Source organism: Pomacea canaliculata, linkage group LG13 (assembly GCF_003073045.1).
Source record: "Pomacea canaliculata isolate SZHN2017 linkage group LG13, ASM307304v1, whole genome shotgun sequence".
Taxonomy (NCBI): Eukaryota; Metazoa; Mollusca; class Gastropoda; order Architaenioglossa; family Ampullariidae; genus Pomacea; species Pomacea canaliculata.
In genome coordinates, this window is record NC_037602.1 from 17,326,301 (window position 1) to 17,380,757 (window position 54,457).

Genomic DNA, 54,457 nt, shown 5'->3' on the forward strand with positions numbered 1-54,457 from the left:
TATTAACTCAAAATCAGTAATTATTACCAGAACTCCGGGGAAGAGGGAAAGGTTGGGTGGCAGAAATGTTGATGAAGGTTGCGCTGAAGTATCGAGAGTAGTTGGTGTAGTATTTTTTAGTTAATACGTTTGCTATTAACTGGTGATGGTGAGACAAACATACACCGTGACCATGCGTGAAGTTTTCGACAAAAAGCATGAAAGCTTCTTTATCATCTGTCATGAGCAGATATCACGCACACCTATTATGAATACGCGCGGACGGACACATAAAGACAAACACGCAAACACACAAGCATGTAACATCAGATAAGGCACATACGAGCATCTACAAAGAAAGCAAAGAAGAAAGTCGAAGCAGAGAAGATGGGAATTGTAGCGGGTGGGTGATTACAGGGCGGGTTCTCATCGCGACTACTCCGCCACCTAGCGGTGCGCGCGCTCAAGCAATTCCCCCAAAACCACCCCGTGCAAAGCCTGCGACGACGTCGCCGACTCCATCGCTTCGATTGTGCGAAGCTAAACCCTCCAATCTCCATCGGCGGCAGCTCCGACAGCTTCTCCCATTTTTCCATCCCTCTCTCTCTCTCGCTCGCTCGCCCCGCGCGTGTGGGGAGACGCGACACGACGCGACGATCGCTCTGTGCACAAGTCGGTCCGCCGCGGGCTGGTTCGGATCCTCCCTCGCTGCAGTCGTTGTCGTCTTGTCGCATCATTATCAGTTGAGACGCCAGTGACTGCGGCCGCATCGCTTTTTACCTGTTGGAGTTTTTGTGTATGTGTGTTTGTGTGTGTGTACATACCAAGACGAGCCATGGATTACACTTTTCGTCTGCCCTGGGCCCTGCACGACGACGGTCACGATGATTCCTCCGTGGAAGTTGATTTAAGCACGTGGTGGCTAGACTAGGTGCAACTTTGGTTTGTGTTTTTGTGCAAAGCAGTGACGGAGGTCGACTCGGCGCTACCCCTCCTTATGTCATGACCGGCAGAGCGAGGGGGCGGCCTCGGGGACGACCCAGGGGCAGCGGTAGGGGCAGGGGAGGAGGAGGGCGGGGCACCGCCTGTCAGACGCACTCACCCTCTTACTCCCCTGACGGCCGAATCACCAAGGCGTTATCAAAGTAAGTTTTCGTTTTCGTTTCGAACCAACTAATGCACATTTTCTTGTTTTGAAACAACAGGTACGGGGCACTATCATACCCTCCAACACATATACACAGGCGCGCGCGCACACACACACACTAATGCGACCATCCTTCTCAACCACCACTACCCGTGTCTTCAATCTTCTAACATCTTCGCAGTCGACGGGGCAGCCCCCTTAAGGTGATTTTACAGCAAGTGAAAACAAAGAAAAGAAAAAAAAAAAGAGAAAAAAAAAAAGTAGAGAAGCAGCGAGAAAGAGAGATAAATGACAAAAGTCTATGCTTTTTACATGTAGCCCTCAAGCTTAAAAAAGAAAACAAAAACACTGCTTTACTACAAAACAAAGACATTAAAAAGGGAAAATGAAAGGGAAAACATGTCCATGTACAAAAAGATGGAAGCTGATGTTTGATTTGTAACAGATGTTTGAAAAGGAATATTTAGTGCATGATCTGATTTTATCGTTGTTAGTAATGGGTGGTTACTTTGGGTGGTAAGCCTCTGCTTCGTCTGTAACGTGTGAATGCCAACGTCGTTCACTGTCAACATGGAGTTTGCTCCACACCCCACAACTACCCCACCACCACCCCACCACCACCCCACACATACACATATTCAAAGCCGAACATCTTACGCAACTGATCATATCACAGTTCACCTTTTATTATTTTTTTCCTGAGGCAGAATATTACCGAAGCTTTGTCTTCATTGTTTATTTTGTGCCCAGCAAGATCAAGACGAGTCTTTCACAGAGGGAGCAAGTCACTATTAATAATAATTTTAATAATACTATTAATTAATAATACAGTCCCAGAGCGACCTAACTCCTACATTATCCTGCTCACTGACAAACCCTGTTAGTTGTGGTCATAACAACACTGACTACCCAGACAGCCCTTTCTCAGGCACTCACGTATATGACCAAGTTTTTTTCTGTCTTCACAAGTGACCCCATCTCCTGCGGTCTCCTCCATCAAGAACGTATAAAACACAAGTGTAGGCGCAGCTGTTGCGTCACCTGTCGCTTCGCCGGTTTGTAGGTGAGATGAAATGAGTTCCCTAAGTTGTGGGATCAGGTAAAAGTAAAGATGCAGCAGGTGGTTGTGGTCTTATTATTGTGTAGGTCTCTGCAGCCCCATCCTCTGCAGGTAATAACAACCACCGTCGTCAAGCTTGATCAGAGCACAATACATGAGAGCTATCGTGGATACCATTTCGATTGCGCTGCGCAAGTTCTGCGCGACCTTTGACCGGCAACTTATTTCATCCTTCTTTCTTCTTTACTTGTTGATTCTGTCAACCACCACGTAGTGCAGCTTATGACAGAAACTCTCCTTTGTTTGTGTTTTGTTTTGCTGTGGTCGTAATTCAACAGGTTTATTCTCGCTGATTGTCGTAAAATGATATTTTTAGATTTGACCCACGCAGGGTCAAGGCCTGCGGTTGTTTGGCCGAAAGCGAGAGCAGCAAAGAAAAGGGTCAGGAGGTCAAGCCGACGGCAAACACACTTTCAAGTGTAAACTTTTTTTTTAAAACTTTCACAGTAAAAATAAAATCATAGGAAAAAAAATGCTCAAGGGCTAAAGGTGAGGCTGAGCTTCATGTGAAAAGTTCGGTAAATATGAATAAGGCTCGATAGATAAACATTATTTATGAGAACTGGGCTTTAGGTCAATGATAGAAGATAGATAGAAGGACGAGAAAAAAAAAACCTGAGGGCGAGGCAGCTGTCAAAGAGAGTTTTTGTTGTGAGGGAGATGAAGTGGTGAGCAGAGCAAAAGCCGCGCAGTCAATGAGGACATTCCTGGAGATGTCTTACCTTTAGTTATTTTTTATTTAACGAAGTTGCTGGGATAGATATCCAGACTGAACAGAGATACAGGGTGCTGTATGCTGACAGACGTACCTCTGGGGTTTTGTACATTGATTCCACCTGTGTTTAGTAAAATATATAATAATTAATTAGTAAATAAACAAACAAATAATATGTAAACAAACTAAAAAATAATGTCAAATATACAATTTTAAGGTGATCAATTCAATAAAAAAATAATAAAAATAAATTCGGTCTCAATCTTCTCTTCCAAAATAAAATAATAAAGGAAAAAGATAAAAAGTAGTGGGAGGGGAGGAAAGAGGGAAGGAGAGTGAGAAAACAGCAGAGTACAGTAATCAGAGTGATGACAGAGAAGCGACTTCCATCGTGTAACCAAACACTGTTCTCCTTGTACACGATTTTTTCCCCAGGAATAAAATTGCCGTTTTGTTTTCATTTTATGCAAACGCAAATCATTCTTTGCCAATATGCTGATATGAAGAAGAAAACCTGAAAGCTTCACATGGACCCTGAAGTCCTTCCTTGGTCTGTCCTCCTTGTCTGTGGATCAGCATCGCTTGAAATTTCCATTTTGTGTCAGGGGCATGCCACACTTGCATAAGAGTATATGGCATTGTTAGTATAACAACATTATCAACAAGGAGTGTGCAGGCTGCCAGGTCCTGATTCCTGACAAACGTTCCTACCTATCGATTCCACTGTTTCCTGGCTGCCCCTTGTCAAGCAGGGAGCAGTCGTGTCGCGGAGTGCACATGCGCAGTGCAGGGGTCGTATTCATGAAGTGAGGGTATGGCGTGGTCTGGGGTACATAAAGGTGTCTCCGTGTGTACAAGGGCGCCCGTGAGAGGCTAGGTTCAGAACAGAAATGGGAAAGTTGTGTCTTGTGCACAAAGTCAATAACTCTATAATTTTTTGTATCTCACTAAACCTTTACCATATGCATTTCTTTGCAAAACAAACACGATTGCAGAAGAGAATAATTTTTGCCAGATGTTACAAAATGGATAAGAGGACCCTTTTCGTCAACAGTACCCAAAGATGACGAACACTGGGTAGAATATTGGGCAAGAAAGTTTTTTTCGCCGGTGATGCAACCTGCTGTGAGGCTGGACGTGGCACGAAGACGACGAGAGGACCTCGCGCTGCGCTCAAGCGGACATAACACCAATGCATACTGACTTAGGGGCATCAGCGGAGGTGGAATACCAAAGTTCGCGAACAAGCTTTTGCTTCGTCCCAGGAATCTTTCCAACCAGCAGTCAAAGCGACGACAACTCCGGGGCAAGGCAAGAGGAGATCAATCGTGTCAACACACAGAAAGGTGGAGGAGTGTGTGAAGAGGGAGGCTGTGTGAAGGAGGGAAGTGAGTAGATGGCAATAGTTTGGCTATGACAATGATCGTGGGTGGGTGAGTCTTGGGTGAGAAGAGCTGAAGAAAAAGGGGATGGGGAAAGTCCTTTCGAAAGCCGCCCACATCCCCACGGGTAGGAGTATGGTAACGATGATGTCAAGCGTGAATAAAGGTTAACATTTGTAATCATTATTATTATAGGTTTGTAGTGTGTTTAGGGGATTCAGCTCTCTACTAGTCACGATGTCACTGGATGTCTGGGATTTCTTGCCCTATGTCTTCACAATCTTTCTTTTTTTCTCTCTCTCTCTTCATGTTTTTGTTCGCTGCCCTAACCGAGGCTGAGGTCTGGAACTCCTGGCCTGTCCATGCCATTTTCTACCGATTGTTTTTTAACTGGAGTCGGGAGGGAGGTGTGATCCTGGGGATTGGCCTTCGCTGGTTGCTGCAGTTCGCTTCCGATCCGTCTTTTCCAGTTCCGTTGGGTCTACGAGCAGCAGGGAAAGACACTAAGCTAAGCTCTTACTCGGGGATCATTCATTTGGAGACAACCATGGCACTATCGACATTTCTCTCTGTCTCTATGCTAATCAGTTCTTGAGTGTCGTAGCTCACGTGGCCGCCATGATTGTGTGGCGGCTGTAGAGGACGAGAATTGCTCAGGTCTTGGCCGATTATTTGTGTGTGGAAGGGTGAGGGGAGTGGGGTTGAGGTTGGGGGCAAGTCTTTCTACATCATGCTACTCTCATTTTGTCCGGACAGCTTGTTGCTTTTCTTGTTTCCTCTACCGCTACGGGAGTTATGCATAATCACTCGAAATTAATGATGCGCACTTTTAATTATGAACCTATTATTGTTAATTTTAGTAGTTTAATACGGGTGTGGGAAAAGAAAAAAAAAAAAAAGAAAACATTTCTTACACACGCATGCGCACAAGACTGAAAGATATAAATACAGACATATAAACACAAACATACTCAAAACAAATTCTCTCAGTATAAAAAAATAAAAATAAAATACGTATATATTTCTTTAAATCAAACACGCAAAAATATACAAACAAAAAGGACAGATGGATAAACAAACATGTAATAAATATTTATATCTGCAAATAAGCAAATAAAATGTCAATAAACAGGTGTTTAGATTGGTCGGAGGATACAGACGACCTCGCATCAAACTTTTTCCAGCCAGCTGACCAGCAGACCAGACACAAGATGCTAGTGTAGAAGGGTGGATGACCAAATACACGGGGGTGTCACGACTGACCAGCCTCACGCAAGACAAAGGGGTGGATGGGTGGATCTTCGTCCGCTTTTTTTTTACTAGGGAGGAGAGAAGTATCGTTCTTGACATCATCAAAATTTGAAGACTCAAAATGAACGAACGGACAGAAGAGTCAAATGACAAAATAAAAAAGAATCAGATGTGTTCTTTATCTCATCAGCTGGCGGATGAACTTCATCAAACAAACATGAACCTCGATTTGATAGTGCTAAATAATAACAATTTCTCACGGTCATCAGAAACCAAATGAATATTCATGTGGGTCTCTGCAACATTAGAAACGTTGACCACATCAGAAATAAGCGCTAGACAAATTCTCATATTATCACAAATTTTGTAATACCATAAGGGCAGAATGTTAAATGTTGAATTATTTTTTAAAATAACTTTTAAATGCTGATTTTTAATGAGGTTTTTACTCGATAAAAGTTGGTTTGTGGGGTGTGTAGCAAGGGTATAGCGATTGAAAAGTTTAGTAATAATTTGCAAACGCAGGAATTACAGACATGTTAGTGCAAGAGTAGTCTGATAGGTTGAGAATGGATTTCTGGGATTCTGGTAGTATGGAAAAAAAATAATAATAAATAAATAAAATAAAATAAAAAAATAAAAAGTGGAAGTTACTAGATAAACAGCTTTTGATTGTGTTATTAAGATTACACGGACAACTCTTTACTATTTCTTTATTTATCATTTAGTGGTGTGTTTGTGTGTGTGACTTGACCATGAAAACAAATGAACTTCTTGTATTGCATAGACATGATGATGATATGATAAAAAACTTATCACGCCTCCTGATCTGTTGTATTCTTTGATATTTTAGTAAACAATATACACATTTACTGAAACCTTTTTGATGATTGCAGGTCAGTTTCCACATCGGATGTCGCTATGCATCACCACCTGTCCTCGGTTTCTCATAATGGCTACTCGAGTATTCCTCCACCCGGGTACCTGCCGGGAGCGTACGGGCACCCAGTGAGCCACGTCAGCCAGCCACACGGCCTGCCAAGGGGCGTGCCCAGCTCTTGTGACGGCCACTCGCCGACTAGGGTCAACGCAGGCACCCAGGCGTCCTGGTCTCAAGGTTACCCGGATGTTTTTCCCCATCCCTCCGCTAGGGCTCACCCGCAGGATCCTAGATCTCACCAGCATGATCCCAGAGCGCATCCCCAGGATCCCAGGTACCACCACCCCAGGCTGCCGGGAGTGGGAACGTGTGGTGGGACCCACCATCCGGCTAGTGCTCACGAAACCATCCCAGTGTACGCGGCAGCACCAAGTTCTCGCCAGCCGCGAGCGGAGCACCAGCACCCGACGCGGGACGCTACCCGTGGAGTATTACCCGAGCCAACCCTCCCTCTACCATCGACAACCCCCGGCTTCGTACAGTATCAGCCACAAGGACGTGCCTTGCCCGGGTCATGTGACCGTGGACAACTCCCATAATAATAATCACCATAATCATCATCTTCCCCATCATCAGAGTCGATCTTCGGAGGACATGCGTGGTCGCGGCGGTGGCAGCGGCGAGCGACTGCCACCCGTAGTGTATCACCAACAGGCCTCAGGACAGCATCAAGAACACTTTGTTTCAGACTGTGATCCGAGGAGACCTATCAGTCAGGCGTCACCACCTCCACCTCCTCCACCGCCAGATGGCGCTTACACAGTCCATGTGGCCGACAGTCACCATCCGGCACGTGCTGGAAGTGACAGTCCGAGGTCGGGTCGCAGCAGCGGATCGCAGAATGTACCCTCATCGCACGCGCTGCCTAGCAGTCAGCAGACTCGAACTGTGTCTTACTCACGTTCCACGCACACCCTGCCAGTCCTTCCAGGCCCAGTGCGACAAAGAAGACGACTTTCAGACCCGGAATGGGGCCTGAGACAACATCAAGAAATGACTGAACCTTTACTAAGAACGAGCTCCGGGTCATCCCAGGAACGTAGAGGGCGCACGCATGAACGTGGGCAGAGGCCAGCAGCTTTTCCTCCGGAAGCAACTCATGGTTTGCATTCGGGCAGTCACAGTTTGCGACCGCCGAACTATGTTTCTTTGCCTGGGACGGAAGGGCAAGTGAGTGGAGTGCAAACAGCAGGAGGATCCAAAGGACAATGTGTCCCTTCTGGCTCGTTCACCGCATCTGCAGGTGTCTACGCAGCGCCACCTGGACACTCGGCAAAGAGCGCACCGTATCCTGCTCAACCACGCCGTGAGCATCACGGATACGATACTTCTGGGTACGGGGACCACCAGCCTGCCACACATCCTCCGACATCAGGATCTGACCCCCGGAAATGTGCTGCTCCCCTCGGCTACCGTGGAAGCTACACCAACTCTGTTGACCAGGACTACTCTCAGTTTAGAATACCTCGTCACCCAGCATCGAGCGCAGAGGTTAATCCACCCCGAGTACAATCTCCTCCGCCACCGTCATACCCAGAACGTGTCTCCTCCCCTCCACCACCATCTCCTTACTCCATGCAGCCTCCCTCCCCCAGGCAACACCCGACTCGACCCGTCTCTCCTCCCCCGTATAGCATCATCTGCCCTGTGTCTCCCCATCATCCAAGCAGCCACGGAGTGCAAGAACCGCCGCCTGCCAGCCGCAGTGCCGTTGAAAGTCGCGTGGCTGCTACATCGCAGCAGTACATCGTTCCTGACATACAGCAGCAACAAACTGCTCGGGGGCAGGCATATCCGGTGACTTACCGACGAAGCAGCAAAGAGCATGTTTTTGTAGGGCACAGACTGCATCTGCTCCTGGCTTGGAAGCACAGCAGCAGCGGTGGTACCGGGTACCTGTCAACGGCGAGAATCTACCCCTGCATGGAGGTCCGCCCGACCTTCAGCCAGGTTCTTCCCAGTTTTCTCCCATGAAGCTCGTGACGAGACCTCAGAACGGACAAGTAACTGCTGTCCCCGGTGGCGAAGGTTTGCCTTACGAGCTGGTCAGACAAGAAACGGTGATGCTGGATCCTAGCATGTGCCACTCCGGTCAGTCGCTCGGCCAAACCAGGCGCCGTTACGACCATGTGCAGGCAAGACACAGTCATGCAACGGACCCCTCTTTCCATTCCAGGCCCAACTTGGACTGCTATCCAGTGACGCATCATGGCTGTAGCCTCGACTCTCCGCATCCCTGTCACCCCAAAAGAGGCTATGAAAGTCAGCATCCTTCCAGCAGCAGAACTACATTTGAAGACTCGGTCCCACCTTTTGCCAGGGAAGATTTCGAACATCAGTCGGTCAGCTCGTCTCATATTCAGGGTCGCCAGGAGACCTTTTACACGCAGCATGTATCGCCAGCTAGTCCTGTCAGAACTCAGCGTGCTCAAGCTATCACGGACCAGGCAGCATGGGCGGCCCGTGTGTTTCACGTTCTTCATCAGGATATTCATCGAGGGATCAAAGTTCCCAACCCCATCACGTTCCTGGAATCCAGCAGAGTGCCTGCAGAACCCTCTCAGCTTCCCGTCCGGCAGCACCTCAACCAGCATCCAAGATCTTCAGGCGAGCTAACTTCAGGACAGACGTATCCGTATCCATTAGATGGCGCTACATCAGAGCCTTGCTCTGTGCCTGTAGGACCTCGTGCCTCCTCCAAGGAACGCGGTTACCACCAAGCCTCTTTAGAAACCTGCAGGTCTGAATCCCCTTGTGTCCTCCCCAACCCTTTTGATGATTCTATTAGACCATACAACTACCAGCCACACAGAACTGAAGGAGACTCCACGACCAAGAACGTGTTCCCACCACATCGGACACGAGATCATAATCGATCTTATGGGTCGTCGGGTGACTTGCACGCGAAAGGGCAAGTAATAGCAGAACAATCACAAGAAAATGGCCATTCTTTTAGAAGTCAAAACTACTCTTGTGTGTTGCCCAGTTCGACGTCTCACCAAGAAGAATCGTGTCCTGAGTCCTACAGAGGAAGCTTGACCATGGGTACAGCACGCCAACAAACGCATGTCAATGAGTCTGCAAACAACCCAATGCATCGTTCAGGAAGCACTCTGCCAGTGGACCATTGAAGATAATGACATCAGATCAAGGACACAACTCACAGGTGTCGTCGTCTAATCCAAGTGTGACTCCGTCGATGTACTTGTCTTTCGATGACAGTAACACGTACCCGACATTCGGTCCCCAATATCTTTCTGGTGAACATAATCGAGGACAGATGCCTGCATTCGACTCAGCTAGCAGCTCTGATCAGCCAATGACTTTACAGCAGCCTGCCTATGACGTGGACAAAGGTCCTTCAACGATCAGAAAGTCCCCGTCACTGGACAGCATCCGGGGATTAAGTTTCTCTCAGAGCTTACCGGACGAGCGACTGACAGGTCAGACGTCAGCCGACGCTCAGTTGCTGGGAAATCCAAGCTATCCAGTTGCCTCTGACAGCCAAGCCGGCTATCCCAGAGAGCAGATGTACCCTGCACAAAGCACTTATGCAGTAAGAGAGCACAGCTCGTCCGGCCACTCTTCCTCAGATCTCACAAGTGTTCACATGTTCCATTCCGAACAAAGCACAGGGGACACTGGATGTCAAACATATGTCATGCCAAACGTTGGAATACACTCATCACAGTCCAGCATGCACACTGTAAGTTCCTCGGCCGACCCCTCGTCTGTCTTTTTATCACAAATGGACCTTCACCAGGTCTTTGTCCTGGAGCCTACAGCCGAGAACACACAGATATTGGCTTCGTCAAGCATCGGTCAGCCAGCTAAAGCCTCCAGCAGCGGGGCCAGTTGGCACACCCCTCAACACAGCGCCAGCGAGAGTGGATCCAACGAAGCGGATGACGCGGACGCGCTCATCATCGATCTCAGCTGCGAGGTGGAGGACGAGAATGAGACTATCTTCACGACAACGACAACAACTACCAACCCTGTCGTCATCACAGAGGAATCTTCTAAGACGACGCGAGCCCTTGCCATGGCCACGTTCAGACCTGATGTGACAGAGCAAAGCATTCGTATCGCGAGCGTCTTTTCTCTGGCCTGCTCCAGGAGACAGCGGCGAGCGCTTTCCGACAGCGCTATCCCGAACGTGGAGGCCACCAATCGGCAACAAGGAATCAGTTTGCCGTTGCCGCAAGAACCTGCGCCGACTCCTGCGTTGCAGACGACTGCTGCAGACACGGAGTTAGAGCGTGCGCTGGCCAGCATTCTGGACAGTCCGGGAGGTCCATCCACTCCTCCGACGCCTATGGCGTGCAGACAAAGATAACCGTCAAAGCAGACCTTACCTCCACCGCCGGTGGCCCGGTCATGTATGATGTTGGCCCACAAGGCACCCCGTCTCCTGACCCCTTGGCTGAGCTCCATCGGCTCATGTTCTCTGACGTGGCCTCTCCAGCGGTGGTTGAGTGGGGGATGAAGGAGACGACCATCAGCATGGAACCCAGTGGCGAGACATCTTCCCACAATGTTATGAGGTTAGAGCACGAGCAGCCAGGCTCATCCAACTATTATAAGGATCCAGGAACGCCTTTTTCGACTTTTCTGAAAGAGTCAACTATCCCTCTATCTCATTATATCCGAAACCCAGCCACGCCCAATGTCCAGCACTCCAGAGATTCTAACGCAGCCCTGGTCAGCAAGGTCATCGAGGCCGCCGAGGCATTTACGAGAGAGAATGCCCTCCAAGGGAAAAGAACATCAGAGCATTCTGTTGTGTCTGAGAACCAGAATAAGCACTCGGCTTCAAACCAAGAGCAGGAAGATGTAGGTGTGACCACAAAGTCTGCAACAGCTGAGGAAAATAATGCCTCTCCTTCGTTTAAAACGAGACCGATGCCTGCTCTTATCAGAGACCCAGTGGTCGTGCCATTAGGTGACATCGGAGTAAAAAGCCAGGCAAAGTCCGATCTGACTGTCGAATCACACACAGTCGCTGGTGACAGGCAAAGCAGACACTCCAAGGAGAAAGTGGATAACGAATACTAAGGATTCAAAGACAGGCAAAAGAGAAGCCATTAATAAGGAGACTAGGGAGAAGAGTAGTGAGCGAAGAGAAGGAAAGGTAAAACTCTTAGATTCCAAGGGCTCTGATCACCACTCGAAGCAAGGACTGGCCAAGCAACACGCCAAAGACATAAAAGACAAAGTAAAAGCGAACTGGGAAAGACTTTGCGAGTCGAACAACGCAACTAAAACTCCTTTACTTTCAGTCAGAAAGGAAGGATTGAGAGAAAAAGAAAATGTGGACAAGGAACGGCGAAGCGTGCAGTTGCTACCGAAACCCAAAGCAGTCAAGCGATGCGGACAGCAGCAGAAGTTGTTGGACTTGGGCAGATCCGCGCGAACTAGTGGGAGGCAGACAGCGGAGGAAGATGAGAAGAAGAGCTGTGGTGTGCGAGGGAGAAGAGGAATGAAAATGTCTGCCAAGCGTCGCTGTGCAGCTGGACGTGCTGGGTCGCAGGATGAGCTGACCTCTGACATCACGCCGAAGCTACACGAGCGGCGCGGCGCGTGGGTCAGTGGGGGCACCGACGTCATCCACGTGGACAAAGACGAGGAGGACGACGTTTTCACTGATGTACCAGAGGACGACGGGACCACTGCTCTTCACCTAACGCCTACTGCAAGAAAGAGCGAGGGGGAGTTTTTTCCGGACCTCTCCAGGACACCTAGCTGCGGGAGCAGCAGGGGGAGCAGCAGCAGTAGCGTGGACGAGGGTGACAGCGACTCCGTGGAAAGCCGCCGTCGACTGGCCTCGACGTGCCTGTCCAGAACCTCTAGCATCGGCAGCCACAGCGACGAGAAGGGGGAACCCATCGCGGACACCATCCTTCCTACAATTTTTCCTCCCAGGCGTCAGAGTAATGAGAAGGTCAAGACAGCTGACCTGCTGGCCTCGTTTCACGAGCACCAGCTGCGCTGCCTGGAATTAGAAGGTCAGCACTATGTAGTCTTGGAGGAAGTCTTGTCGAAATGCTTCCCTGGGCTGCCGCGCGCGCAGGTGGAGCGTGCGAGGCTTAGGGACTTAAACCTCCTAACCCGAACGCTGCACCTCCTGGGCCCCGGGTTGGCCCCAGAAGGTTCTGACTCGGTCAGCGTACTGGCTCTGGCAGATGCAGCCCAGCTTTTGCACTTCTTCCATGGTATGATGCCGTGTCCTGGAAAGGACTGCATGCTGACGGCTCCTAAACCTCGTGGTCACCTCCTGGAGACAGCAAAGGCAGCAGCAGGAGCATCTCCATCCGTTTGTCACCATGACAAAGTGGGTCAAAGGTCCCGTCGTTCGTCTTCAGAAGGTCAGCACAGGTTCGCTGTTTCAGAGAGTGCGACCTTCAGGAAAAGTTCACTGAGCGGAAGAAGCAAGCTGGACAGCATGGCCAGCGATGAGTTTGATGGAAACGAGGAGGACGCCCACTCGTTCACCAGCGAAAAGACTTTGTTTTACTGCGATGGCCACCCGATATTCGTTTACGAAGACGACGCTATGGCCGAGCAAGAACAAGGCACTAGCGACGGTGAGCACGCGAGAAGCCCTATAAGTAGCTTTAAGAGAGGGAAAATAAGGCGCAGAGCATCCTCGTATGAGACCGATGGAGAGATAATGTCTGTGAAAGAGTTTAAGGAGAAATCCGGTTTTGGCTACCGTCCGAACTCCCCCGATGTCTACCGATCCTACCCTGAGGTGGGTGACGCCTCCCCTATGCTACCCTCCATACCTGTGTATTTGTCCTCGCCTTATACACCTGGTGGAGGCAGCTTGTGTCACATGCCCATGGACAATGAAAGAGTTTTGCTCGAATGCTTTAGCGCTCCTGGGTCTATGGCACCCAGCTCAGTCAGGAGTGCTCCTAGCGTGAGACTTCTCTCCCCTGACCGACCTGACCTACCACCATATGAAGAAGATGTCTTTGAGGGGTTCCCTAATAACCGAATTACCTCAGAGACGGAGTACAACCACGCTGATCTCGATCCTACAGACGACCTTGCGACTCCAAACGCACCTGCAAACTTTCTGCACGAGCAACTGGGTAAAACTTCCGTTCCCGATATTGTCGTCCAGCCAGCGCATGTTCATCGAAACAAATATCTGGATATAGGGACCCATGGAGATGTTGCGTCCTCTGAAGAACCATGTTCAATGCATGATCCTGGAGAAGACAAGAAGTTCAAGAACATCTCAGGCGACATTTCTAAGTGCGGTTCACAGCAGGTGGACGAATCTTTAAAAGGAGCATATTCATGGGAGAAGACTGTCCACAGAGTTGAAGGACTGAGATCAAAGAGAGAAACGTCTCCTGGAAACATACACGAACGTCTATCTAGAAAGGTGGCGGCTTCGGAGACAGAGAAACACGCCAACGAACGAAAGAACGAAGACGGAAAATTTTCGGCGAAAAAGTCGTCAAAGTCGAAAAAGAAAGATGAGACTAAAATGGGCATTAAATCAGGTTCCCGAGACCGAGAGAAAGAAAGCAAACTAGCCAAAGACATCGTTCGTCGTCTTCGCGCTGTTGCTAAAAATGGCGAGAAGGGGAGCACGATGCTTGTGGATACCGCCACGCCATCGTCTGAATCAACCTCCACCGGAAGCGTTTGCAGTGCCACAACCGATGTCATGTCCGAAAAAGGTGTGAGTAGACCGAGCGTCACGTTGACCTCTGACAATCACGTGACCACAAAATCAGGGATTACAATCGCTGAGAGAGGTCAACCAGCGCCAGTCATCCCCGGAAAAGGGGAACTTCTCCCTACAGATACGCTTGCGTTGGTCAGGAAGAGTTCGGACACGACGACGATAGCCTACGGCACCAGCGACGAAGAAGTCGAAACGGCTTCTCGGGCTGGCAGCATCCAGACCGCGAGCAGTGATGGCGACCTTGCTCCCGAACAGCTCCAGTCGAGTGCTCCCAGACATTTTCCCCAGAAAGTTGCATATGCTGAAGCACTGATGCTGTCAAAAACGGGGCCAACTCTCGACTTCAAGGAGTCTGATGGTAATCCACCCACTTCTGAAAAGTTTCTGAGTCCGAGATCTGTTCCTGTATGCACACGCATCGAGGATTTCATTAACCAAGGGAGCGAATATATGTCCGACGCCGTCGGATTAGTCAGATCGCATTCTGAGCCTTCTCTTCATTCAAAATCAGGTGACAAAGTCTCAGCAGGGCTTCAAGTGACTGGAGGAAGTGGCCGGGGGGATGCCTTAGTTCCCCCGGGTGTCACCGTTCGCAGCAACTCCTTTCCAGGTGCTAGTCACTCTCCAAAACATCTCTCGGAGGAAGAGTTCATCAAGAATCCTCCTGCTCCACTGCTAAGGATGTGCGGTGACATGCCGGAGCCGTCTGCGCAGGACGATCCCTGTCATTCTGCGCCGTCGCTGAGTCCTTGCACTGAGATAACCATAGAAACCAGCAAGGACAATCAAGACGTGCACATGCCGAGAGTAAAAGCAGGAGCAGAGCTTCATGAGATGGCTTTGACCCCAGTGGGAGCGAAGCAGACCGGCTCTCCTATAGCCGAGCAGGTCGAGCGGGAACAGCCTTACGACTGGACCATGCCGTGCGCTGCCCATGGAGAAGTCTGCTGTCCTTGCGAAGGGCTTGACGTGGAAACTGTTCTCGACAACGTGGCCAGCCCTAAAGTCGGTCCCTGGTTGTGCACTCCCGGTGACGAACTTCTGTATCGATGTTACTCACCCCGGCACTTATCCATGTGTGCTTCCCCTAGACACTCGGTGGCCTATATGTCTCCAAGGCACTCGACAGTTTGCTACTCTCCCAGACATTCTTCCTCCTGCTACTCTCCCAGACCTCCCCCCATTAGCTACTCTCCCAGACCCTCACCGCTGGCAGCAACCTCAGAGGAACTAAAAACTCTGCAGGAAGAGACCACCCTCTCCCGACACGAACCATCCAGGTTGACGGTGCAGGTGCCTGGACACGACTCTGCCGGAAGTGGAGTGAAAAGATTTGCATCTCCCAATGAGCTACCGGCCGCTAAACGTCGACCCACGGAGGTGCAGCAAAAGCACAGCGCAGCTCCAGACCAGGTGGCTGAACCACAACCAGGCAGTCCCCAGACACACGAAGTATCTCACGACCTCGAGCAGCCAGCACAGCCCAGTGACAGCGACCTCCACCACTTGGCCACATCGGGAGTGAATATCCAGGAAGTGCACGCGCATCAGACCGAAGAGGTAAGCTTGGATAAATCGGACAAACTCTCTGTGAACCTTCGATCATCAAGCGACACTGGACATCTTCACGTGGATTCTGTGTCAGATATGGTCGATCCTGGTCACCCTGACGCTGAACAATCTCATCCCCCGAAGTCACTCGTTCCAACGGGAACCTCCGATCTCTCTGACTCCCAGACTATGAATAGTAAAAGCAAAAGTCTTGTGATGCCAGTCGATTCAGCAAAATTGAACATATCAGAAGCAGACGCCAAGACTGTGTCTTCTGCGTTAGCTGCGTCAGACATCCACGAAAACATCTCGGACGTCAGCTTGGCAACGCCAGACACCTACAAAAATCTCACCGAGGCAAGCTTTGTGTCGGAAACTAAGATGACCTGCACGGAAACGTTAGAGATTAAGATTATTACACTCTCCGAGGACACGAGAACCAAGATGACCCTGACAAAAATGGTCTCGACCAAGGTGACACCCACGACAACACTCGGCGTTCTCACTCCCTCCCATGTTGAGGGCGAGCTGGAGGAAATCGAAACGCCGGTAGTAGTCAAACCTAATATTCTAAACTCCCCGCGTGTTAAAAGCCCCTCTAAGGACAGCTCTCCAGATTTCACTCTTGCACGAACGGTAAACCAAAACTCTGATCAGAGAGAAAAGAAAATTGGTTTGTCTCTTACTGTCGAGAGTAACGACTTTGTTGGAATCGAAGGTGAAGAAAGACGTAAAACTGGAGGTCACAGGTTAGCAGACACCGTGCGAGCCAGCAGGAGCGAAAGAAGAAGACACAGTGCTTCCGCCGACTCTTCGGGTCACGTGACCAGGTGCAACTCGATGCATTCGGATTTGACCCCCAAGATGACGGTGGAGCTGAAACGGTCGCATTCTTGCGACATCGAGCATCCGGCGGTGAAACGGTTCAAATACAACAAAGGTTCGAATTTTTTTTTCTGTGTGTGTGTGTACGAGTGTGTGAGAGAGAATGAGGTTGACATAGGGCCGTACACGTAGGTGATAAAGGTTTAAAGATGATTCGCTCTCTAACTTTCATCTCATTTACAGAAGAGGTCTTGGACTTCAGCGGTCTGCCCACCCTTGAACGGCAGTCTTTCATGTCGGAGGCCTTCAAAAGGCTTTACAAGCAAGAAGGTATGTGGACAGCACTTAGGATATTAATAATTTTATAATTTTATTGGTGTAAACCCCTTCAACCGGATGTTGGGGGCTCATTATTTCCAACCTACCGAGCGTTGTGTGTGTGTAGTCCAGCTATCACACTCCACCAAAGTGTTTGTACACCAACAGACGCCAGTATTGTTGTGTTTGTTTGCCGGTCTGTTTACTCAGTTTTGAATTCTCTCCGGTGCAGTCAGTATTCCCCGGTCTGCTGTTTGCTAGGTGTGTGTCTTCCTCTGCTTGCTTGTCTGGGGAATGGGGGATGCCTGTGGTCGAGAGAACAACCTACAAGATGACTAATTGCGTATTCATGGGTAGCGTGCGTGTTGTGCATGTGTGTGAGTGTGAGAGAGAATGGATCGTGTGTTTGACCTCATTATTGATACCCGCATTGTAAATAAGTCTTATAGATGAATATAATGATTTTAAATTATTCAAGCAAGAAAAACTGAACTAAAAAGGTTTGAAGAAACGGGAAAGAAAAATGTAAGAAAGAATAAATAAATGAAATGAAAAAGAAATATTTTCTTTAGAAGCACTCGGTCTATCCACATCAAACTGTCAAAGACATTTTACAACCGCAACTTTGTGTCAAGCACAATTAAAAAAGTGACAGTGTAATTACATCTCATTAAATAATGTCACTGGGTTAGAGGTCATGTACTGTAAGTGTTTGTATATACGTATGTACCTTATCTCTCACAAAGTTATTGAGTTTTTGTAATCATACTTTATCAAAGTTTATTTTAGTTCTTCAGCACTTCCTTTATATTTTCCATGGTATCATCTGTCTGTTGACACTTGTGATTCCTGTATGTTTGATTTTCAGCTTGTTCATAGTCTGTCTGTTTATATCTTCTTTATATCTGTCCTCCTCTCTACAAGCAACACACACACAGTTCAGAGAAGATAAAAAGAAGATAAAATAATTCTCCAATATGTCGTGTGACAGGGTTACGCGAGTGCATGAAGACGGCGGCGGGTTTGTACCTACAGCCCATGACAGGTGTGTACCTGCACGACATGACCGTCGGTTACGTGGAACACGTGACCTCCTCCCGTGACCCTCCGGAAGAGGACACTCCCAGCAGTCAGTGCGCGGCCCCGCCAATAGAGAACGAAGTGGTGAGCTCGGGATGCGAATCTCAAACCTCCTGTACCAGCGGGCAAACTGGCCAACCGGACCCCGCTCCACCTCTCGCACCCATGGACACCATGAGCCAAAGCGAGGTGTCCGAGTCTCGCGATGCTGACTGTAGTCGAGCGACCCCTATCGACGATGTGGAGGAGGCTTTGCATCAGGTGCAGTTGTCATCGTCAATGTCCGAGTCGCACCCGGGGTCAGAAAGCATCGCCGACAAAGACGAAGAAACTCTAGCCGAGGAGGTAAAGCCATGTTGCCCAGGAGACGCGGCCATAAAAAGCCCTGACGACGACAGGATGGACGAGACGAATGTTCCATGTCCAGAAGGTGAGTCTGCGCGCGCACCAGACCACGTCGTGGCCGTCGTCGACATGAACGACAGGGGCGAGGACGACTCTTGCCGCCGCTTGATGCTGACCGACGACCTCGAGGATGAGGACGACTCTGCTGCTGACTGTGACCACGACACCATGAGCCTGGACTCCGGAGAGGAGTACACCATCGTGGCCATCGACCCTGCTGACCTTGCTGCTGACACAGATTTCATTGTTGCTGCTGCCTCTGATGAGGACGAAGACTCTCAGTCGTCGGACTTGGACATGGCTTGTCCGATGCCCCACTTTTCTGCTGCTGTTGTTGCTGCTGATGATGATGATGCTGGCAAAGGGTTCACTTCTGGTTCTGGTGTCGATGACGAAACCAGTAAACAAAGCATGGACGTAGACAGGGTGCATTCAGACACTGTGGCGCCCGTGCAAGATGTGCACAAAATGGCAATGAGTGATGATGATGATGAGGACAAAAGCGAGAAACCGATGACGGACTCTGGGATAATAATGCCTGTGATAGTAGAGAAGGACAAATATCTGCCCGAGGTTTCTGGCAACGAGGAGTTGATGGCCTGCACAGACGTAGAACCAGGAGAGGCAAGAGGAATAGAAGCATCACAGGCGCCGTCTACATCCCCTGTGATGGAACCAAGTGCAGACAACTCCGAAAGCTTGTGCTCTCAGAATATCTCAGTGACCCAGGAAAGCAAACAAAATCATGATCCTTTGACCCCTGAGATCCAGCACGAGTCGGTTCCTGTAGCAGAACAAACTCCCCTGCGGGTGGACATCTTGGGCCCAGGAAGTCCACGTGGATCTTTGACTGAAGAAAACACAAACAATGCAAAGTTACACAGGAATTCAGAAACTCCACAAGAAGAATATCCCATCGCCCCAGAGAGCCAAGATGGTAGTGGTGTAGAAAGTGATGAGACAAGGATGTCTCCTGTCTCGAAATCGAACTCTATCACTTCAGACATCAGTGATGGACAGAGTGTAACGGAAGACGTAGTAGACACGTGTGTGAAGTGTGTGACATTCTGTAACACTTTATCTGACAATTCTTCCTCGCACTTCGAGAACCAGGCATCACCAGCAGCAACAACAGTGGAGGCAGCAACAGCAGAACCAGTAACAACAGCGGCCAACTCTTTTGAAGTGATGGTCATTACAGGGCAGGATGGCTGTCTCGCAGGACAGCACAGGGACGAAGCAGCAGACTTTTCTCCTGTTAGTGAAAGAGCGGAAACGGAAGTGAATGTGTCAGGAGATGAGCGTCCACCAACACCTGCGTGTGACGTGTCTCGTGGTGTTAGTGGAGGAGAGTCAGACCTGGACGGACAATCCACGAACGATTCTCACCTCCACTCAGAGCCGATGTCGCCGAAGCCGTCGTCAGAAGGTCCTCCCCAAGTCCAGAACCTGGACCTCGAGCAACACGTTCAAGCTGCCAACGTGCAGAACACCGGGGACAGACTGAACACATCAGATCCACTTCCGCCGGAAGAGACAGCGACAGTGTTGTCACAGGTCAGCGCATGCGCGGCACCTGGAACATCTGGGACAAACACAGCGTCTACCGACCTCGCGGCAAGCAGTGTCGGGAACGTTCCTCCTCGCGCGGGCGAGGAGAGTGAAGTCACGGGTGCGTGTTCACGTCCACCCAGACAGCAAGACACTCAGACACCCAGCGCTTCTCAGCCCAGCGAGGGTTCCGAGGACTTCAGGATGAAGGCTTACCTGCTGGAGAAAATGGTGGAAGGTTAGTAAAAGTATAGTATACATAACTGCTGGGATAAAAAAAAATATTAAAATTTTGTTTACATTAAAATGTAAAGCCTGCACCTGCAAATATGTTATGTATTCAAGCGCGAATCACACACACACACACACACACACACACACACTGTCATCTATATGATGCTTGTGACCAAGAGCTGTCCATTTTTTTTTTAGAACTTCGAAACGAACTGCTGGAGATGAAACGAAAAAACATGGAGTTGGAGTCCAAGAAAACCAGTTGATGCAAAGGTAGGACTCTCAGCTCTCTCAGCGATGTCATCGTTGCTTGGTGGTTGCGTGTGTTGCTTCTTTTGGATACTGTGTTACTGTGAGATTGTGTGTGTGTGTGTGTGTTTGTGTGTTCGTGTGATATGCGTCTGTATATGAGAGGGAATGTGTATGTGTGAGAGGGGGATAGTGAGTGTGTTACTGTGAGATTGTGTGTGTGTGGTTGCTTTTGTGTCGAGACTGGTCCAGATGCGTGGAATCAGAGAAGAAGTGTCCTCCTCCCCCAGTGATTCTATTCCCTTCTCTCTCTCTATTATTTGGCTGTCACTGAATACTAACAAGGTGCGAAGGAAGTGTCTGACCATGACTTTTCTGTTGATCGATTCTCCACAGGGGGGCACAAGGCTTTGTGGTGGGCAGAAATTATTCATCGAAATTGTGATAGGCACTGAATGGCATTATGGGATGCTGTCGTCAGGAAACGATTGGTCTTCATCTTAAGGGACGGGGTCATCGAAGGGGACAGATGGGTTCTGTGACAGAAGCCGGTATCTATGCATATATCTGAGTGTGTTGACACGCTCGACATGCGCCTACACACACACATATGAATGCTCTCTCTCTCTCACACACACACACATATCAATGCTCTCTCCGTCTCTCTCTCCCACAGTGATGCAAGTCAGTCCTTGTCCCACCCCGCGAGTCTTTATACTTCATTTCCCCAAGTATCCCTTCAAACATCACTTGCCTACTTCAGGTTTAGGTAAGCCTCCATGTCTGGTGTAGCAGGTGGGTTCCATCTGTCGCCTGTTCAGTTCCTGGCGACTTAGAGATCGGGTAGCTCAAGGCCTCAAATGACACTCCGATCTTTTGGTGACATTTAGCATCTTTCGGGTGAATCACAGGAGCGCTTCACCTGCTGTTCCCTAACCCCAGCAACACCGACTGTGAAATCCTTATGGGACCCTGACACTTGACGGTGTTCGTTCGGTGCTGCTGTCAGTCTATCATTGACTTGCCAGCTGTAAAGTCTGAGAAGAATTTCATTGTCTTCAGTGTCACCATACGGCGCCCTTGTCATTAGTCCCAGTTACACATCCTCCACCTTCTTATCTTTCTCTACATCAGGATCAAAAGACTCTGTTGTATAATGTTATTCTTCGTTGGCTGGTCCTCACATCGATTTCCACTCAGTCATCGTCTTAGGAATGTGGGTATGTACCCTGCATGTACCTCAATCAGTTCCAAGCTTCAAAAGCACCTTCACAACTTTCTTGCTCCTAAAAACTATATTTTTCAGCAACACCATCGCTGCTGCAGTTACACACATTGCCTGTGGTTTGAGGTGTGTGTGAGAGGTGAATATTAATTTTCCATCACCTTTCTCTATTTCTCTTTTTATATCTAATTATCATAATGTAAAGCACAGAGAACCTGGCCTTAAATTAAAGTTCTCCACTTACTACTACTAATACATCCTTCGTCAAAAGCGCCTTGCACTACTCCCCACTTCCTGTTGTTTTCATCAAAGATATGATATGTGCATATACTAGGAAGGGTAAGGTAACATAAATTATTCATTTCAGCTTGAAGCCAACCCTGCAGACAATATATAGGAAAGGTCCTCCACAGTTTTATTACCATTTCTCTCCGTCAGATGGCTATTTACACAAATGCTATTTCAATATAGTTTTTCTTTCTGTCTTTGTTTTTGTTGTGTTTATGTGTCTCAGTGTAGCTTCCGTGGTTGCGGTTGCAATCATCGGTCGCTGTGATAAACAGGGTTGCTATAGAAACATCATCTATCTTATTTGGTAGTGAATTCCCGTTTGTATTCATATAGTCTGCAAAAATTCCTGAAATGTTTCCAAAAAGTGTTTAAAAGTTCTGCGTACGCTTTCGGATTGTATTTAAATTGAAAAGATGTACGGATGACCATAATTTTCATTTTCGGGTATAAGAAAGGTTTAGAGAGGAAGGTGGTTCAGAAAGTTAAAGTTACACATATTTGAATCATATACACTTGCAAAACAGATGCATCAGTGCAATGGGTCACTTGTTAGACAAAATATTCTACAAGGTAAATCTTTACAAAAAAGACAAGAACAGCAGTCAAGGATTTGAGACACTTTATAAGATCAATAGATATGTATGGAATATCAATGGATGTAAACTGAAAACGAGACCAATATTTGTCGCTGGACAGGAAGATAAATGTGATAAGCGGCTGGACAGACAGAGAGACGACACAAACTGGATAGAGAAACAGATTGTGGATGTGTGAATAAAGAACCTTCACTACGGCTTGCGCCATAGTTACTTGTAGACCTGTCGTTTGCCATTTACCAAATGGGTGTGTGTCTCCAAGAATGATGTTTCCATGGCAACTGGCTTTGCGGTTCACAATCGTTATCATTGTGACAAGAAGGCTGCAGCAACCCCGGGGGAAGTAGGGGGGATGGGGATGAGGTCGAAAGCAACTGCACACGGTACAGAACTATTAGACTCCCTAGTCGGATATTGATGAATTTTCAACACCGTTCGCTTGCGAGTTGTCTCCGCCGAGTCTGAGCGCGATTGTTGTCTGCTCCTTTATGGCGCGTACAGAGTGGGTCACGTGGGTGCCAGGGTGCCATGGTGCTGGAGGAAGAAGTTGATACGGGTGGGATGAATGCGCGTTGAAGTGTACCATTCTAGCCCCTCCTTCCTCCCTCCACCCTCCCCGCTCCAAGTCTGGCGTTAGTTAAAATGAGAACAGGAACTGAGAGTGGAGCATGGATTTTTTTCTTTCGATCTCTTTTGTCTTCCCTTTGAGTTACAAACAATTGCCAGGAACTACTCATACTTTGAAAAAAAGGGAATGACACACTGAAACACACACACACACAAAGTGAGAGAGAGGGAGGAGACACATAAGCAGAGGGAAAAAAAATGGAAACGCAAACACACAGGCGCACGCACAAACTCTCTGTCTTTTTCTTTCTCTCTCTCTCTCACATACACACACCACATAAAAGATAAATGTCAAGGCAGACTTTAAAAATAAACTGTATGTGTGAGTCTTAGTCTATGTGGGTAATTTTGTTTTATCCCCCTTCCGTGTTTTAGTGATGTTGTCATTTTCTTTTTAACATTTATGGCTGCAAGCATTTCTCGACACTCTTCAAAAACAATAGCCCCCCCCAAAAAAAAACAAAAACAAAAAAACAACAACAACAAACAAAACAAACAAACCCCAAAACAAACAAAAACAAAAAGCAAACAAACAAGAAAACACAAAACAGATACACACAGATGTACAACAACGAAGACGACAATAAGAATGATGATGATGATGATGATGTGTACCATTTTCTTTTTACTTTGCAGGTCCGTGTATGAATTCGAACTGCTGTTCTGAGTGGCATCACCCACAGACGTCATGACAACCCATGCTTGGATAACTGACATCCAACAACTCCAGGCAAATGTTGATCTCAAGGAGTTTATCTGACTCTCCTGACGTCACAGTTTACCTCCATCCTCTCCACCCTACAATCCGTTAAAAGCCTCTCCTCTATTCGCAAACATCTACATCAGCTAGTCTTCGCCGAGGTCGTTCTCGGACGATAGAATGGCCGTGTGTGACTGGCTCCCTGGATTATCGTTCTTGGCGGAAGCGGACGCTGACGTGCCGCCATGTCTGAACACTGGGACTGTATATCACTGTGATGGACAGGATATTGTGGCAGCTTTACTTGTACTAGCTTGAATGGACGACAGTGTATCACAGATGTCCATGGACCTGGCGCTAGGCACCGTTCTTGTAGCTCTTTCCCTCAGCACCAGACTGAACATACCCGGATGTAGCGCCTTAGCTTTGTCCAAGAAAATGGTCTACGGGGAGAATTTCTACGTTGTCTTGTTTCGTGTACTGCAGTGAAACTAAAAACTATCGGATCCAGTATTGCTCTGTGCCTAAAATTATGCGTTTGTAGAATTTATTATTCAACAAAATCTGAACTCGCGGTGACAGCACTATCCTTCAAAGCATACAACACACATACACACACCACCACAACAACAACAGCAAACAAAAATAAGAAAGGAGAAAACACACAAACACATACACAACTTATAAAACTACATATTTTCTGCCCAAGAGCAGCTCTGTCTTCCCATATGAATGTTTTCTGTGTAAAGAATGTAAACCCGCGTGTCTACCTTGACCTCTGCACTCTGTTGCCACTGTCATCATAGATGTGAAGCCTCTATCACTGTTAATAAACTGTTACAGATATAGCTGTGTGATTTGCGAAGACTTTTTTGAATGATCAGTCACTCTGTAATGCAACTTAATACAAAGTCCTTTTCCATCTTCCTTCTTTTCTTGAATGAAATTTATTTCCTCTACTTTGCAACAAATATTTTCGTGGTGTACTGTATCTACTAGATTTTCTCATGTCACTTTTCTTGACTGACATTATTTATTCTTCTGAATTTTGGTATAGCTTTTTTTTTTTTTTTAACCAAAAAATCTTAGTTTATTTTTCCTGTAAAAGTTTCAGCAACGTTTTCCGACAATGTATCCTCACCAAACATGCTAGAGTTCCCTCTCTCACATCTTCAGACGCGAACTTTTCCGAAGTATTTCTACATCCGTTCACACAATGAGCAATTCCTTACAGGAAATGAGAAGATTTTCCTTCCCTAATGGGAGCAGTATTCTGTATCACGTGATAAGGCGAGATTCCAGAGCTTTTAGTGCAGAAGATGGTTGTTTTGCAGCTCACCCGGAGCAAACCCCATACTGCCCATCCGACTTCTAACTTCACCTGTTCATATTTATATTCATAAAAACTGTATATGTAAAAGACACTGAAATATTTTACTCGTGAAAGTGCATCTCCTCGAAATTTCGCCCGCGGTGTCATCTGAATTCCTTTGATCCCTTTTTTCGGTGACAGCTACCTTGCTCCACCCGCTTCCTCCTTCATCACCACCTCGCTTTCCCCAACCCTGTTATGCTTCTTTGTCTTCTCAGCTAGGAATTTTTTTCTATTTTCTTTTTCCTGTCGCTTTCCTCCCTCGTGAGCTATAAATGCAGCTAAGCATCAGGAAGACAGAGCCGAACATGGAAATTTGTTTCTATTTTGGGCTCTCGGGGAGCGTTTTTATCCTCCTTTGGCATCCTCCCAGTAAGTGATGGACTGAGCTTGATTCACTGACGGTATCTGCGGGTCACCTGTGACCTCTGAACTGTGACTTCTGGCGATGTGTGTGTTTTCTGTCCAGCGTTTATCGGAAACTGAAAGAAAAGAGAGAATCATCATCGTCATCGTCAAACAAGACCTCGCGTTCTTACTTGTGACTGCACTCGCCCCGAATGTCACGGAAAAACTGGTCTGAATAAATGAAAAAAAAATAGAAGTATTAGGATGATGAAATAGAAACAAAATCAAGAATGCAGAAGATAAGCAAAACAAAAAAGAATCAAACTAGAATGAAAAAGAGAACTGAAAATTTTTTTAAATACATGTCTTAGAATTCTAATGATGGACGCAGGATTGCCAAGTGCGGTCAGTGATCGTGAATAGAAGGAAGGACCTTGATTACAATTTATAGGTGTTCAAAACTTTACTCTAGAGAACTGCTTCAAAGAACTCTGATTTAAAACAAATCGTTGATCCCCACCTGAGCCTGTTAACAAAACAAAGGAATGGATATGTTTGGTGAAAAAGAAAGAGCAGAAGGCAAGGAATGCTTTTTGTGAAGATGCGAATATCAGAGCTGCAGCAGCAGACACAACAAAGACTTCATTATTTGAATACAGTTTGAAATTCATTTGGCCATGTTTTCTTTTGTGTTGATTCAATGTTCAGAACTACAGAAAAAGAAGAAAAAATTTTAAAATGTCTTCGGAAAGGCGTGTGCTATTGTGGCGCGTTCAGAACTGGATAGAGGGAGCGAGGGGTAGGGGGAGGGGATGCAAGGACTGGGGTGGGGGGGGGGGTCGATAATTACTGGTAGGAAAAACTGTATAAACACGTAAATAGATTTTTGGGGTCTCGCTGTGGCGCAGACGCCTCGCACTTTTATTTATTTAAAGGGAAGCTAAACTCTTGGCGATGCCTTTGTTCGCGAACACAGTGCCAGCCCCAGCACCAACTGGATTCAATTCCCTTAATGGTCCCTTTCGTGCCGTCCTTTCTTTCTGCTTTCTGACTGATTGAGCCAACGACTCCTTGACGTACTGTTTCCCTCCTTTCTTGTGTTATTTTATTTTATAATTATTATTTTTTTTTTTTTGTCCTTTACAAAAATGTGTCCATTCTGAATTCTTTCGGTGCGAGAAGGTGCTGACCGCTAATTTTCTGTGAATAATGTATACTTTTGTCTGTTGTGTGTGTAATATTATCGAAGTGCCTACGTCTCCAAAGCATGGATAAGATTTATATATCACACCTTCTGTGATATGTGTACATAACACTCTAAACTATATGTGGCCTTTTCTGAAATTTTATTGCCAGTCTATAGCGGTGTTGAGTGAGAAATGTAAATCATTTACCTACTGAGGCGCCAGACTTCCAACAGTAGCCCAGGACGATCATCAAAGCTGTTAGGACGACATGAAAAATGATTTTTTTAATATGTTGGCCGCGTCTTTGTTAATCAGCATAAGAAGCAAAATCAATGGTGAGCATTTGAGATGTTTTTAGAATGTTTCTCTTTCTGTAACCATCCCTTCCCTTTTAACACAGTTTTCGATTTCTGGATTGCTTGTTTTACTAAACCCGGTTAACACTGGAAACATAATTTCAGATTAAGATTACGTGTTTATTATTCGCTCGGATAAATGGACACATCAATGATACTGATAATCCGGTATATGTTGTACATGTGTGCGGGCTGGCACAAACTTTTGTTTTTCTCTCGTTGACTAGAAAATGTTTGATCTTTTAAATATATGTCTGCGGTCCTCATGCCAAAAAGTAAATCCCTAAGCCCAAAGTTCCACTCTTTCTTCCTTTTTAATAAAGTGTTCTAAATTCCAATGAGCTTGAGTTCTAAGCAGATGGTACTTTGTAGTGGAGAAAGGAAACGACGAAGGAGGCGGACGGTGAAGTTTGAAGTTTGAAGTTGCAGCTAACCATGGTTTCTGCGAGCTTTAGGTCATGGAATCATCTTACCGTCAGCAAATTCTTGACAAAAGTGTATTATTCTACCCATGTTAGTAAAGTTCTGTTATATAGTCTTTTTTGTATATACTCTTCATAATGTCTTAGATGATATATATATAGACGTGTGTATTAAGTTGCATTCCCGTTGTGGACATGAAGGTGCCCATGCAAGCTTGATGTGACCTATTACTAGCGCAGTTAAGTGCTATTATTTGTTTTAGAAATTTGGCAGACATTTCGTTTTTGTATATTACATACAAGTCATTTGCGCCACCGAGGCGAAGGCAGGAAAATGACATCGCAGTTCAAGTCAGAAACTAGAGTTTTGTACACAAGCAGTTCACTAACCATCTCCCCACCCCCAAAGCTTTCCTCGTGTAGTTTCAGATTAATCTGTAATATTTACAACTGTTACAAATCGTGATGCTTTGGCAAATCTGTTGCAATTATGAAACATGAAGATTTTTGCAATCTGTTTAATGTTGATCTGCAACTTGCGAAATGGTAGTCGTTCCCTCATTTTGATCATAATTGTACAAATCACAAAGTCAAAAGAAAGAACACTGTACAGAATTATGAACTGCCTGACCATGGAAGCAAAATATTAAACCCCACTCCCGCGATTTGCAAATCACAGGTGGTGTTTTCTTATGTGTACAGTATAATCTCGATTTCCTTTGATTGTGTGCAAGGGTGCTTGATATAGTCCTACAATTTCGATTGTTCCCCATCGCCCTTAAGAGTTGTTCTTTTGTGTGGAGATTGATCAATACCCCTGTAGACATTTTTACAAGTGTTCCCATGGGTATTGATTGACAGTGTCATGTTGGAGCTTGACAACGCTGTTAACCTACACATACAAGCAATTCTAAGAAGAACTGTCATTGATTTTCACAGCATGCGGATGCTTCTTAAATGCTTATAAGTCTTAAGGTCGTGCAAACATGTCATGGTTGCAGGTGACAATCCTCGGCGCAAAGCCTACACAATGACAGTATCATGTGAGACAACACGTTGCTCATTTCCTGTACGTTTAGCCTCTCTTCACCTTGTAAGTAAACAAAGCAAATATCCCAAGAAAAAAAGAGGGCACAAGACACAATGTTCAGTATTTGTTGCATGGCGATAGCTTTTCATATACTAGCAGTCATGATTTATCATTGAACCAGAACATACGGTACAGTGGTACATTTACGTATCTATGTAAGCAGCTATACAAATTTCTCTCCCTTGCACACAAAAGGAACTGAGTTTTGAGCACTGATCTATGCTGGGTTCAGATAAGTGGGTTTGAGTACCAAATTTCTTCTGCGAGGGCACATTTGGACGAGATTAATAGGGGGAAAACAAATTGGAAGAAACAGCTCATATCTTTGACAAGGGTACAGATTTTACTACTCTCACCTTTATGGCAGGAAAAAAGAGGAAATCACTATACCGATTCATCAGCGGCCAGATGTAGTGTTTAGAGAAGTTCTTGCTCGTATCGAGACTTTAGCATACTATCACCTTCATGCAACATATCAATCATAACTTTTTAGGTCAGGCTGGAGAGCTGTTACAATAAACAGGCTCCCAGCATCCTTAAGTGAGGCTGGTATTCTTGTAGTTTACAAATGTTGGCCCTCTAATACTTGTGGATTAGAGCATTCCCATTTTCTGCATATACCTTAAAAAGTGAAAGACTAAACAAATTCCGTTTGTCAGTAGGCTTGAAGTGCTGATACCAATAAACCACAACGAATGAGATGAACGACAAATTATTGATTATTGATTCAATGTGAACCACAAAAAGAAATTCTTCCTTTAAACTGACTGTACCCTCAAGAACTTCAAGACAAAAAGCACTCAAAAAGAGAATCTGTTGTGGACATTTTTTTGTGACAATCTGTTTAAGGATTAAACACTACCTAGTCAACCGCTCCATTGGAAATGAACTTTTCAACTGCACATACAAACGATACAAAAAAAAAGTGTCAATAACCATCTTTGAGCCCAAAAATACCATAGGGCTTTATTTACAAAATCCATTAAAACAAAAGCATGAACTCACATCAGACAATGCCCAGTCCCCATCTTTTGCTCAGCAGCCTAGCACAACAAATCAATGGTCTGCAATGACATTTGCAGTTCTACAACAGACTATATACATCCTCCAGTTTCACTATTAATGACAATGTGTTCTTAAGACTTTAAAATGTTTGCTGTACTGCGCAAGGAAACAACAAGGATAAAGATGGGCTGTGGTCACCTTTCTATTTCTTTTCTCCTCAAACTTTCTGTTGTGTATCTCAGCAAGAAAGAGAAGAGCTCCATGACAACAAAGGAGGGGCAAGTGAAAGAGACTTGAGACCACATTAGGCATAGTACTGAAGATTGGTTTTCTTCTTGGCTTGCACTTCGATGATGGCATCCATGTAGTCCTCATGGGTCAACTCTGTACCTTCACGTCTCATAGCAATCATGCCCTGCAGGAAAGAAAACACAAGAACACTGTTTATGTCATTATCGAGTCTCTATACTGATGGGCCATTGCTACAGGCTAATGATATATCACTTGCAGCTATTATGAGCTGGAAACAGAGTCCTATAACTGCGTCCAAGCAAAGACCTTGTAGGTCAGCAGTCAACAGGTATAATGTCTGACAATAGCTTGCACTTAATGAATGCTTCTGGAAATGATAGATCAGAGGTAAACAACCTCAGGTGTTGCCCGATACCTTTAGCTCGTAATCTAATCCTTAAGTCCCAGGCAGAAACATCGCATAACACAAAATGCTTTCAGCCCACATTTAGTGCTGTGGAAAAAGCATCATATAAATATATGTCGTAATTATGCAGAAAATGTTCATGATTTCAATCACAAATGATGGGATGCCACCAACATTACTAACATGAACAGCTTCTTTTGTGAACAGATATTTAAATTAAACTAAAGAGTCATTTATTTTAGATTAAGGTAAAGGTCAACCTTTTCAAGTTGTTTGGGGGTGAGGTGTTAGAGACCTTACTTTTGGGACCCAGCTTTACGCGAGGGCAGTGCCCATCTCTCCTCTTCTCCCTCACTGCCTTACCTTCACCAACCCTCTATGGAGTCAGGTAACCATTCCCGCCAGTTGAGTTGACTTTGGGAAGTTTGCTGCTGTAAATGGGTATTGTACCAGTGCTCTCTCAGTTCAGACGCCAGCGGTCTAAACACTTGGCTATCTGTTTCTCTTTAATTTTCGATGCATCATAATAGAACGACTAAACTTATTAATAAAAAAGACAGTTGTGTCAACTCACAGCTTCTACACAGACCGCTTTCAGCTGAGCTCCATTGAAGTCATCAGTACAACGGGCCAGTTCTTCAAAGTTCACATCTTTGCTGTAGACATAACCAAATTAACTCATCAGGGGTGCTTCTTATGTTGTCCTTTTTGTTTTACAAAAAAAAAAAATCAATATTTAATGAACTCTTAAAAAAAAAAAACCCACAAAAAAAAACCACAAAAAAACCCAACCACACCACCAGGAAAGATGACTTCCACTGAATTATCTTTAGCAGGTTCAGAGATCTTCAAACCACGTAAAAAGACACCCACCTGACATTCATTTTACGAGAATGAATTTGCATGATACGTGCACGGGCTTCCTCATTTGGATGAGGGAACTCTATCTTGCGATCCAGACGACCAGAGCGCAACAAAGCAGGGTCAAGAATGTCTACACGATTAGTTGCTGCTATGACCTGCATGATAATAATAAAGTAAAAAATAAAAAAAAAGAAGTATACATCAAAATCAAATATTTCAGGCCACAATTTGTGCTTTCAAAAGAATTGCTTACAAATGTATCTATAACGGCTCCAGGATAGTTCACAAAGACCACCATTTTTGCATACTCTTTTGTAAACGAAAAAAGGTTTCTGATCTTAGTCCATGATGCAGAGGCATGCATTTGACCAAAAAAGTGATGTGATGTTAGGGGTTAGCAGTCTGGGAAGTGGCCACTGGGATTGTGATTTATAGCCCATAATTTTGAGAAGGAATGGGGAGCTTAGGGAAAGAATGTAAATAGACCCAGCTGTATATATCAAAATCTGTTCAAATTCTTCTGGAAATGGATTCAATTCTGCCATATAATTATTTTTTGCAACCTGAAAATTTGAGAGGAAATGATTTAAATCCTCAATGTCTATCATTTAAGCCCACTCCTGTGTCTTGCTTGAAGTTCCCGAGCAAATCAAAACCTTTATAAATGCATCTGTTCAAAAAAGCTTGTTCCAAAATTTTTAAAAATAGAAAATTCAAAACCTGACCTTTATCATAGAGTTGGGCTGAAATCCATCCATCTGATTTAGCAGTTCTAGCATCGTGCGTTGCACTTCACGATCACCAGCTTTTTCACTGTCAAAACGCTTGGTACCTGTAATTTGCAAAGAGGAGATGATGCTAACTTCTGTGCTCAAAGGGACGCATTTATATCCTTCTAGTTTATTGCACCAATGACAAGCATATTTCACAATGCAAATGATTTACCAAAATCACCATATTTTTATTAAATGAATACAATCTGGATTACATCTATCTTCCTTTGACCACAAATATAATGTATTTTGTAACAAAGTGTTCTCTATACCAGAGTACACAGACTGTCAAGTTAGCAGATTGACCAAGACATCATGCTAAGTTTGTAATTTTTATTTTCATTCTTCAGGAAAAATACTCATACATATCTGGCGTGATTTGTGACCACTGTTGAGTATTTTTTGTTGTAATAGATTTTGGTATGAAACCATGTCATAATGTGTTTAAATGATCTTTCGAAAATGTTACATCAAATATCCTTTTCTCAACAAATACAAATTAATGCACGTTTAGGCTGCATTTAGGTAATGATTTTCACCTCTAAAAGGGAATCACTCACCAATAGCATCAAGTTCATCAATGAAAACAATTGCTGGTGCTTTTTCTTTGGCTAGAGCAAAAGCATCCCGCACCAACTTTGCACCATCACCAATAAACATCTGCACCAACTGTGGTCCTGCCAGTTTCAAGAAAGTGGATTTGGTCTGTGCAGCACAAGCTCGAGCCAACAGTGTCTTGCCAGTTCCTGGAGCTCCATACAGAAGTACACCTGACCAAATTGTATAGACATGAGCTATTTGTAAAGCATGGACTGCAATAAATCAATAATTACTGACGAATAAGGCATATGTACACAAACCAGAGAGTTCTCCATGTTACAGAAGTGGCAGAAAAGAGCAATGATGATCACAATTACAATGGTGCTTGAAGTCACATTGACATGGATGTTACCTCTTTTTTTGAACAATGACAAAAAACATGATCCAGAATTGTACCTTTGGGTGGCTGGATGCCCAAAGCTTCAAATCTTTCTTTATGTGTCATAGGTAGCACTACAGCCTCAATCAGCTGAAACCAAGCATTGACATTCTTTACAACTGTGCAGCATAGCCAAATATTATTAAATCAACAATAAGCATTTTAGTTGCCCCTTATAAGGACGTAAGCATAAGTTATATTATTAACACAAAAATCAGTTAAAGTTAACTATTATACCAAAAATTTTTGGAAGAAGTCTTTGTCTTATTAGATGTGTCATGTTTTTTTATGAGGTAACTTTAACTGGTTTTATCACTTTTCACCAGAAAACAAAAACAAAACAAAAAATCCTGAAAATCTCAAATCGTAATTTAAGCAACAAAATATAAACTTACCTCTTGGATTTGTTTGTCCAAGCCTCCAATGTCACTGTACTGTTCTGTTGGTCTCTCATCTACTTCCATAGCCTTCACACGAGAATCATACCTACACACACGCACGAGAAAATAACCAAAAACCTAAGTAGCTGCGCCTCCATCAATGCATGTGATCATTACGGTCTGTGCACAATACAAATAAAACCCATCAAATAATCAAAATTAAAAAAAAAAACTTGTTACCTGGTAATAGAAATCCAATGTAATTTTCAATCAACCGCTGATTTTAAAAAAGTTCTTAAACATTTCGGAAACGCTTCAGCAATAGGATTTGTTACTTTTGTTTTTTAATTGCAGCTGTTATACCAGAGTCAAAAGTTCACCACTAATAGAACTGAATATAACAGATCTGCAATGACAAGGCACAAAACTTGCTTCTGAACATAAGGAATTATTTCAACTTGAGATACATTTGCATCTTCGTGTCTTTAAGGAAAAAGCGTAATTCAATCAAATGTTTCCACGCAGGACTTGAATGCAAGTTAAGTGTCTACCTCCAGAAAAAACATGTAGCTAAAGAATAATGATCAAACTTCGTAAACCTAAAAAAAAAAAAAAAAAACATAAATAGAAATTATTGGCTGGAGCTTGCAAGGACAAAAACCCCACAAAAAGGCGAGACACACACAAACAAACAATGTAAAAGAAAGTCTCAGACTTACTCTTGTGGAAGGGTCTCAAGAATCAAATAGGAATCCTTATTCACGCCCTAAAAAGAAGCATAAATTTGTGCAATCAGTTCAAATATAGGGAAAAAAGGAAGATTTAAATAACACCTGCAGCTTTCTTGAATTATGAATTTCTTGATGCAAAAAAGTGAATATTTGTTTACATACCAATAGCTGTTAACTAGCTATAATGGATCACATTTTTATGTTTGCAGTTTTAGATCTTGATGATAAAAATAAGACATTATCTGCCCAACTAAAATGCTTATAAACTATTATTTTTGCTCACTCTCAGAAATAAATCTGTCAGAAAGCTTGATCATCTGATTCTTACAAGTGATTTGCCTCACTCACAGAAGATTTAAATGTTACATGAAATAACTGATGAATAAAAAAGAGGAAATAACCCTATGCAAACCAGACAAAGAGATGTCATGATGCACAAAGCACTGTGATGTCTGAAGTGTCAGTAATAGTCTCTATTATGATTGTCAAGACTCACCACAAGGTCTCCAGGTTTCAGCTGTTCTGCATCCACTAGACCAATGACTGGCAAGAAATAGGTCTGCAGCAGCAAAGAGCCAAAACTGTTTTAATTCTCTCCAGAACTAAATCATCCTTGATAGACGTTTACAAGAACAAGATAGCATAAAGATCAAAAGCACATTTCTGAGAAACAAAGTCTCGTCTGACTAACATATAAAAAAAGGAGCACAGTCTTTCAAAATAGATTGGGTGGGGGTGGAATAATATAAATGCAAAATTTGTAAAGGGAATACTCACACTCATAAGGAGTATGAACGAAACATGGACAGCAAACGTGGGACAGGAAAACAAATAGCATATAAACTACTAAAGAATCAACAACCGTACTAAACGAAGAATAAAATCAAATACAGAAAACACAAAGAGGAACCAAAAAACAAGAACACGAGCTGAGATTAACATGATACTGCAAAACGAAAACATAAAAAAACAAATAAAACAAAAACCTCCCTAAACCAGCAACAGGAACTCCACTTTCAGCTAATTAACAGAGATTAAAAAAGGTAAATTAACAATGAAATCATAGTTACAGATAATTTTTTAAAAACCATACCACTTGCCAGAGAAGCACATCATCTCAACCCCTTTCACAAGCTTTATGCACTGCAATGTGCTCTAAGTAGTATATTATACAGTAAACACTCTAAATAAGATCTAGTTAGAGAATCTTGCACAGTACCTGACGTGTGGAGGTTTTGATAACAGCACATTTGCCCTTTCTTTGAGCATCAAGATCAATGTTGGCACCATCCTCTTCTCCAGCATCCTGAGGGTCCATATCCAGCAGCTAAAAAATAAAACAGCAATGGCATTCTTAAAGTGACTGCTCTTTGCTTTGAAAAACTAAGCAAAATTTAGCTAGCTATTTTTTCCCCACTAGTTTGAAATAAATCTTGCCAACAATGAGTAAAAATATCCCACAAATCATTGCTATCCATTATCAAGCACATGCAATGCAGAGGTATTCAGATCAAATGTGTAAATATTTCTTCATAACCTTAACGCCACTGCCTCCATGTGTGCAAATGCACACTGGCCCACCCACCCTTACACACATAGAGCATAAAATACGCATCCTTCTCAATAACGCAATTTTTTTTAACCCCTCAGGTGTTACTTCAGCTCAGAATTTTATTTAAAAACAAAAATGCTTAACCCAATGTGGTGCTCTGTCTTTATGCTGCACCTGGTGTAAAGCTGGGCTACTCTGAGTTGTGCTTCACGTTAAATAAGTTTACATTGAATTTCCAAGTCAGAGTAACACTTGGGGTTAATCCTTTTTATTTCAAACTATGAACTTTGGTAATCCTCAAGATTAACAACCACCACAAAGGTTCAATTTTATTGTAAAGACAGTTTGTATGCATATTTTTCTGTGTATAGGGTGCTTTTTCCTAATGTTGTAAACTTACCTCAATAACATTGGAGACGAGGTATGGTAAAGTCTTGTTGACTTTAATCTTTTCTGTGTTCTCTTTGATCTTTTCTTTTTGTGCTTGAAGCTCATGTGATATGCGCATGATCTCTGATTTCATTATCTGAAATTAAAAATAATGTTTTCAATGCAATATTTATATCAATAATAATTTATACATAAGTAGTAACCACACAAATGACAGTAATAATTTACTAAATCTAGCCACAGACCTAATGAACTATCATTAGCACCTATAAAAGTTACACTGGTTTCAGTTCTGATCAAGTTTAATAGTGTCATTTCTCACTCATACTTCTTATTTTTAACTCACTAAGTTGTATAGCAATGCAGAGAGTGTGAGAAGTTTTCTCCACATTAAGTGACAGCCAAAGCTAGTGTGTTAAATGCTGAGCCATAAATTATGTATCCTTCTTACCTTAATTTCATTGTCCAGTAAGCGTGTTCTACTAACAATTTCATCATTGGACATCCGTAACACCTCCTCGCCCAGAGATTCCTGAAATAAAAAGCAACTGATGTACATCATACAGAAATGTAATGGGCAAACATAAATCACTCTTGTAATAAATAATGCCAGTTGCAACATTATAAAATTATAATTATGATCACATGACCAAAGAAAACTTAGTGATGAGAGGCATTAGCAGCAGATCCTAGGCAAAATTGTGATAGATACCAGCTACCTACTTTATTCAAAGGAATCTGAAGGAGTTACCATGTGAAAGTACAATCTAAACTAGTGATCTCGTCATCCATCATCTTTTCAACTCTGCCTCTCAACACACTTTGCAGCAAAACGAATATCCTTCAAATTTGGCCCCAGAAACGGCTCATACACCCTCTTTTTAACCACCCTTGCCTCTTGACGAACGGTAGTGAGATAATGATTTGGGACTGTAGTTGTCTTGACTGTCACCACTGAAAACTGACAATGGTTATTTAATCTGACAGCCAAAGAAACTTTGTTTCCATCTCAATATACTATGTTTTAATTATAAATCTTTGTGGGTTATTTTGTTTGCTCAAGATAGGGCTTCTTTTCCTTTTTTTTAATACTTTGTTATCCTCAATTTTCTTTCAGCACTGATGGATGACTAAAAATATATCATGTAATATGTGATCCGTCTCTAATAATTCTGCCAAATTTGATGTACGAATATGTACAGGAAATATGTAAATATAGAGTGAAATGGCTGGTAATCTTTATACCATGAGGATCAACAGTAGACGGTACTGTTAACAGTTTACATATACATAATGATTAAGAAACTGTCAGGTTTGTGGATGGTTGGAGGATTCGGGATCAACTGGCGTCTGTTTCGAAATGTCACAGACCGAAAAGTATAGCACAGCACTTCACTGTACAATCTCTTACGTACCCGTAGGTTTTACATATATATTACGAAACGATAAATTATTTTCTGTCTCAAAGTTATTGGAGTTTACCTCTCCATCTTCCCATATCGCCCTGTCTTCTAGCGTCGACATCTTGCGTGATTCAGCATGCGAGGACACGGTAACGTAAAAGTAATTTTTCCTATCGAAAAGCACTTTAATTTTTAATTAAAATAACTGTGAAAAATACTATAAACTATCTTTTTGGATGATATAAAAAACATTGAAAGCATATCGAGAAACATTATTTTCATGAAACAACTAAGATTATTCCGGAGCCGAGTGGATCAACAACGAAACCTATCTACACATAAAATGATGACGTTTTGTGGGACTACAACCGAAGGGCACGAGCTTGCTTTTGGGAAAGGCGTGCATTCTGATATTTGTTACTCAGAAAGTATGTTCAGCAAATTTAATTAAACGATTGCTCTTGATTGTGAGAAATTTATATTTTTAAACTTATTTTTCATATATCTTTTATGCTGCTATTTTATCTTTCCTCCAGCGCCCTGACTTTGCTATGATAAGGTATCTTAAGATTGTGCCTTAAGCTCTTATTAATTAAAATTTGAAATTATAAATAATTTTATATAACTGTTGTTTAGTCTGTGGATTATTTCACAGGCGTGCTGTTTTAGTTTGCATTCCTTATGTTGAACTGATATTTGCAGAACACCTTATTGAGGTCTAATAGCTACATACATCAACTATGCCGCGCTTGCCACCAAAATCAACACATTTAATGATCAGACTGGCTTTGTTTGGCTGCACCAATCGTCCTTTTTTCCATATTGTGGTCATGGAAAATCATGCCAGCCGCGATATTAAACCTCTGGAACAGTTAGGAAGCTATGATCCTTTGCCCAACATTCATCAAGAGAAACTTGTGGCCATTAACTTTGATAGACTTCGATACTGGATTGCCAGTGGAGCCCAGTGCAGCAAACCCGTAGAACATCTTCTTGGTGAGTTACGGTGTTACATGAATGTGTGATCTAATGGTGCCTGAACAGGATACATGTATGATTGCTTGTCCTTGGTTCAGATCTTGTCTCAGGCATCCATTCTCTCTTTACACGTGGCATCTGTTTACAGGCCCGACTGCATGGCCATAATATATCCTTAGGTGTTTTCTTGGCATCAAATACTAATTGGTCCCTTTCCCCTAGAGTGTGGCATGTAATCATAGAGATAGAGAATAAATAGGATACCAAAGATGCAGTATTTTTTTTTTCAGAAATTTACACGTGCCTCAGTGTATTTTTATGTTAACTATATGTTCTTCACCCTTATTGTTGTCAGTTGTAAACAAGTTATCCTATTTCTTACACATCTGCCATATTGCTGTTCAGCCAAAAAACACTCTCTTCAGCGAAACCATGTCCACGAGTGTAGAATTTTAAGTGTGTGAGAAGATTACAAAAACAGAATGACTGTGTGTGTTGAATTCTTTTTATTTGGATTCATTAATTCACTATTGACTCTTCTAATGTGTCCACAGGCCTGGCTGGTTTCTTTCCCCTTCATCCCATGAGTATCATAAATGCCAGGAGGAACAGAGAGAAGGCAAAGAAACAAGAGCAAGAAGCAGCAGAAGCAGCCGCAGAAAAGACTGCAGTGAAAACAGAGTCTTGAGAATTGTTTTGCATTTGTGTGTTGTTTTGCTTTATGGGGACACTGTCATAAGGACCACAACTGTTCATATTCAGTTCACTTAAGGAAAAGGGACTGCATAGACAGCTGTTAATGTTACAGCCACCATCAATTTTCACGCTATGGAAAGCCTGTGGTGAAATATTTCAAGGATGGCAGCTGATGTTATGCTCAGTTCTAGCTTTGAAATGCTGACTTTGATGGAGGGAGAAAGAATTGAAAAAAAATAATTAAACTTTACATGAAGACTCCTTTCATAATTATTTTGAGAGAAATTGTGGATGTGGACTTCATTTGTTTACAATCTCAAAAGCAAATATTTATCAGTGGTTTGTGTTCAAGGGCAAAATATATGAACAAAATTCAACAGGTTCCATATTTAATATTAATCTTTACTAGAAGTAGCGCTTAAAGTTTGCTACTTAAAAATGCAAAATACAAAAAAAAATATTCTTCAGTAGCTTGAGGGATTATGAATTAGAGAAACCTGTATGCATGTGGAAACTCGGGAAGTAGCATCTCATTGGTCATGATAATTATGATGTAAAGAATTACTGCACACTAAAGCACTTCTATTTGGCAGCTTGGTTCCAAAGAATTCGTATATCAAACAAAGGGAGGCTATCTACTGACAAGCATTGTGATTTTATTTCCTGGGATGATCTCCCCTTGATCCTCTGAGTATCTGGGGCAGTCTGATGGCGTAACGCCTGTCACCAATACAGTGAAGATTGTCCTGGGTTCAGTTCTCGTCTCGGGCACGTTGTTCTTTCTCTGCAAGTGGCATCTGTTTACCATGCCTGGATATAGCCTTCGTTTGCTGGCTCGGCGTAAAACACCAATCCCTCCCTCTGAGTAACAGACAGCGATGTAAATCAAGATGTCAATGAGACAAATATACAGTCATTGGACTGGAGTAGAATAGATCAATAATCAAACACGTCGGGAAATATCCAAATGACAATGACCAAATTTATTAATCCTAATAGGCAATTTAGAAATGGAAATATGCTGCTCTCTCTTGTTTCTAACCACCCCTAGTGAAACAGGGCCTCGACTAAATATGCTATTACTACAGATAAAGTTCTAGTTACAAGGTAAAAAATATGAGCAAGTGAGACAACCTATAAAAAAGAGAAAAAACTTACATCTAGACCATGAATTGCAGATTTTAAGAACAATTTCAAGTGCCTTTACCTGAACTTAATAACACAAATTCTCCTGTTAGTACATTGATGACCAGAAAACAGAAATTGCAGTACAATTGAAACGCACGACTGACGAAATGTAGTCTTCTACTTTTGTCATGCGGTTGAATATTTACTGATGCTGAAGTATTGCATGGATATCGCGCTATTACCTGTTTTGGGAGAAAAAGTCATCTCCAATCAAATGGTCTTCAACAACAGGTTGTAAACGTACCAAGGGATATAAGCACTAATTTGCTGGTACATCAATTGCTTCCCTTTAATTGAAACATCTGTTCATGTATTCGTCGTTGACTGATACCGGTCGCTGGGGTTGGGAAAAAAGGGTTCCTGGTGTCTTACAAGTATGGCAACCGTGTTTCTTTCAAAGTCATTGGTTTTAAAATATTAAACATCATAGATGATAGGTGTCACCCTTGACGTACGCCTTTCATCGTTCGGAAGTATAAGCTCTTATCTGGTTATCCAGAAGTACTGCGCTCGCATTTCGACGACTTGAACGAGACCCACTTTGATGCTCAATTGCTTTTCCTCAGACTCTGTGAAAAGCCTTTCTAAAATCTTTGAAGTTGTGACAGAGGTCCTGGTGATGCTGAAGATGCTTCTCCATGTAATGAGTTGTGGTAGGTCTCGTACTGTCTCGTGTATGAATGGTGTCTCGTGTCTGACGTCTTGTGTGCGTCATTTTACCACGTCACTTGAAGCAGAAAAAGACGTCATATCTTGTGTGCGTCATTTGTACCATGTCACTTGAAGCAGAAAAAGACGTCATGTAAAAAAAAAAAGGACAGTTTTCTCTATGGCGAGTCAGCGGTGAAAAACAAAGGTCTTTGTCCGCCATCTTCTTTATAACTCTCACAGTGACATTCCTATGAACGTGCCTCTTCAACTCGATTCGCCTAGAAATCTCTTCATCACCATCGTCATCTGCGGGGGCTCGTCGTGCTCGGTGTGTGTGTTTGATAATAAATGCAAATGTTTTTACCGGACATATGCAAGGTAAGTGCGCGATCGTCGTATTACACTCTATCAGGACGAGACAGTTAAAGACCGGCTTAACAGTCGGGTATAGGTATCTGTCTACATCAGGGGTCTCAAACTCATATTAGCATGTGGGCCGCAGTGGAAAGTAACAGCCAGTCAGCGGGCCGCACCACGAAAAGAAAATGTTTTTTCATTAAATTTTACAAACACTACTGTCACTGCAGTTAAATGCTAAAATAAAGTTTTTATAATTATTAATTACATTTAGTTTAGTTTATTACATGCACAGGCAGTTTAGTTTATTAAAATAAGTTGACGTTGTCTCTGTCACTAATAACGGGGGTAGTTTTCACTGCGGGAGTTAATCACCAAGCACAACATACATATACACCGCGGACGTGGCCGAGGGCCGCACAAAAATGTTTCGCGGGCCGCATTCGGCCCGCGGGCCGCGTGTTTGAGACCCCTGGTCTACATAGAAGGTTGGAGAAGGTAAGCTTCTTGAGAGAGGAGATGGGTACCACCCTCTCTTAAAGCTGGTCCCGAGAAAAGTGAGGTCTTTAATACCTCACTTCCCAAAGACCGAAAAAAGTTAAGGGGCGACCTTAATTACCGCTGACTTCTGACCCCTTGATAACTGCTGTCTTACCATTCTGCATTCCTCACTCCACTGCAACGTAAAACCAATACGAAAAACAACAAATACAATAACAGCATTGCTACTGATTTAAAACAAAGAAATAACCACAGATAACATTTAAAAAGCTATATAACATTTTTCTACTTTAAAAGCTCTATTACCAAACAAAAAAACTGCAATGAACACAATTAGTGGCTGCGGTCTGATTAACGCTCCACACATTCCCTCCTCGTGATATGCATGACATTACTACGTGTTATTGCATCGCTGGTGGAGGGGACATGTTCGCGTGATTCATGGACATATTAGTTGGCTGCGTGATGCCAATGGCCTGATTAAGTCCCAGAAATGCTGACATTAACTTCCGAAGATCGTAAAATAACGACAAATACAAACAGTCCACAGGATACATCTCTAAAGGATTATTTTTACCATTAAATATACGAACCCGTATGTATCACAGCAATTACTCGGACACAAAGATAAAATATAGACCAATAAGAGCTTTCTAATGCCAGAATACCGTAACAGAGTATTTTGTTTCAAAAAGATTTTGAAATAAAATGAAAATGTAGCCATTGTATTTACAGCGAATTAGTATGAAGGCGCCATTGAGTTTGAAGTTAATTTGCTTATCGTTCCTCTAAAACGAACGTTTGACGGCCACAATCCCTTTTCAGCCTCGTGATCAAAGAGAATGGATTTGAACTTCTTTGTTTTTTTAAATTTTTTTCTTTATTCTTTTTCTTTTTGACAACGTTTGTGGTCGATGTGCAATCCAGCATGTTCGTTTTTGACCCACATGCATGAAGGACTCTTCTGAAACTTTTGTAATGCTGGTCTGTTTTGGAGTGGGGGAGGCTGTGTACAGCCAAGAGAAAACTTAGGACCTTTTCAATTTTACGAAATGGGGTGGTTAGTTCGATGATATTGGGATATTGGGATTCTCCAAAATGTGGTATTCGTTGTGTGCGTTAATGTTGTTGTTGCTGTTGTTTTGCACGTAAAAAATATTCGCTTATCAGCACTGGAAAAAAAGTCTTTAAAAATATCACAAGACCTAAAGTATCTGTATGATCAAGCTATACATGGTGTGCTAATGCGCATGGTCTGAGGTTAGTTCGAAGGTGGTCGGTGTTTAGTCTGGTAATCAATCCCTCATGCCACCCAAAAGAGACTGGCCATCAATCCATCATGCCACTCGGTGAGTTTGGTAATCGACCCACCATGTCACTCAAAAGAGTTTGGCCGCGAGCTCATTCCAGTGAGACGAGTCTGGACCTTAAGTCTTCAGGCCATCAGAAGCAGCTACATGAACCGGCAGAAACTATACCCGAATCGTCTTTATCATCGTCTTTATCATCGAAGTCGATCGTCCTTCATTCTCTGGCTGTCAGTAATTTTAATTTTCCAAAGCTTTTCTCCTCTATTTTCAACCACAACTCCCTTAGTAGATGGCCATGTCTCTAGTCATTTTTTTTACTCTTCTGGTATTCAGCGTGTGAGTCCAAATCTCAATAAAGTTACTTTCTCTTCCAAACAATCAGGCGACCTGCGTACAGGTAGGACCATCCAAAATCCAGCGGGTCACAGGTAAACATCTCTAGATATGAAGATTCGTTGAGAAACTCGCAAAGCCAGCTTGCACTAATAAACAGTCACGGACCAACGGACGAGGAGTCTTAGTAGGACTGGGTACTGACGAACGCTGGCATTGCTACCTCCTGTGAAATACCCCAAACGTTCAACGACCGGCTCGTCATAAGTTTTATTAGATGCAACCCTGGACAAACAATTGCCCGGTAGGATGAAAAACCAGGACCTTCGGGTGGCTAAGTTACAACAGGCCAGCGAGTAACATTTAGCAAGCCATGGCATCACTGATAGCAATGCTTTCAATCAGATTTGACTTCCCTCCAGGATGGGACAGCAGCCGACCCCCTACTCATAAGAAATAGCATTCAGAAAAGCAGGGGCTTGGGGCCAGCGCATCACTCGTCTTCGTCTGGTCTGACTACACAATACAGTGACCGACAACAACGTTGCTTCCCTTGCAACGTACCGCACGTGCATAAGGCTAGCAACAGATTTTGTCCTGTCGTTGCTAGAACTAGCTTCACTCGGGGAAGAAGAGAGGTTGTGCCGTCCAAAAAGGAGCAGCAACATTTTAAAAAATATTAATTAAAAGTAAATAATGTTGATTGACTTATTCCAGAGAACTGCCTCTCTACGCTGCTATTTATCTTTCTCCCGACGTGGAAGCGTGTTTGCGTGTTTCAGTATGTTTGTGTGTGTGTGGGCATGTGCGTGCAAGTGTGGGTGGGAGTGCTGTGTTTGTGCTCGCGCAGTTCCTGCCACTCATCATCCTCCCACCCCCTACTCGTGCAGGTAACACCAGACAGCCAAAGGGAGGAGTGAGATCCTGAAGCAGCTGAGCAGTCACCGTTCCGTCATCCTGCCGGGGTAGGTCACTCTCCCATCCGGTTTTTTTTTTTTTGAGCCACCGGAAGACGCTGCTTGCTGTCGACGCCATCATTAATTGAAAAGATTCTTGTTGCTTGGTTGCGCGAGCGCCTGGTCTGCGCAAGCGCGCGCGCGTGTGTGAGTGTATGTTTTGGGTACTCATTGCCATGGAGTTGTGTGCATGCGGCAATTTATTTTCATACCTGTCAAGTCTAAATCGCAATAGCAGAAAGTGGAGAGTTCTAAGATTTCCGGAACCTCAGCTGCGACATTTCCCTCACCTCCCTCTCTCTCTCCTTGTAGGTCATGGGATTGTCACCACATTCTCCCTGCACCCACGACCTTACCCAGTTATAAACAACCAAATATAAATTTAGGTCTAATTAAAGTTTTATCCTGTCCTACTTGGATAATAACAGGTAGAAAATTTAAGTGTCTAAGATACGAAACCAAAAACACAGTCAAAAATTAAGTCCTACATAAGTACATTTTCTTCCAATTTTTTTCCTTGGTGGTGGCGGGGTCAAGCATGATTGTCTCGGTAAAGTTGCAATCCCCAAGACGATATGTTATCTCAAGTAGCCAAGTGTAATAGTTAAGCTGGTAGGAGCAAGATCCTCAAAGAGCCCAGAAAGACGTTCACACGCAGGTTTGAACTGTTGCCAACCGATGACATGTGTTCCGATCTATGGGCCTCATTTAATTTGTTCCCTGTTGCTCTGCACTGATACCAGCTTCCTCTGACTTTTCGTCAACATTCTCGACACCTCCATTCGTTCGTGGAAAGCCCTCTCAACCGGGGTAAGCAACACTTGCAGACGTACGGAGGATTTTTTTTTTTTTTGGTATCGTTTTCTAAACCTCCTACCCTTTTGTAATTTTCTTAGTGCTGGTGAATCGTTTTACACGTTTTAAGTAACTGTAATGGTGGGTTGTGTCTGGTGATGATGGTGTTGGTGGTGGTGATGATGATGAGGATGTTGATGATGATGATGATGTTGAAAATCCTTGCTGCCAAAGCCAGTTCTTACGTATCGTACACTGTTCCAGATATGCACTCAGTAACCTCTCTTTCGACCTTAGTAACATCCTGACCTCGATCAGCGGCTGAAAGAAAAATAAAAGCGAGAGAAAGAGAGAGGGTTAGTAGATTGGGAACAAACATATCCCGGATTAAACAGAAGCAAGACGACTCCTACGCACTGAAAAATTCTTTAGCATCACCGAGAGCAGGAGACCTTAAAAGTGACCGACAAATCTTCCTGGGACTCGACTGCGACCAAAAACAACCCCAAAACAACAACAAAGATGGCAACCAGACAGGCGCTTGCCTCCCTTATCTCGTTAGGGTGTGCGGTGTGCCGTGTGCCCGCCTGTGTCGTGGCACAAGTCTTGGGGTTCCTTCCCCGACTGAGCCTGTGAGCCTGAGCCTGCCTGCCGACTCTCCCCTCGGCCGCCATTAGCAGGGACGATAACTTTGAACTGCTGCCAAGTCTCCGAAGTCTGTTTCGCTTCAGGAGCACGGGAGGGCCGTGCATCCTCCTCCTCTACCTGTGGCTTGCTCTGCCTCCTGTTCGTTCAGCCCTATCTCTGCTCCAGCGCTCTGTCGCGCCGCTTTGATGGCGGAAGTGGTGTAGCCTTATGACGCACGACTTACATAAAGTCGTTTCTCGCTGTCGCTCTAATCCGTTAGGGCGGCGAACTTTTTAGCGTGTTAGACTTCTTTTCTTCGTCGTTCGTACTTGCACTGTTTTCTACATCGTTTTTCCCCCCATAGCAGACTGTTATTTTATCCTTTTGCTTTGTACGGCACTTTTTGTGGAAGATTTAGCGTGATGTAGGAGGCATGTTTATTTACTATACATCACATTAATAAACACCTAGATAGAAATATTGCATGTATATTTTATATGGAGACAATGAACGAAAGATCCTGCTATCTTCAAATATCAGGTGCTGGGAAGGGTTTCTTTTTTTTATATTTTTAAACTTGGGATAACCGTTTACCTGGGCGTTGTTTGCAGAATCTCGTACGAAGTGAATGACCTCGACATTGGTGAACCTTTCCTCAGCGTGCTGTCCTTCAGGTCCCCCCCCAACCCCCTTTACTCGGGAGTTTATTGGCAGCACGACTGGAGCCGTCCATGCTTGAGTTCCCTAGTGCTCACTACTCACCCGTCTACCTCCCTGTGACCTCTGACCATCTCAGGCAAAGCGTGGTGTGGCTGTGTAGTGATGTGATCGTGGCCTCAACACCCGTGTAGTGACAAACCATCCACCCGGTCGTCGTCGTGTGTTCAAATGTGTTTTGGTGTCAGCTCAGTTCCCAACTCATCTCTCCTCTCCCCTACACTTTCTCCCAGAGTGATAAGAGGTCAGAGGTCGTGTGCGTGCGTAGGTGCTTGCGTGCGTGCATTTTTTCGTCCGTGGAAACGTGGAAAGTAGCAGATCTTGTCAGTCACGACAACAGGGTCCATGCCTCAAGTCCCACACCTGTGAATCAAGCCATGCGATAGCCGAAAGGGCAGAAAACAGCCCTCCTCCCTCCCTGTAACCCCGTCGTGCAGGAGACAAGCACGTGTGTGACGTCAGCACTGACGTACGAGGCACGTGCGCACATGCCGGCTGCGCAGTGCGCGTGCGACCAGCCACTCACGTGCGGCAGGCCAGGGACCGGATGCAGGGGTCAGCGGAAGGAATGTGACGCCGCCTGGAGGATGCGGCGTGCCAGAAGTCCTGTCTCTGATTTCCTTCTGGTCTGCAGGTCGTCTCCTGGAGCCAACTCGTCTTCAATGCTGCAGAATGTCATGGGAGCTGCGCCTGGCACCAGGTGCTTGAAGCTCGTCTTTGTAGTAGCGACATCTGCCGCAGACCATTGTCTATTCATCTACTAAGTTTAAAGTTTGAAAAAAGAAGTTCAAGAAGGAATGAAAAGTCTCAAATAAGTGGAAAGGAAGATATATGAATATCGTCCATTCACCACAAAAATAGAAATTTCACAAAACAATGTCCTTTTAATATTTGTGATTATTAATACATTTTTACATCAATCTATTTGGCTAACTTTGAGTAAGCAAATTGTTAGTATAGGGTGATAAAATACCTACTCTGTAAGTCCACCTATGGACCCAAGAAACTGTCCCCCGAGCAGAGAGGAGAAAGAAAAAAGCAGACGGTTATACGAGGCCTTCCGCACACCTTGGGGCGTCAAGCTTTCACGTGCGTCGATGACGCGCATCAAGTCACCTCCCGTACAGCACGTGCCACGTGGGAGAGGAGGGGAAGGGTCCTCACCTCACCTCCTCCCCCCACTTGCATTTTCGTCCCATCTCTCCTGGTCCCAGCTTCCCCCCCCCACCCCTTCACGCAACCCATGGCTTCCATCCCCCTACCTACCCCACCTATCTTCTCCCTCCCCGCTCCCAACTACCCGCCTTGAACTTCACAGTGGGACGGGCCGTGGTGTCTTGGGGGGGCTGCTGGCTCTGCGCCCAGTCTCCTCACTGCACGTGCTTATCTCCTTGACTTGCCCCACAAGGGTGCGCGCGCAGTTCGGTGTGCGCGCGCAGGGGGTTGTGCACACGGCCCCGCTGTCGTCTGTTTTTGTTCGTCTTCGCAGTGTTTTGCTCGCAGTGGTTTGTGTATCAGTGCGCCACACTTTCAGATTGGAGGCCCGGGCTAGCCTGGGTTGGATGGCAGCAACGTTTGGGGAGGTGTTTTTTGTGTGAGATTTTTTTTTTTGGTTCTGTTTTGGACTGGAAACTGCGAGAGCTTCAGCGTATCTTCGGTGTTCGAACGAATTTGCGGAAGTGACGTCTGATGCCTCACATTGCTGGCCATTTCGCATTGATTCAGGCGAATTTCTGGAAAATCGGTCTTCCCAACCCCCCATGCACACCTCACCACCACCCTTTGCTGTCCTCATTCTATGTCATTATCTCCCTCTTCTCACTCCCTCTCTTTCTGTCCCACACACAGACTCGCAAACATGCATATAGAGGCACGCACGCATACGTGCACGCGCACACACACTTTCTCTCGACGTTTAACTACTTTTAGCCTGCTCTTGCACACAAAATAAAAAATTTTAAAAGCCTAAAAAATACTCGTTTGACTACACTAGATGATCAAGATGACCACAAAATATTTTTTAAAATTTATTCGCTTTTGCAGGTTGTTTTTGTCTTTCTTTCTTGTAGACACACAAGTGAAAGACAGAAAACCAGTTTCGTAGCGACGAGAACAGAGATGACTTAAAAAAAGGGTTAAATGCAAGTCAAAGAATATAGAGCTCGGGGGAGATGCTGAAAGGCCGTGAATAGGAGAAGAACCCACAGACAAATGGAGGCAAATCTGTACAGTACGGTCCCCCCAACTGTCTGAGACCTTCACAATGTAAGTGTATCTACAGGTAGTTGTAACGTCTGTGTTGTTGACATCTTTCTGTTTGTAGGCGTGTATGTCAAGAATGAATGGGGTGCATTCACCCACACCTGATGAAATACTATCTTATGCTAAGATTTATCCCATCATTAGAAAAAAGTTTTTTTGTCCCACTTTAGTTCTTTATCAGTAAGAGTGTCGAACAATCGACGGTTTTCTTCTCCAAAGATTTCTCTAATTCTGCGCTTCTTCTCTCTTTCTCTCTCTCTTTCGCACCCAAAAACAAGGGCAGGTCGTGATTAAAGACGGTATTAGGTGCTGACGTCGGTGTTAAAACCCACTTTACACAAAAATTGATCTGACATGACTGGCCTTTTACGCATGCCAAATTTGTTACCTGGCACCCACCCCGCACCTGACACCCGCACCTGTCAGAGACAGGTGCATCGATGCAGCAAGTTTTTCAAATTTTGTGCAGAATCAGACAGACCGCGTCCTGTCTCCGCGTTCGTCTGCCTTATCGTCTTCCTTCTCCTCGCATCATCCGCCACAACTGCCGTTCACGCCGACCGATGCAAACTGCCTTGTTCACAAGTATTTTAGGACATAATTGATGGCTTGTCTGCGCTTCACGTTTGATTCCTTGCACTCTTTCAGGCAGGTGTTAGTACTGGCACCGTGCCAGGATGTAGGTAAATGCTGCTCGCCGTGTCTGCCGTAGGTGTGCTCTGCGGTGTCGAAGCTGTCGCTGGAGACTGCGAGAACGTTGCTAAGTAACCTTTGTCGTTAAAAAATAAAATAAAAATAAAACTCTGCCCCATCCCACATCTCTCACAAAAACTTTTGTTTGGGTCATCCCTCCCTCCATCCTTTCCAAAGCACCGGTGGGTGCCTAGAATGAAGGGTGAAGGAGAGTAGAATCTACGTACGGGTGGCGAACATCTGTAGTAGATGCACAGCTAGGTGGGTGCTGGCTGTTATCTAGTGTGTATGTCATCGCTGTTGTTATCTGGCTGTTGGGGAGGCAGTTTGGAATAGCGCTCAGCGGGTACCTTGATGCCAGCGAGGGTTTGTTGGGGTTGTGACGACAGCGGCACCTCACAGTCCATCGCCGACGCGTGAGCAACAAAAGGAGTTAAGGCAGCTTTGAGCTGTCGTCATGACAACTTGCATCGAAGATAGTCAAAGCTCGCAACCAAAACTCAGGTGCACAGTTACTCTTCTTCTTTATCTTTTTTCTTCTTTTTTCTTTCATTTACTGTTTGACATTCTTTGTGTACAAGTAAGGACAATCAACATCCATCAAATTAACGCTGTTAACATTTTATAAGCAACAATTGGCCATTCTGATTTCTTTCTTTAGTTAATACTTATAAAACGTCCTATTCGTTCTAACATCAAACCTTTTCTCAAAGGGACACTATGAACCTTGTCAAAGCCCAAACATGTTAGCAATTAATCTAAAGTAAAACAAATCTATATCTTCCATTCCTCTTTATTTAAAGAAACAAACAAAAATATCTAAATAAAAGATCAACAACAATCTACAAATATCTCGTGAGAGTTCTCGTTCTGAAATCTCAAACAACGCGGCAAAGCTCGATATGGTCAGATGAGAAAGATGGATGCTTCAGTCGCACACGCGCGCGCGTGAGGTGGGCTAGTGACGTCGGGGGCGTCAGATGGGGAGCTGAGGGAGCCGGGGGGAGCCAGGGGAGCCAGGCTGTCGATCCATCGATAAACGGCACCTGTCCGCATTCCGTAGCCAGCAAGAGGCGGCAGCCGTGACTACAGGCGGCCATGCGTCGCACATACCTGACGGCGCGGGGTCTTTAGAGAACAGGTGAAGTAGCAGAACAATCTCTCCCCTCTCCTGCAGTGAGTGAGTGAGCGTGTGTGTGTAGAAACTCTAGGAACAAGAAGCCCCTGCTTTCCAGATCATGTCGTGAAAGTCACTTAAAGTTCTGGTAAGGTGCAAATTATTTTTCCTTGGTAAAACTCAGTACAAGATACTGCTTCCCAGGTAAATATCCGTTTACTCTTTCGAGATACCTCTACAAACATCGTCATGCTCACGAACACATTAAAAATTGTTATTACATCACAAGCATAGATTGCATAAAACATTGATATATTCTTCTTACACCTAAACTAGAACCCATGGACTTTAATATGCCGAGAAGTTTGTAGACAAATCATAATCATAGATAGCGTGGAATCCCCAAAGTGGCCGGCCTTCTCTCATTGGCTAAGGACGTGACCACGTGAAGGTTTCATATACAATCCTGACGTCTGTGTTGTTGACCTTGACCTGTACATGAAGATGTGTAGGTATGTTTATTGAGAACGGAAGGAAGCCATTTTCCTAGATTTTAGAGAGTAATATCTTTCGCTGTACTTTACCCAATGATTAAACCCAACATTTTGCACCCCGTTAGCTCTTTAAAAACTACCAATTTCTCAAATCTCAACAACACCGTTTAAGCCGTCAAGACACTAGCCTTTGCGTAGAGCATGACAGTACTTGTGTGGCGCAACTTAGCGCCTGGCACCAATACAGCGAGCATTTAGTGTCCTGGGTTCAGATCCCGTCTCGGGCACTCTCTTTTTTCTCTGCTAAAAAGATAAAATTAATTAAAAAATTTATCACTCTTTTTAAAAGAAACTAGCGACAGTATTTCTTATGACAGATAAAACACACACACACACACCTACCCCAAACACACGCGCACAACACGTACGTACGCAGCACACAGTGGAGCGTGGGAGGCGTTGCTAGCCAGCTGTTGCTAGGCATTGTTCGGCGTCATTGACGCTGAGGATATTCAAGAGGAGAGTGATGATAGTGACCTTCAGCATGTTCCACCTACGCAACCATGTTATCTTATAATTATTATTTACTCTCTCTCTCACTGACGCGACGCCTGAGCGCTTGTGTCTGCACGCAGCAGCGTCTGGTCTGTGCGGTGTGTGTATGTGTCTGTGTGTCTGTGTGTCTGTGTGTGTGTGCCACTGCTAATCCTCCATTGGTATATTTGTATTCTTTCCACACATAAAAGTGTCTGTGGAACCCCTGGGCACTGTAGTGTAGAAAAAGTAGCCGTTAGTCACTGTACAGATCTGCTATTGTACACTCGAACTGCTCCTTGCTAAACAGTTCGATCCTCAACCAAAATTTTCGAGAAAATTCTGTTTCGGTGCTCGACCACCTTCAAACCTGCATGAGACCTCACGCGTACCCGTGACTCCTCCGGGTGAATGAAACAAATCGTCGCTTCACGCGCTTCAAGCAATAGAGACCTGAATGGTTCGTGCTCACCATGGCATTAAAATATTTATACATAGACATATCTCTCCACATACCATGCGGCTATCATGATGCCCAAGAAACTTTCCACTAAAAGTGAAGGAAAAAGAAAAACAGAATGATAGCTGAATTTGAATAATTAACTTATTGCCATTTATGAGAATGACATACGTGTGTCTGAATTAGCCATTCAGTATGACAATATCGACAATACTGAAACATAGAATGAGCCAAAGCGTGAGTCAATTTAGTTTTAAGGGCATAGAGCCGTTGATGATGTTATACAGATGTGAAGACCACTAGACAATGATGTCAGGACTGGTGGACTGGACTACAGATCCTCTGGCCTCTCTACTTGATTGGACTGACAGTCCGTACACCACGTGGACATCACACTCACCAAGCATACAACATCAAAAGTAAAATCGTGGAGTGTATCTGCTTGTACAGAGTGGAAAGAAAAACAGCCTAGCAAGACGAAACTGTCTCGATGGCAAACATTTCTGGAACTAATGGATGGTGGAGCTCACATAGCCTTTCCACCCAGTCAGGCGCAGTTTACACCTTTGCTAAACGCAAGACGAGACAATATTCAATTAACTTCTTGTGTAGTAAATTCTCGCCGTTACAGAGAGCAGGAGTGTTGTAGTCTTGTAACTTCTGGACAAAATGCCTCCACTAATAACCTCATGGTTAATTTTGCATAAAGAGCTTCCACTCTTCCGCTAAGTTCAGGCGAAGGTGAAAGCCTGTGAATGTGGACACGCAGGTGACAGCAATGGTCTCCAATATCAGCGAACGTTTGTTTATCCATTGAATACACCTGCAGTTAACTGGATCTCTTGTTTTGTAAACAGCGGGTTAGTTACCTGGCTGGACGGAAAACAAAAGTTGAGTGGTAATGGACGTCGCACATGCTATGACCATGTGACCGCGAGTTTCACTTTAACTCGAGAGTTAGAGCTCGCGAAACGACGCCATGATGAGGCCAATGGACGTGAACCTCGCGAGAAGACATCGAGGCTAAACAAAAACATGGAAACTAGTGAACAACCATGTGTATATATTGACATATATAGCACATATATTGAATCTTATTCCACGATGTGTAATTAAGAAGTTCGTGCGTGCACGGGTAAGTGCTTTTTTTAATCTTGAGGAGGAGGTGAAAGATCAACAGGCGGTGGGTGGTCTTTAAACAGACCTGTACCCAAGAAAATCGGTAAACCCAGATATAGCCTCACTCGTCATGATTGGACAAGCTTTCGCACTACGTCGTCTTCGGGGAGTGACTACAAGACAGAATTTTCGTTTAGAAACATGCCTGGGGTAGGGGTATCCGGGGGTTACCTAAAAACTAACATGGTGGAAGGGGAGCCGCAAGATGGAACACATCTTCTTCACCGTTAACTTTCCGATTTGTGATTTTTTTGGCCACCATCAATTACACACACGCACCCTGCACCACTGTGATGCAACTGGCCGCTCGTACTTCACTGTCACCCAGTCTTGCCACCCTTCTCTTTGACCTTCCGGCCAGGAGCTGCGGAAGGATAGCACGAAGCTAGCGCGTGCCGACTAATGACGTCAAGAATGTCAACAGGGCCAAGGCGCAGGCGTGGTGACGACCATGGCGGACCAGGACTGTCGTCAAGGCCGGGGGAATCAGGCCAGAGAGATGGACGGGCGGCAGGGGTTGGGTGAGGGAGAGGACAAACCAGGATGAGAATTTAAAAATGGATGACAAGATGCAGCGGCGGACCCAGGCCGCAAGCGGAGACCGTGCACCAGCACGCGAGGACACGTGACCAGGAGCTGATGCCGTGCCAATTGAAGTCGTCCATTATTGATCAGGCACCTAGGGCGACCGAAAACGGAAAAAAGGTGGAGGTGTCGCGATGGCGAGAAGTACGTGTCACCGCTCAGCCGCAGTCTCCAGGACGTTGACGTGGAACAAACGTCACGTCACGGTTATGCCACGGTGTCGTCAAGTGGGAAGTGTGATGTCACGCTTTAATATAGGATGTCGTGATGCGTGACAGGAGGCTGGCATTAAATCAAATGAAATGAGAGAGATAGTTGCTTTGGGGACGGGTGGGAGTGGGTTGGGTCCCGTTTCATTCTCCCCCACCCAATACTGTTTGTTGCCTTTTCTGTTTGTTTTTCCGATGTCTCTCAAAATAGCTTGAATAAACAATTCTGCTGAAACAGCACATTGATTTTATAAAAAAAGTTTACCGCCGCTTGTTCTGTTTTCCTCATTGCCTCTCACACTTGAACTAGGTTTGGTTACGTGGGCTTCACGTTTGTAAGCAAAGTGTCCGTGGAATTATCTTAAGAATGGACATATAGACAGAATAAGTAAAAATAAAATCGACACAGACATT

At 44.4% G+C, this 54,457-nt stretch overlaps 4 protein-coding genes across 4 annotated transcripts; 3 read left to right on the plus strand and 1 right to left on the minus strand.

Annotated features, from left to right (window-relative positions):
* Window positions 1–382: 382 nt before the first annotated feature.
* On the plus strand, window positions 383–8,508 carry LOC112554494 (extensin-like). Its single transcript, XM_025222277.1, has 2 exons — window positions 383–1,124; window positions 6,491–8,508. The coding sequence occupies exon 2, from the start codon at window positions 6,721–6,723 to the stop codon at window positions 8,506–8,508; it is 1,788 nt and encodes a 595-aa protein (XP_025078062.1). The 5' UTR covers window positions 383–1,124; window positions 6,491–6,720.
* Window positions 8,509–15,911: 7,403 nt separating this feature from the next.
* LOC112554347 lies at window positions 15,912–24,739 on the plus strand. Its single transcript, XM_025222086.1, has 5 exons — window positions 15,912–16,730; window positions 16,859–16,945; window positions 17,925–20,207; window positions 20,402–20,476; window positions 23,828–24,739. The coding sequence occupies exons 1-4, from the start codon at window positions 15,980–15,982 to the stop codon at window positions 20,467–20,469; spliced, it is 3,189 nt and encodes a 1,062-aa protein (XP_025077871.1). The 5' UTR covers window positions 15,912–15,979; the 3' UTR covers window positions 20,470–20,476; window positions 23,828–24,739.
* A 4,863-nt stretch (window positions 24,740–29,602) lies between these two features.
* LOC112554256 (26S proteasome regulatory subunit 6A-B) lies at window positions 29,603–37,608 on the minus strand. The gene is made up of 13 exons (XM_025221960.1): window positions 37,481–37,608; window positions 36,450–36,530; window positions 36,009–36,134; window positions 35,276–35,383; window positions 34,553–34,615; window positions 34,045–34,091; window positions 33,341–33,431; window positions 32,963–33,035; window positions 32,527–32,736; window positions 31,919–32,025; window positions 31,203–31,348; window positions 30,904–30,985; window positions 29,603–30,086 (listed from the first exon to the last, which is right to left on the minus strand). Exons 1-13 carry the CDS (start codon window positions 37,520–37,522, stop codon window positions 29,976–29,978), a joined length of 1,287 nt encoding a protein of 428 aa, XP_025077745.1. The 5' UTR covers window positions 37,523–37,608; the 3' UTR covers window positions 29,603–29,975.
* A 115-nt stretch (window positions 37,609–37,723) lies between these two features.
* On the plus strand, window positions 37,724–39,449 carry LOC112554257 (28S ribosomal protein S16, mitochondrial-like). The gene is made up of 3 exons (XM_025221961.1): window positions 37,724–37,829; window positions 38,104–38,397; window positions 38,934–39,449. The coding sequence occupies exons 2-3, from the start codon at window positions 38,142–38,144 to the stop codon at window positions 39,065–39,067; spliced, it is 390 nt and encodes a 129-aa protein (XP_025077746.1). The 5' UTR covers window positions 37,724–37,829; window positions 38,104–38,141; the 3' UTR covers window positions 39,068–39,449.
* Window positions 39,450–54,457: the final 15,008 nt, after the last annotated feature.

Excerpts from the sequence above, each read along its gene's own strand:
- LOC112554494 (XM_025222277.1), top strand. The coding sequence starts at position 6,721 with ATGTTTTTCCCCATCCCTCCGCTAGGGCTCACCCGCAGGATCCTAGAT.
- LOC112554347 (XM_025222086.1), top strand. The coding sequence starts at position 15,980 with ATGAATAGTAAAAGCAAAAGTCTTGTGATGCCAGTCGATTCAGCAAAA. Across the intron at positions 16,946-17,924 it reads AAGGCTTTACAAGCAAGAAG|GGTTACGCGAGTGCATGAAG; the intron begins GTATGTGGACAG and ends GTCGTGTGACAG. Across the intron at positions 20,208-20,401 it reads GCTGGAGAAAATGGTGGAAG|AACTTCGAAACGAACTGCTG; the intron begins GTTAGTAAAAGT and ends TTTTTTTTTTAG.
- LOC112554256 (XM_025221960.1), bottom strand. The coding sequence starts at position 37,522 with ATGTCGACGCTAGAAGACAGGGCGATATGGGAAGATGGAGAG. Across the intron at positions 34,092-34,552 it reads TGAAACCTGGAGACCTTGTG|GGCGTGAATAAGGATTCCTA; the intron begins GTGAGTCTTGAC and ends GCTTCTTTTTAG. Across the intron at positions 33,036-33,340 it reads TGGACAAACAAATCCAAGAG|CTGATTGAGGCTGTAGTGCT; the intron begins GTAAGTTTATAT and ends GCTTGGTTTCAG.
- LOC112554257 (XM_025221961.1), top strand. The coding sequence starts at position 38,142 with ATGCCGCGCTTGCCACCAAAATCAACACATTTAATGATCAGACTGGCT. Across the intron at positions 38,398-38,933 it reads ACCCGTAGAACATCTTCTTG|GCCTGGCTGGTTTCTTTCCC; the intron begins GTGAGTTACGGT and ends ATGTGTCCACAG.